This window comes from Dendrobates tinctorius, unplaced genomic scaffold (assembly GCF_039654945.1).
Source record: "Dendrobates tinctorius isolate UK_male_01 unplaced genomic scaffold, ASM3965494v1 ptg000209l, whole genome shotgun sequence".
Lineage (NCBI taxonomy): Eukaryota > Metazoa > Chordata > Amphibia > Anura > Dendrobatidae > Dendrobates > Dendrobates tinctorius.
In genome coordinates, this window is record NW_027361876.1 from 6158653 (window position 1) to 6227734 (window position 69082).

At 45.0% G+C, this 69082-nt stretch overlaps 1 protein-coding gene across 2 annotated transcripts; it reads left to right on the top strand.

Annotated features, from left to right (window-relative positions):
* Positions 1-12931: 12931 nt before the first annotated feature.
* Positions 12932-50737, top strand: MRPL42 (mitochondrial ribosomal protein L42). 2 transcript variants are annotated; one of them, XM_073554258.1, is made up of 5 exons: positions 12932-13121; positions 20521-20578; positions 38149-38233; positions 46056-46213; positions 50592-50737. In XM_073554258.1, the coding sequence occupies exons 1-5, from the start codon at positions 13010-13012 to the stop codon at positions 50635-50637; spliced, it is 459 nt and encodes a 152-aa protein (XP_073410359.1). In that variant the 5' UTR covers positions 12932-13009; the 3' UTR covers positions 50638-50737. The 2 variants fall into 2 exon arrangements, with proteins under 2 accessions (XP_073410359.1, XP_073410360.1); XM_073554259.1 differs by having other exon boundaries at positions 12938-13082.
* The last annotated feature ends 18345 nt before the right edge of the window (positions 50738-69082 follow it).

The following is a 69082-nucleotide window of genomic DNA, read 5'->3' on the forward strand; positions in this document are numbered from 1 at the left end:
CACACTACACAGTGGGCAATCTCTGTGGTATAGTGATATGGGCACTGTATGTCACAATACACAGTGGGCACGCTCTTTGTGGTATAGTGATATGGGCACTGTATGTCACACTACACAGTGGGCACGCTCTGTGTGGTATAGTGATATGGGCACTGTATGTCACACTACACAGTGGGCACCCTCTGTGGTATAGTGATATGGGCTCTGAATGTCACACTACACAGTGGGCACTCTCTGTGGTATAGTGATAGGGGCACTGTATGTCACACTACACAGTGGGCACTCTCTGTGGTATAGTGATATGGGCACTGTATGTCACACTACACAGTGGGCAATCTCTGTGGTATAGTGATATGGGCACTGTATGTCACACTACACATTGGGCACTGTCTGTGGTATAGTGATATGGGCACTGTATGTCATACTACACAGTGGGCACTCTCTGTGTTATAGTGATATGGGCACTGTATGTCACACTATACAGTGGGCAATCTCTGTGGTATAGTAATATGGGCACTGTATGTCACACTACACAGTGGGCACTCTCTGTGGTATAGTGATATGGGCACTGTATGTCACACTACACAGTGGGCAATCTCTGTGGTATAGTGATATGTGCACTGTATGTCACACTACACAGTGGGCACTGTCTGTGGTATAGTGATATGGGCACTGTATGTCACACTACACAGTGGGCACTGTCTGTGGTATAGTGATATGGGCACTGTATGTCACACTACACAGTGGGCAGTCTCTGTGGCATAGTGATATGGGCACTGTATGTCACACTACACAGTGGGCAATCTCTGTGTTATAGTGATATGGGCACTGTATGTCAAACTACACAGTGAGCAATCTCTGTGGTATAGTGATATGGGCACTGTATGTCACACTACACAGTGGGCACCCTCTGTGGTATAGTGATATGGGCTCTGTATGTCACACTACACAGTGGGCACGCTCTGTGGTATAGTGATATGGGCACTGTATGTCACACTACACCGTGAGCAATCTCTGTGGTATAGTGATATGGGCACTGTATGTCACACTACACAGTGGGCAATCTCTGTGGTATAGTGATATGGGCACTGTATGTCATACTACACAGTGGGCACGCTCTGTGGTATAGTGATATGGGCACTGTATGTCACACTACACAGTGGGCACTCTCTGTGGTATAGTGATATGGGCACTGTATGTCACACTGCACAGTGGGCACGTTTTGTGTGGTATAGTGATATGGGCACTCTATGTCACACTACACAGTGGGCACTCTCTGTGGTATAGTGATATGGGCACTGTATGTCACACTACACAGTGGGCACTCTCTGTGGTATAGTGATATGGGCACTGTATGTCACACTACACAGTGGGCAATCTCTGTGGTATAGTGATATGGGCACTGTATGTCATACTACACAGTGGGCACTGTCTGTGGTATAGTGATATGGGCACTGTATGTCACACTACACAGTGGGCACTCTCTGTGTTATAGTGATATGGGCACTGTATGTCACACTACACAGTGGGCACGCTCTATGTGGTATAGTGATATGGGCACTGTATGTCACACTACACAGTGGGCACGCTCTGTGGTATAGTGATATGGGCTCTGTATGTCACACTACACAGTGGGCAATCTCTGTGGTATAGTGATATGGGCACTGTATGTCACAATACACAGTGGGAACGCTCTTTGTGGTATAGTGATATGGGCACTGTATGTCACACTACACAGTGGGCACGCTCTGTGTGGTATAGTGATATGGGCACTGTATGTCACACTACACAGTGGGCACCCTCTGTGGTATAGTGATATGGGCTCTGAATGTCACACTATACAGTGGGCACTCTCTGTGGTATAGTGATAGGGGCACTGTATGTCACACTTCACAGTGGGCACTCTCTGTGGTATAGTGATATGGGCACTGTATGTCACACTACACAGTGGGCAATCTCTGTGGTATAGTGATATGGGCACTGTATGTCACACTACACAGTGGGCACTGTCTGTGGTATAGTGATATGGGCACTGTATGTCATACTACACAGTGGGCACTCTCTGTGTTATAGTGATATGGGCACTGTATGTCACACTATACAGTGGGCAATCTCTGTGGTATAGTAATATGGGCACTGTATGTCACACTACACAGTGGGCACTGTCTGTGGTATAGTGATATGGGCACTGTATGTCACACTACACAGTGGGCACTATCTGTGGTATAGTGATATGGGCACTGTATGTCACACTACACAGTGGGCACTCTCTGTGGTATAGTGATATCGGCGCTGTATGTCACACTACACAGTGGGCACTCTCTGTGGTATAGTGATATGGGCACTGTATGTCACACTACACAGTGGGCACTCTCTGTGGTATAGTGATATGGGCACTGTATGTCACACTACACAGTGGGCACGCTCTGTGGTATAGTGATATGGGCACTGTATGTCACACTACACAGTGGGCAATCTCTGTGGTATAGTGATATGGGCACTGTATGTCACACTACACAGTGGGCAATCTCTGTGGTATAGTGATATAGGCACTGTATGTCACACTACACAGAGGGCACTCTCTGTGGTATAGTGATATGGGCACTGTATGTCACACTACACAGTGGGCACGCTCTGTGGTATAGTGATATGGGCACTGTATGTCACACTACACAGTGGGCACGCTCTGTGGTATAGTGATATGAGCACTGTATGTCACACTACACAGTGGGCACTCTCTGTGGTATAGTGATATGGGCACTGTATATCACACTACACAGTGGGCACTCTCTGTGGTATAGTGATATGGGCACTGTATGTCACACTACAAAGTGGGCAATCTCTGTGGTATAGTGATATGGGCACTGTATGTCACACTACACAGTGGGCACTCTCTGTGGTATAGTGATATGGGCACTGTATGTCACACTACACAGTGGGCAATCTCTGTGGTATAGTGATATGGGAACTGTATGTCACACTACACAGTGGGCACTCTCTGTGGTATAGTGATATGGGCACTGTATGTCACACTACACATTGGGCAATCTCTGTGGTATAGTGATATGGGCACTGTATGTCACACTACACAGTGGGCACTGTCTGTGGTATAGTGATATGGGCACTGTATGTCACACTACACAGTGGGCACTGTCTGTGGTATAGTGATATGGGCACTGTATGTCACACTGCACAGTGGGCACTCTCTGTGGTATAGTGATATGGGCACTGTATGTCACACTACACAGTGGGCACGCTCTGTGGTATAGTGATATGGGCACTGTATGTCACACTACACAGTGGGCACGCTCTGTGGTATAGTGATATGGGCACTGTATGTCACACTACACAGTGAGCACTCTCTTTGGTATAGTGATATGGGCACTGTATGTCACACTACACAGTTAGCAATCTCTGTGGTATAGTGATATGGGCACTGTATGTCACACTACACAGTGGGCAATCTCTGTGGTTTAGTGATATGGGCACTGTATGTCACACTACACAGTGGGCAATCTCTGTGGTATAGTGATATGGGCACTGTATGTCACACTACACAGTGGGCAATCTCTGTGGTATAGTGATATGGGCACTGTATGTCACACTACACAGTGGGCAATCTCTGTGGTATAGTGATATGGGTACTGTATGTCACACTACACAGTGGGCAATCTCTGTGGTATAGTGATATGGGCACTGTATGTCACACTACACAGTGGGCAATCTCTGTGGTATAGTGATATGGGCACTGTATGTCACACTACACAATGGGCAATCTCTGTGGTATAGTGATATGGGCACTGTATGTCACACTACACAGTGGGCAATCTCTGTGGCACAGTGATATGGGCACTGTATGTCACACTACACAGTGGGCAATCTCTGTGGTATAGTGATATGGGCACTACACAGTGGGCACTCTGTGGTATAGTGATATGGGCACTGTATGTCACTTTACACAGTGGGCACTGTCTGTGGTATAGTGATATGGGCACTGTATGTCACACTACACAGTGGGCACGCTCTGTGGTATAGTGATATGGGCACTGCATGTCACACTACACAGTGGGCAATCTCTGTGGTATAGTGATATGGGCACTGTATGTCACACTACACAGTGGGCACTGTCTGTGGTATAGTGATATGGGCACTGTATGTCACACTACACAGTGGGCACTATCTGTGGTATAGTGATATGGGCACTGTATGTCACACTACACAGTGGGCACTCTCTGTGGTATAGTGATATGGGCACTGTATGTCACACTACACAGTGGGCACGCTCTGTGGTATAGTGATATGGGCACTGTATGTCACACTACACAGTGGGCACGCTCTGTGGTATAGTGATATGGGCACTGTATGTCACACTACACAGTGAGCACTCTCTTTGGTATAGTGATATGGGCACTGTATGTCACACTACACAGTTAGCAATCTCTGTGGTATAGTGATATGGGCACTGTATGTCACACTACACAGTGGGCAATCTCTGTGGTTTAGTGATATGGGCACTGTATGTCACACTACACAGTGGGCAATCTCTGTGGTATAGTGATATGGGCACTGTATGTCACACTACACAGTGGGCAATCTCTGTGGTATAGTGATATGGGCACTGTATGTCACACTACACAGTGGGCAATCTCTGTGGTATAGTGATATGGGTACTGTATGTCACACTACACAGTGGGCAATCTCTGTGGTATAGTGATATGGGCACTGTATGTCACACTACACAGTGGGCAATCTCTGTGGTATAGTGATATGGGCACTGTATGTCACACTACACAATGGGCAATCTCTGTGGTATAGTGATATGGGCACTGTATGTCACACTACACAGTAGGCAATCTCTGTGGCACAGTGATATGGGCACTGTATGTCACACTACACAGTGGGCAATCTCTGTGGTATAGTGATATGGGCACTACACAGTGGGCACTCTGTGGTATAGTGATATGGGCACTGTATGTCACTTTACACAGTGGGCACTGTCTGTGGTATAGTGATATGGGCACTGTATGTCACACTACACAGTGGGCACGCTCTGTGGTATAGTGATATGTGCACTGCATGTCACACTACACAGTGGGCAATCTCTGTGGTATAGTGATATGGGCACTGTATGTCACACTACACAGTGGGCAATCTCTGTGGTATAGTGATATGGGCACTGTATGACACACTACACAGTGGGCAATCTCTGTGGTATAGTGATATGGGCACTGTTTGTCACACTACACAGTGGGCAATCTCTGTGGTATAGTGATATGGGCACTGTATGTCACACTACACAGTGGGCAATCTCTGTGGTATAGTGTTATGGGCACTGTATGTCACACTACACAGTGGGCAATCTCTGTGGTATAGTGATATGGGCACTGTATGTCACACTACACAGTGGGCAATCTCTGTGGTATAGTGATATGGGCACTGTATGTCACACTACACAGTGGGCAATCTCTGTGGTATAGTGATATGGGCACTGTATGTCACACTACACAGTGGGCAATCTCTGTGGTATAGTGATATGGGCACTGTATATCACACTACACAGTGGGCAATCTCTGTGGTATAGTGATATGGGCACTGTATGTCACACTACACAGTGGGCAATCTCTGTGGTACAGTGATATGGGAACTGTATGTCACACTACACAGTGGGCAATCTCTGTGGTGTAGTGATATGGACACTGTATTTCACACTACATAGCGGGCAATCTCGGTGGTATCGTGATATGGGCACTGCATGTCACACTACACAGTGGGCAATCTCGGTGGTATAGTGATATGGGCACTGTATGTCACACTACACAGTGGGCACGCTCTGTGGTATAGTGATTTGGGCACTGTATTTCACACTACACAGTGGGCAATTTCTGTGGTATAGTGATATGGGCACTGTATGTCACACTACACAGTGGGCAATCTCTGTGCTATAGTGATATGGGCACTGTATGTCACACTACACAGTGGGCAATCTCTGTGGTATAGTGATAAGGGCACTATATGTCACACTACACAGTGGGCAATCCCTGTGGTATAGTGATATGGGCACTGTATGTCATACTACACAGTGGGCAATCTCTGTGATATAGTGATATGAGCACTGTATGTCACACTACACAGTGGGCAATCTCTGTGGTATAGTGATATGGGCACTGTATGTCACACTACACAGTGGGCAATCTCTGTGGTATAGTGATATGGGCACTGTATGTCACACTACACAGTGGGCACTCTCTGTGGTATAGTGATATCGGCACTGTATGTCACACTACACAGTGGGCACTCTCTGTGGTATAGTGATATGGGCACTGTATGTCACACTACACAGTGGGCAATCTCTGTGGTATAGTGATATGGGCACTGTATGTCACACTACACAGTGGGCACGCTCTGTGGTATAGTGGTATGGGCACTGTATGTCACACTACACAGTGGGCACGCTCTGTGGTATAGTGATATGGGCACTGTATGTCACACTACACAGTGAGCACTCTCTGTGGTATAGTGATATGGGCACTGTATGTCACACTACACAGTGAGCAATCTCTGTGGTATAGTGATATGGGCACTGTATGTCACACTACACAGTGGGCATTCTCTGTGGTATAGTGATATGGGCACTGTATGTGACACTACACAGTGGGCACCCTCTGTGGTATAGTGATATGGGCACTGTATGTCACACTACACAGTGGGCACGCTCTGTGGTATAGTGATATGGGCACTGTATGTCACACTACACAGTGGGCACGCTCTGTGGTATAGTGATATGGGCACTGTATGTCACACTACATAGTGGGCTCTCTCTGTGGTATAGTGATATGGGCACTGTATGTCACACTACACAGTGGGCAATCTCTGTGGTATAGTGATATGGGGACTGTATGTCACACTACACAGTGGGCATTCTCTGTGGTATAGTGATATGGGCACTGTATGTCACACTACACAGTGGGCACTCTCTGTGGTATAGTGATATGGGCACTGTATGTCACACTACACAGTGGGCACGCTCTGTGGTATAGTGATATGGGCACTGTATGTCACACTACACAGTGGGCAATCTCTGTGGTATAGTGATATGGGCACTGTATGTCACACTACACAGTGGGCAATCTCTGTGGTATAGTGATATGGGCACTGTATGTCACACTACACAGTGGGCACTCTCTGTGGTATAGTGATATGGGCACTGTATGTCATACTACACAGTGGGCACGCTCTGTGGTATAGTGACATGGGCACTGTATGTCACACTACACAGTGGGCATGCTCTGTGGTATAGTGATATGAGCACTGTATGTCACACTACACAGTAGGCACTCTCTGTGGTATAGTGATATGGGCACTGTATGTCACACTACACAGTGGGCACTCTCTGTGGTATAGTGATATGGGCACTGCATGTCACACTACACAGTGGGCAATCTCTGTGGTATAGTGATATGGGCACTGTATGTCACACTACACAGTGGGCACTCTCTGTGGTATAGTGATATGGGCACTGTATGTCACACTACACAGTGGGCAATCTCTGTGGTATAGTGATATGGGCACTGTATGTCACACTACACAGTGGGCACTCTCTGTGGTATAGTGATATGGGCACTGTATGTCACACTACACAGTGGGCAATCTCTGTGGTATAGTGATATGGGCACTGTATGTCACACTACACAGTGGGCACTGTCTGTGGTATAGTGATATGGGCACTGTATGTCACACTACACAGTGGGCACTGTCTGTGGTATAGTGATATGGGCACTGTATGTCACACTACACAGTGGGCAGTCTCTGTGACATAGTGATATGGGCACTGTATGTCACACTACACAGTGGGCAATCTCTGTGTTATAGTGATATGGGCACTGTATGTCACACTACACAGTCAGCAATCTCTGTGGCATAGTGATATGGGCACTGTATGTCACACTACACAGTGGGCACCCTCTGTGGTATAGTGATATGGGCTCTGTATGTCACACTACACAGTGGACACGCTCTGTGGTATAGTGATATGGGCACTGTATGTCACACTACACAGTGAGCAATCTCTGTGGTATAGTGATATGGGCACTGTATGTCACACTACACAGTGGGCAATCTCTGTGGTATAGTGATATGGGCACTGTATGTCATACTACACAGTGGGCACGCTCTGTGGTATAGTGATATGGGCACTGTATGTCACACTACACAGTGGGCACTCTCTGTGGTATAGTGATATGGGCACTGTATGTCACACTGCACAGTGGGCACGTTCTGTGTGGTATAGTGATATGGGCACTGTATGTCACACTACACAGTGGGCACTCTCTGTGGTATAGTGATATGGGCACTGTATGTCACACTACACAGTGGGCACTCTCTGTGGTATAGTGATATGGGCACTGTATGTCACACTACACAGTGGGCAATCTCTGTGGTATAGTGATATGGGCACTGTATGTCACACTACACAGTGGGCACTGTCTGTGGTATAGTGACATGGGCACTGTATGTCACACTACACAGTGGGCACTCTCTGTGTTATAGTGATATGGGCACTGTATGTCACACTACACAGTGGGCACGCTCTGTGTGGTATATTGATATGGGCACTGTATGTCACACTACACAGTGGGCACGCTCTGTGGTATAGTGATATGGGCTCTGTATGTCACACTACACAGTGGGCAATCTCTGTGGTATAGTGATATGGGCACTGTATGTCACAATACACAGTGGGCACGCTCTTTGTGGTATAGTGATATGGGCACTGTATGTCACAATACACAGTGGGCACGCTCTGTGAGGTATAGTGATATGGGCACTGTATGTCACACTACACAGTGGGCACCCTCTGTGGTATAGTGATATGGGCTCTGAATGTCACACTACACAGTGGGCACTCTCTGTGGTATAGTGATAGGGGCACTGTATGTCACACTACACAGTGGGCACTCTCTGTGGTATAGTGATATGGGCACTGTATGTCACACTACACAGTGGGCAATCTCTGTGGTATAGTGATATGGGCACTGTATGTCACACTACACAGTGGGCACTGTCTGTGGTATAGTGATATGGGCACTGTATGTCACACTACACAGTGGGCACTCTCTGTGGTATAGTGATATGGGCACTGTATATCACACTACACAGTGGGCAATCTCTGTGGTATAGTGATATGGGCACTGTATGTCACACTACACAGTGGGCACTCTCTGTGTTATAGAGATATGGGCACTGTATGTCACACTACACAGTGGGCACTGTCTGTGTGGTATAGTGATGTGGGCACTGTCTGTGGTATAGTGATATGGGCACTGTATATCACACTACACAGTGGGCACTGTCTGTGGTATAGTGATATGGGCACTGTATATCACACTACACTGTGGGCACGCTCTGTGGTATAGTGATATGGGCACTGTATGTCACACTACACAGTGGGCACGCTCTGTGGTATAGTGATATGGGCACTGTATGTCACACTACACAGTGGGCAATCTCTGTGGTATAGTGATATGGGCACTACACAGTGGGCACTCTCTGTGGTATAGTGATATGGGCACTGTATGTCACACTACACAGTGGGCACTCTCTGTGGTATAGTGATATGGGCACTGTATATCACACTACACAGTGGGCAATCTCTGTGGTATAGTGATATGGGCACTGTATGTCACACTACACAGTGGGCACTCTCTGTGTTATAGTGATATGGGCACTGTATGTCACACTACACAGTGGGCACTGTCTGTGTGGTATAGTGATGTGGGCACTGTCTGTGGTATAGTGATATGGGCACTGTATATCACACTACACAGTGGGCACTGTCTGTGGTATAGTGATATGGGCACTGTATATCACACTACACTGTGGGCACGCTCTGTGGTATAGTGATATGGGCACTGTATGTCACACTACACAGTGGGCACGCTCTGTGGTATAGTGATATGGGCACTGTATGTCACACTACACAGTGGGCACGCTCTGTGGTATAGTGATATGGGCACTGTATGTCACACTACACAGTGGGCACTCTCTGTATTATAGTGATATGGGCACTGTATGTCACACTACACAGTGGGCACTGTCTGTGTGGTATAGTGATGTGGGCACTGTATGTCACACTACACAGTGGGCACTCTCTGTATTATAGTGATATGGGCACTGTATGTCACACTACACAGTGGGCACTGTCTGTGTGGTACAGTGATGTGGGCACTGTATGTCACACTACACAGTGGGCACTCTCTGTGGTATAGTGATATGGGCACTGTATGTCACACTACACAGTGGGCACTCTGTGGTATAGTGATGTGGGCACTGTATGTCACACTACACAGTGGGCACTCTCTGTGGTATAGTGATATGGGCACTGTATGTCACACTACACAGTGGGCACTCTCTGTATTATAGTGATATGGACACTGTATGTCACACTACACAGTGGGCACGCTCTGTGTGGTATAGTCATGTGGGCACTGTATGTCACACTACACAGTGGGCAATCTCTGTGGTATAGTGATATGGGCACTGTATGTCACACTACACAGTGGGCAATCTCTGTGGTATAGTGATATGGGCACTGTATGTCACACTACACAGTGGGCACGCTCTGTGTGGTATAGTCATGTGGGCACTGTATGTCACACTACACAGTGGGCAATCTCTGTGGTATAGTGATATGGGCACTGTATGTCACACTACACAGTGGGCAATCTCTGTGGTATAGTGATATGGGCACTGTATGTCACACTATACAGTGGGCAATCTCTGTGGTACAGTGATATGGGCACTGTATGTCACACTACACAGTGGGCACTCTCTGTGGTATAGTGATATGGGCACTGTATGTCACACTACACAGTGGGCACTCTCTGTATTATAGTGATATGGGCACTGTATGTCACACTACACAGTGGGCACTCTCTGTGGTATAGTGATATGGGCACTGTACGTCACACTACACAGTGGGCAATCTCTGTATTATAGTGATATGGGCACTGTATGTCACACTACACAGTGGGCACTCTCTGTATTATAGTGATATGGGCACTGTATGTCACACTACACAGTGGGCACTCTCTGTATTATAGTGATATGGGCACTGTATGTCACACTACACAGTGGGCACTCTCTGTGGTATAGTGATATGGGCACTGTATGTCACACTACACAGTGGGCACTCTCTGTGGTATAGTGATATGGGCACTGTATGTCACACTACACAGTGGGCACTCTCTGTATTATAGTGATATGGGCACTGTATGTCACACTACACAGTGGGCACTCTCTGTGGTATAGTGATATGGGCACTGTATGTCACACTACACAGTGGGCACTCTCTGTGGTATAGTGATATGGGCACTGTACGTCACACTACACAGTGGGCAATCTCTGTGGTATAGTGATATGTGCACTGTATGTCACACTACACAGTGGGCACGCTCTGTGTGGTATAGTCATGTGGGCACTGTATGTCACACTACACAGTGGGCAATCTCTGTGGTATAGTGATATGGGCACTGTATGTCACACTACACAGTGGGCAATCTCTGTGGTATAGTGATATGGGCACTGTATGTCACACTATACAGTGGGCAATCTCTGTGGTACAGTGATATGGGCACTGTATGTCACACTACACAGTGGGCACTCTCTGTGGTATAGTGATATGGGCACTGTATGTCACACTACACAGTGGGCACTCTCTGTATTATAGTGATATGGGCACTGTATGTCACACTACACAGTGGGCACTCTCTGTATTATAGTGATATGGGCACTGTATGTCACAATACACAGTGGGCACTCTCTGTGGTATAGTGATATGGGCACTGTATGTCACACTACACAGTGGGCACTCTCTGTGGTATAGTGATATGGGCACTGTATGTCACACTACACAGTGGGCACTCTCTGTATTATAGTGATATGGGCACTGTATGTCACACTACACAGTGGGCACTCTCTGTGGTATAGTGATATGGGCACTGTATGTCACACTACACAGTGGGCACTCTCTGTGGTATAGTGATATGGGCACTGTACGTCACACTACACAGTGGGCACTCTCTGTGGTATAGTGATATGGGCACTGTACGTCACACTACACAGTGGGCAATCTCTGTGGTATAGTGATATGGGCACTGTATGTCACACTACACAGTGGGCAATCTCTGTGGTATAGTGATATGGGCACTGTATGTCACACTACACAGTGGGCACTCTCTGTGGTATAGTGATATGGGCACTGTAAGTCACAATACACAGTGGGCACTCTCTGTGGTATAGTGATATGGGCACTGTATGTCACACTACACAGTGGGCAATCTCTGTGGTATAGTGATATGGGCACTGTATGTCACACTACACAGTGGGCACTCTCTGTGGTATAGTGATATGGGCACTGTATGTCACACTACACAGTGGGCACTCTCTGTGGTATAGTGATATGGGCACTGTATGTCACACTACACAGTGGGCAATCTCTGTGGTATAGTGATATGGGCACTGTATGTCACACTACACAGTGGGCAATCTCTGTGGTATAGTGATATGGGCACTGTATGTCACACTACACAGTGGGCACTCTCTGTGGTATAGTGATATGGGCACTGTATGTCACACTACACAGTGGGCACTCTCTGTGGTATAGTGATATGGGCACTGTATGTCACACTACACAGTGGGCACTGTCTGCGGCATAGTGTTACAGATAGGCAGTACATTGGGAAGGCACTGTATGGCAGGCCCTGCTTCTGGGGCACTGTATGGGCGTGGTGAGGTCACTGATACCCATGAGCGGTGTCCGTAGGTTGCTATGACATTGCTCCTGTCCCCCCTTTCCCTTGGTGTAGGTGGTCTCCTCCCCGTCACACCCGTGATGTACACATAGCTACAGCTGCTCTGATCGCTGATAGGGGACGTGACACTGACAGCACCACTGCCGGACACTCCGCCTCCACCCGAACTGCTTCCGGTGCTCCCGCCTCCTCCTCACATCATGGCGGCCTCCATGCTGACCCGGTGCAGCGCGGCTATCGCTAGCTGCCGGACTCTGCGCTGCTCGGTTCTAGGTGGGATTCCTGACCGAAGCTGCAAATGGCTAATAGGGGGTAAGACGTGGCCGGAACTTAGGTCCTGTGCCTGTGACCAGCGCGTGTGGACTTGTGTGTACGGCGGCTCCAGTATATACGCTGTATACTGTACCCTGCCTCTAATGTCATACTGGGTGTATACAGTACCCTGTGTACCCACTAGAGGCATGAGAGGCAGGGTGCACAGTGTATACAGAATATACGGTATGACATAAGTAGAGTACACAGTGTATACAGTATGACATGAGAGGCAGGGTGCACAGTGCATACAGTATGACATGAGAGGCAGGGTGCACAGTGTATACAGTATGACATGAGAGGCAGGGTGCACAGTGTATACAGTATGACATGAGAGGCAGGGTGCACAGTGTATACAGTATGACATGAGAGGCAGGGTACACAGTGTATACAGTATGCCATGAGAGGCAGGGTGCACAGTGTATACAGTATGACATGAGAGGCAGGGTACACAGTGTATACAGTATGACATGAGAGGCAGGGTGCACAGTGTATACAGTATGACATGAGAGGCAGGGTACACAGTGTATACAGTATGACATGAGAGGCAGGGTACACAGTGTATACAGTATGCCATGAGAGGCAGGGTGCACAGTGCAGACAGTATGACATGAGAGGCAGGGTGCACAGTGTATACAGTATGACATGAGAGGCAGGGTGCACAGTGCAGACAGTATGACATGAGAGGCAGGGTGCACAGTGTATACTGTATGCCATGAGAGGCAGGGTGCACAGTGTATACAGTATGACATGAGAGGCAGGGTGCACAATGTATACAGTATGACATGAGAGGCAGGGTGCACAGTGTATACAGTATGACATGAGAGGCAGGGTACACAGTGTATACAGTATGCCATGAGAGGCAGGGTGCACAGTGCAGACAGTATGACATGAGAGGCAGGGTGCACAGTGTATACAGTATGACATGAGAGGCAGGGTGCACAGTGTATACAGTATGACATGAGAGGCAGGGTGCACAGTGCATACAGTATGACATGAGAGGCAGGGTGCACAGTGTATACTGTATGCCATGAGAGGCAGGGTGCACAGTGTATACAGTATGCCATGAGAGGCAGGGTGCACAGTGTATACAGTATGCCATGAGAGGCAGGGTGCACAGTGCAGACAGTATGACATGAGAGGCAGGGTACACAGTGCATACAGTATGACATGAGAGGCAGGGTGCACAGTGTATACAGTATGACATGAGAGGCAGGGTGCACAGTGTATACAGTATGACATGAGATGCAGGGTGCACAGTGTATACAGTATGACATGAGAGGCAGGGTGCACAATGTATACAGTATGACATGAGAGGCAGGGTGCACAATGTATACAGTATGACATGAGAGGCAGGGTGCACAGTGTATACAGTATGACATGAGAGGCAGGGTGCACAGTGTATACAGAATATACGGTATGACATAAGTAGAGTACACAGTGTATACAGTATGACATGAGAGGCAGGGTGCACAGTGCAGACAGTATGACATGAGAGGCAGGGTGCACAGTGTATACAGTATGACATGAGAGGCAGGGTGCACAGTGTATACAGTATGACATGAGAGGCAGGGTGCACAGTGTATACAGTATGACATGAGAGGCAGGGTGCACAGTGTATACAGTATGACATGAGAGGCAGGGTGCACAGTGCAGACAGTATGACATGAGAGGCAGGGTGAACAGTGCAGACAGTATGACATGAGAGGCAGGGTGCACAGTGTATACAGTATATACGGTATATGACATGAGAGGCAGGGTGCACAGTGCATACAGTATGACATGAGAGGCAGGGTGCACAGTGTATACAGTATGACATGAGAGGCAGGGTGCACAGTGTATACAGTATGACATGAGAGGCAGGGTGCACAGTGTATACAGTATGACATGAGAGGCAGGGTGCACAGTGTATACAGTATGACATGAGAGGCAGGGTGCACAGTGTATACAGTATGACATGAGAGGCAGGGTGCACAGTGTATACAGTATGACATGAGAGGCAGGGTGCACAGTGTATACAGTATGACATGAGAGGCAGGGTGCACAGTGCATACAGTATGACATGAGAGGCAGGGTGCACAGTGTATACAGTATGACATGAGAGGCAGGGTGCACAGTGTATACAGTATGACATGAGAGGCAGGGTGCACAGTGTATACAGTATGACATGAGAGGCAGGGTGCACAGTGTATACAGTATGACATGAGAGGCAGGGTACACAGTGTATACTGTATGACATGAGAGGCAGGGTGCACAGTGTATACTGTATGACATGAGAGGCAGGGTGCACAGTGTATACTGTATGACATGAGAGGCAGGGTGCACAGTGTATACAGTATGACATGAGAGGCAGGGTGCACAGTGTATACAGTATATACGGTATATGACATGAGAGGCAGGGTGCACAGTGCATACAGTATGACATGAGACGCAGGGTGCACAGTGTATACAGTATATACGGTATGACATAAGTAGAGTACACAGTGTATACAGTATGACATGAGAGGCAGGGTGCACAGTGTATACAGTATGACATGAGAGGCAGGGTGCACAGTGTATACAGTATGACATGAGAGGCAGGGTGCACAGTGTATACAGTATGACATGAGAGGCAGGGTGCACAGTGTATACAGTATGACATGAGAGGCAGGGTGCACAGTGTATACAGTATATACGGTATATGACATGAGAGGCAGGGTGCACAGTGCATACAGTATGACATGAGACGCAGGGTGCACAGTGTATACAGTATATACGGTATGACATAAGTAGAGTACACAGTGTATACAGTATGACATGAGAGGCAGGGTGCACAGTGTATACAGTATGACATGAGAGGCAGGGTGCACAGTGTATACAGTATGACATGAGAGGCAGGGTGCACAGTGTATACAGTATGACATGAGAGGCAGGGTGCACAGTGTATACAGTATGACATGAGAGGCAGGGTGCACAGTGTATACAGTATGACATGAGAGGCAGGGTGCACAGTGCATACAGTATGACATGAGAGGCAGGGTGCACAGTGCATACAGTATGACATGAGAGGCAGGGTGCACAGTGTATACAGTATATACGGTATATGACATGAGAGGCAGGGTGCACAGTGCATACAGTATGACATGAGACGCAGGGTGCACAGTGTATACAGTATATACGGTATGACATAAGTAGAGTACACAGTGTATACAGTATGACATGAGAGGCAGGGTGCACAGTGTATACAGTATGACATGAGAGGCAGGGTGCACAGTGCATACAGTATGACATGAGAGGCAGGGTGCACAGTGCATACAGTATGACATGAGAGGCAGGGTGCACAGTGTATACAGTATGACATGAGAGGCAGGGTGCACAGTGTATACAGTATATACGGTATATGACATGAGAGGCAGGGTGCACAGTGCATACAGTATGACATGAGATGCAGGGTGCACAGTGTATACAGAATATACGGTATGACATAAGTAGAGTACACAGTGTATACAGTATGACATGAGAGGCAGGGTGCACAGTGTATACAGTATGACATGAGAGGCAGGGTGCACAGTGTATACAGTATGCCATGAGAGGCAGGGTGCACAGTGCATACAGTATGACATGAGAGGCAGGGTGCACAATGTATACAGTATGACATGAGAGGCAGGGTACACAGTGCATACAGTATGACATGAGAGGCAGGGTACACAGTGTATACAGTATGCCATGAGAGGCAGGGTGCACAGTGTATACAGTATGACATGAGAGGCAGGGTGCACAGTGTATACAGTATGACATGAGAGGCAGGGTGCACAGTGTATACAGTATGACATGAGAGGCAGGGTGCACAGTGTATACAGTATGACATGAGAGGCAGGGTGCACAGTGCATACAGTATGACATGAGAGGCAGGGTGCACAGTGTATACAGTATGACATGAGAGGCAGGGTGCACAGTGTATACAGTATGACATGAGAGGCAGGGTGCACAGTGTATACAGTATGACATGAGAGGCAGGGTGCACAGTGCATACAGTATGACATGAGAGGCAGGGTGCACAGTGCATACAGTATGACATGAGAGGCAGGGTGCACAGTGTATACAGTATGACATGAGAGGCAGGGTGCACAGTGTATACAGTATGACATGAGAGGCAGGGTGCACAGTGTATACAGTATGACATGAGAGGCAGGGTGCACAGTGCATACAGTATGACATGAGAGGCAGGGTGCACAGTGTATACAGTATGACATGAGAGGCAGGGTGCACAGTGTATACAGTATGACATGAGAGGCAGGGTGCACAGTGTATACAGTATGACATGAGAGGCAGGGTGCACAGTGCATACAGTATGACATGAGAGGCAGGGTGCACAGTGCATACAGTATGACATGAGAGGCAGGGTGCACAGTGTATACAGTATGACATGAGAGGCAGGGTGCACAGTGTATACAGTATGACATGAGAGGCAGGGTGCACAGTGTATACAGTATGACATGAGAGGCAGGGTACACAGTGTATACAGTATGACATGAGAGGCAGGGTGCACAGTGTATACTGTATGCCATGAGAGGCAGGGTGCACAGTGTATACAGTATGCCATGAGAGGCAGGGTGCACAGTGCATACAGTATGACATGAGAGGCAGGGTGCACAGTGCATACAGTATGACATGAGAGGCAGGGTACACAGTGTATACAGTATGACATGAGAGGCAGGGTGCACAGTGTATACTGTATGCCATGAGAGGCAGGGTGCACAGTGTATACAGTATGCCATGAGAGGCAGGGTGCACAGTGCATACAGTATGACATGAGAGGCAGGGTGCACAGTGCATACAGTATGACATGAGAGGCAGGGTGCACAGTGTATACAGTATGACATGAGAGGCAGGGTGCACAGTGCATACAGTATGACATGAGAGGCAGGGTGCACAGTGCATACAGTATGACATGAGAGGCAGGGTGCACAGTGTATACAGTATGACATGAGAGGCAGGGTGCACAGTGTATACAGTATGACATGAGAGGCAGGGTGCACAGTGTATACAGTATGACATGAGAGGCAGGGTGCACAGTGTATACAGTATGACATGAGAGGCAGGGTGCACAGTGTATGCAGCCTGTCCTGCGTATTATATTAGAGGCAGCGTACACAGTAAGCCATGAGAGGCAGGGTACACAGTATATACAGTATGCCACTAATGTCATACTATATAAACTGTGTACCCTGCCTCTAATATAATACGCAGGACAGGCTGTATATACTGTGTACCCTGCTTATGTCATACCGTATACATTGTGCACCCTGCCTCTCATGTCATACTGTATACACTGTGCACCCTGCCTCTCATGTCATACTGTATACAATGTGCACCCTGCCTCTCATGGCTTACTGTGTACCCTGCTTAATAATAATAATAATTTTTATTTATATAGCGCCAACATATTCCGCAGCACTTTACAATTAAGCGGGGACATGTACAGACAATAAATTCAATACAAGTTAAGACAATTCAAACAGTGACATTAGGAGTGAGGTCCCTGCTCGCAAGCTTACAATCTACAAGGAAATGGGGGGACACAGTAGGTGAGAAATGCTTGTTAATTCAGGTCTGGCAATTATAATAGGGATTTTCATATAAAGCTGCATGATCCGGTCATCAGCCCGTGTGTTTAAGTGCAATAGACAAGTATCAAGTGCAGTTATCATGTGCATGAAGGGTGTGGAGACAGATGAATAGTAGGGTGCAGATTCAGAATAATATTTGGAAGGAGGGAACAGGGCAAAGTTAGCTTGCTGGGTAGTTGATGTGGTAGGCTTGTTTGAAGAGATGGGTTTTCAAAGCGCGCTTGAATAGGTCAGGGCTAGGTATCAGTCTGATCGCCTGGGGAAGTGCATTCCAGAGAGCTGGAGCAGCACGAGAGAAGTCTTGGAGGCGGAGGTGCGAGGTTCGGATTACGGATTACTGCTTATGTCATACCGTATACACTGCATACACTGTGTACCCTGCCTCTCATGGCTTACTGTGTACTCTGCCTCTAATATAATACGCAGGACAGGCTGTATATACGGTGTACCCTGCATCTAATATAATGCGTAGGACAGGCTTTATATACTGTGTACCTTGCAGCTAATATAATATGTAGGACAGGCTGTATACACTCTGTACCATGCCTCTAGCATAATGAGTTGGACAGGCTGTGTACACTGTGTACCCTGCCTCTAACATAATGCGTAGGAGAGGCTGTGTACACTGTGTACCCTGCCTCTAACATAATGCATACAGGCTTTGTATACTGTGTACCATGCCTCTAATATAATATGTAGGACAGGGTGTTACACCGTGAACCCTGCCTCTGTCATACTGTGTACCCTGCCTCTAATATAATGCGTATGACAGGCTTTGTATACTGTGTACCATGCCTCTAATATAATATGTAGGACAGGCTGTATACACCGTGAACCCTGCCTCTGTCATACTGTGTACCCTGCCTCTAATATAATCCGTAGGACAGGCTGTGTACACTGTGTACTCTGCCTCTAATATAATACGTTGTACAGGCTGTATACACTGTGTACCCTGCCTCTAATATAATACCTAATATTGATCCGAAAAAAATGAAGAGATCCAGCAGATAAAATTAAAATATCATATTTTATTGATATACATTAAAAAGATTTTAAAATAACATAAATGCCCAGTAGGAGGCACTCCACCGCCAGTAAACAATAGTCACGAAAGCAATGCAATAGTCCATACAAAGATAAATCGTAAGGTGCAGTACTTGGATATATACCATTTATAAGAAAAGGAGTATGCAATTTTCCAAAAAAAATAAACTGTATCTCCAAAAAAGGTGTAGAAGTTAAAAACGATCCAACAATTATGTACACAACCATAATATGACCTCAGTGTCTAGCTACCTGTGTTTGTCAGAATCTAAGACCTTACTACACTATCACCAAAGTAAATAGACAAAATAAATCCGGGGTAAACTGTACCTGTAATGTGAGGACACTAGTGACTGTGGGTGGCGCGACCTCCTCCACCCCAATGCACGTTTCGCATTATCTTCTTCCGGAAGACGCCCCTGGAAGTAGCTAATGGATGATTACTATACATTCACATAAATTTATACACAAGTGTTATTAGTGTCCCTTTAATTACTTTTACAATGACAGATTGTATCTACAATCAGGAAGGACACAGTAAAAACTTTTATCTGCTGTGATTTCTGTAACTGCTCTGTATGTAAATAATGATCATACGAGGACACCATTATAGGATACAACATTGCTTTATTTTGCCTAGTGGTAATATTTTTTTTCCTGCTATCATTCTAGGAAATAAATACACGCTGTGCATCTATAATGTCTGATTTAAAGGTAATTTGACTTAATGGATTTCTCTTTTACAGACCAGTGCTGCCTACATCACGATTCTTCCTACTCTCCCCTCCCTGATGATTATAATTGGTATGTAACCTGAAATCACACTGTCTATTGATATTGTGATCTACCTAAATATGCTCTGGTCAAAAATTGAAAAATCTTGTAAACTAACTATGCTTGGTAAATGTTAACCCATGTAGTTTTGAGAGCCCTGTATGATCCTGCCAAAGACTCCCACTTGCCAGAGAGACTCGGAGCGGAGAATGTGCCTGCATATGCTGGAATAATGTTTGGTTGGCATGTCATGGCATACGTGTAACACATGTTCATAGACCCCTATGCACCCAACATATATACCAAGTGTCCCTCTGGCATATGCTGGGCCTTTATGCCTTACCATACGTTTGTTTTCACATTATAGACACAAAATGAAGTGTGCTGTAACTTGGGAGTCAACGGATGGCAATTTCCATTGTTTCACTGCCCATTCAGTGGCATACGTTGAAGGAAACATTGAGAAATACTCTTAATGTCTACCTTCCATATAAATATTAGCAAATACCTCCAGTTAGAATTGTATAGTTTTTCTGATTCGCTAAGTCTTTCCTCATGTGCAGGCATTGCCGGACTTTAGGTATCCATGGTTACGACCACTAGCTAACTAACTCACTATATCATCGGTCGTAACCATGTATACCTAAGGTCCTGCAATGCCTGCACATTAGGAAAAAGACATATAAAATCAGAAAAACTATACTACATGACTAATTGGAGGTATTTGCTAATGATGTTATTATTACATCTACTACATACAGTTGTGGCCAAAAGTATTGACACCCCTGCAATTCTGTCAGATAGTACTCAGTTTCTTCCTTAAAATGATTGAAAATACAAATTCTTTGGTATTATTATCTTCATTTAATTTGTCTTAAATGAAAAAACACAAAAGAGAATGAAGTTAAAAGCAAAACATTGATCATTTCACACAAAACTCCAAAAATGGGCCAGACAAAATTTTGGCACCCTCAGCCTAATACTTGGTTGCACAACCTTTAGCCAAAATAACTGCGACCAACCACTTCCGGTAACAATCAATGAGTTTCTTACAATGCTCTGCTGGAGTTTTAGACCATTCTTCTTTGGCAAACTGCTTCAGGTCCCTGATATTTGAAGGGTGCCTTCTCCAAACTGCCATTTTTAGATCTCTCCACAGGTGTTCTATGGGATTCAGGTCTGGACTCATTGCTGGCCACCTTAGAAGTCTCCAGTGCTTTCTCTCAAACCATTTTCTAGTGCTTTTTGAAGTGTGTTTTAGGTCATTGTCCTGCTGGAAGACCCATGACCTCTGAGAGAGACCCAGCTTTCTCACACTGGGCCCTACATTATGCTGCAAAATTTGTTGGTAGTCTTTAGACTTCATAATGCCATGCACACGGTCAAGCAGTCCAGTGCCAGAGGCAGCAAAGCAACCCCAAAACATCAGGAAACCTCCACCATGTTTGACTGTAGGGACCGTGTTCTTTTCTTTGAATGCCTCTTTTTTTCTCCTGTAAACTCTATGTTGATGCCTTTGCCCAAAAAGCTCTACTTTTGTCTCATCTGACCAGGGAACCTTCTTCCAAAACATTTTAGGCTTTTTCAGGTAAGTTTTGGCAAACTCCATCCTGGCTTTTTTATGTCTCGGGGTAAGAAGTGGGGTCTTCCTGGGTCTCCTATCATACAGTCCCTTTTCATTCAGACGCCGACGGATAGTACGGGTTGACACTGTTGTACCCTTGGACTGCAGGGCAGCTTGAACTTGTTTGGATGTTAGTCGAGGTTCTTTATCCAACATCCGCACAATCTTGCGTTGAAATCTCTTGTCAATTTTTCTTTTCTGTCCACATCTAGGGAGGTTAGCCACAGTGCCATGGGCTTTAAACTTCTTGATGACACTGCGCACGGTAGACACAGGAACATTCTGGTCTTTGGAGATGGACTTGTAGCCTTGAGATTGCTCATGCTTCCTCACAATTTGGTTTCTCAAGTGCTCAGACAGTTCTTTGGTCTTTCTTTTCTCCATGCTCAATGTGGTACACACAAGGACACAGGACAGAGGTTGAGTCAACTTTAATCAATGTCAACTGGCTGCAAGTGTGATTTAGTTATTGCCAACACCTGTTAGGTGCCACAGGTAAGTTAAAGGTGCTGTTAATTACACAAATTAGAGAAGCATCACATGATTTTTCGAACAGTGCCAATACTTTTGTCCACTCTCTTTTTTTATGTTTGGTGTGGAATTATATCCAATTTGGCTTTAGGACAATTCTTTTTGTGTTTTTTCATTTAAGACAAATTAAATGAAGATAATAATACCAAGGAATTTGTGTTTGCAATAATTTTCAGGAAGAAACTGAGTATTATCTGACAGAATTGCAGGGGTGTCAATCCTTTTGGCCGCAACTGTATTGGGATAGGATCTTGGTGATGGGAATACTACTTTTAAGTCCAAGTGGGTTTTATCAGATAGTTTTCACTGGTGGGATGTACTTCTTCCCTCTATATGATGCTGACCAATCATAAGCAGGCAGCAATACTCAATATAAAGAATAACACGCCCCGACTATCGTTTAGAGCAGTGTTTCTCAACTCCAGTACTGAAGAAAAACCAACAGGTCATGCTTTCAGGATTTCCTTAGTATTGCATAGGTGATGGAATTATCACCTGTGTAATACTAAGGATATCCTGGAAACTTGGCCTGTTGGTGGGTCTTGACTGGAGTTGAGGAGCAATGGTCCACACCACATCGGGAGACATACTATTGTGACATCAGGCCTCCTGATGAGCCTAATAAGGCGAAACGCGTTGAGGCGTTAATTACTGCATGGGAGGTGGCGGGTGAAGCAGATGAGTATCAATATGTTATCTATCTGGTATACTCATTTGGTAACTTTTCACTGACGTATTGGTTTGAACATCTGCATAATATTTCTAAGTGTCAATCTATATGCTGTTGGAACGGCTTTATCTGATTTTCAGGATTAATTACTTTGTTTGGGTCAGTGTGATATATATGATATTTGTGAAAGGATCCAGCCTTTAAGATTGACCCTTGTTTGCCATTGATTCTTACATGGTATCTTGCAGTCTCAGCAATTTACATTATTGTTTTACACTAATAACACATTCTGATGTTCGGCATGTTTCGAAACCTTTCTAATTTGATGTTGGTGTGGTGTATCTGATGTGCACCAGCATCAAGAGTCTTCTTTTTTGAAGGGTTTATTATTACTGAAACTTGATCACCTAATGTGCCACCGTACTGCCTTATGTGTTCTATTGTTTTTAATTTTTGGGGGTCTAGGGTCCTCTTTAGCATAGGATCATTGTATGTTTGTTGTTAGGGGTCCCTCTAGAGATCGGGCAGAGGGATTCCCTAGTGGCTACACGGTGCATCAGGGTCCCTAGGGTTAGCCATCGTTGAGCAGGGGCGCCACAACGTTGCCCCCTAGGGTGCCAACCTCTGCAGCAAGGCAGGTGTAAGCTTAGGCGATACACCAGGGACTTCTAGTTTATCCTATTTTAATTGGTTTTTGAACACTTTTTGCTTTTTGATTTTGTCACTTGTTGGTGTGAACCAATTTTTTTGTTTTTTTATCAATAAAGTATTTGTTTAATAGGGTTATATTTTGAGGCCCTAATTATATCTCTACTTGGAGTTAATTTTAGAGCAATAGTCCCCAACCTGAGGCTTGGGAATCACATGTGCCTTTTGGGCCCATGATATGTGGCTCGAGGCTGCCTGCCAGCTTTATGCATAGGCACATAGTCTAGCAAACAGCTATGAAGAGCAGGTCTCCAGATGGTGACTCTTGTGAGTAGACCCTTACAAATCTGGATGTGCATATACTGGCCTAAGGTTTATGGGAAGATGGAGACAGGATGATACTACCAATCAGAGGAGATGCTTGAAGCTGGATGTGTTAATGTGATGGCAGTTATTGATACGAGAATACTGAATGCGGGCTCTAGTTGTCTTTAATGTGAGGAGGTGGGAACAGGATGTGGCTCCAGACCCCCTCTCAAAGCTGGATGATGCTCACGAACCTTTGTGAGCTGAATTTGGCTTTCAAGGTCAGAAAGGTTGGAGACCACTGTCTTACAACATGTTTCTTAGGTTACGTTCACATGTTCAGTATTTGGTGAGTTTTTTTCACTCCATATTTGTAAGCTAAAATCAGGAGTGGAGCAATCAGAGGAAAAGTATAAGGCTGGGTTCATACTGCGTTTAGACAGTCCGTTAGACGGACTGCGTTACACCGCGGCATAACGCGGTGTAATGCAGTCCGTTAACGCTGCCATTGCCGTCCATTGTCGGGCGCATCGCAATCACAAAAAAATAAAAAAAATCTGATTCTCCATTTAATTTCACTCTCTTCTGATGTGATCGCACATCAGAGGAGAGAGAAATAGGGTCCCCCAATTCTCACCCCCTGGTACCTTATGTACCAGATTAGGTTGACCCCCGGCGCCCCTCCTTCCTCCGGCAGAAAGAAAATGGCTGGCGCATGTGAAGTGTGCATGCCAAGATCTGCCTGTGCATGCCTGCACCCGGCAACCGATGAGAATTTTCTCATTGGCTGCTGGGTTTTCATTACTATAATAGACCCTATAATAGTGATCAAAACCCCCAATATTTAGTACATACGGCAGCACTTGGACTGTGCCTTTCTCTTCTCTCCTTTTAGTTGTTCTGGGAGAGAAGAGAGACTACAGTTGAAGCGATGCTTTGTCAGAATTATAAAAAATTAATTTCTGCGTCCGCAAGCTTCATAAAAAATCCAATTACCCACCCCTGTGCTCCGTAATCCCCGCATCCCCATTGTCAGGGGATTTAAAAAATTTTTTTTTTTTTTTTTTTTTTTTTTTTAACTTTTTGCGGTTAGTTACATGTATTAGGGTTAGCAGGAAAAAAATACTAGAGTTAGATTAGGATTAGTTTTTCGTTAGGCGGGGAAATAAATAGTCCGCAGAACTTTCAGCACAGAGCAAGCGTACAGCCTGCTTTGCGTCGGCAGTGAAACAGAATCTGCCTCTGAAGTAGAGCGGTTTTCAGGCAGTGATGATGACTCTTCCTCCACGGGAGCCCCCAGCCCGATGGTAGCGGAGTCGGTCGTCACTGCTGAAGCTTCGGAGGCAGGACTAAGTATCACAGTCCCCCCAGCGCTGTAGTGCATTGACACTTTTTCCCCTCAAATTCCCCCTTTTTCTGCAGCCCCTGGAATAAGAGTTGATGTCACCAATTTTACTCCCATTGATTTTTTCCAAATTTTCATTAGCCCAGAAGTCCTACAATTAATCGTCCACCAAACAAACCTGTATGCCCGACAATACATCTCCCGAAAACCCACTGTCTTTCATTCCTGTTCCTGGATCCCCACAAATGTCCCAGAAGTAAAATAATTATTAGGCCTTACCCTAAATGAGTTTAGTAAAAAAAAGAAAAAAAAACTACTCTGCTCCTACTGGGCAACAAAACCTGTCCACAGCACCCCTGTATTTCAGCCGTCATGTCCCGAGTCCGTTATGAAGTCCTGATGAGATTCCTCCACTTCAGTGACAATTCCCAAATTCCTCCAAGAACTGACACCAATTATGATCGCCTAAATAAATTGAGACCCCTAATTTCCCTCCTACAAAATTTATTTTTACATTCCTGTACCCCAGAGAAAAATGTGGCAGTTGATGAGTCCTTGATGAGTTACAAGGGCCGTCTGTAATTCCGCCAATTTATCCTCTCCAAGTGAGGCAAATACGGCATAAAATTATACAAAACTTGCGAGAGTTTGTCAGGGTACACTTCCACCTTCCTAATTTAAGAAGGTAGGGACCACCAAATTAACCCCCCAAACTGCCCCCAGACAATTGGCATCCCAGGCAAAATTGTCTGGGAGCTAATGACTCCCTTTCTCCATCAAGTGCACCACGTGCATATGGACAGCTATTACACAAGCATCCCCCTATATAAATCCCTCCACGCTGCAAATACAGAGGCCTGTGGGACAGTCAGGAAAAACCGAGTGGGGTTTCCGTCACAGTTGGTGTCCAGACATTTGGAGAAGGGGGCGTCATCCTCACTCGCAAGTGACCATCTTCTTTTAGTGAAGTGGAATGACAAGAAGGATGTCTACATGCTGACCACACTGCGGACACCACTGTGATGGTCAGAGACAGGGGCGCCACCAGGGACATGGAAAATCGGTCTGCATCACAGACTATAATACATACAGTGCCTCCAAGTAGTATTCAACCCCCTGCAGATTTAGCAGGTTTACACATTTGGAATTAACTTGGCATTGTGACATTTGGACTGTAGATCAGCCTGGAAGTGTGAAATGCACTGCAGCAAAAAAGAATGTTATTTCTTTTATTATTTTTTTTTTAAATTGTGACAAGTTTATTCAGAGGGTCATTTATTATTCAACCCCTCAAACCACAAGAATTCTGTTTGGTTCCCCTAAAGTATTAAGAAGTATTTCAGGCACAAAGAACAATGAGCTTCACATGTTTGGATTAATTATCTCTTTTTCCAGCCTTTTCTGACTAATTAAGACCCTCCCCAAACTTGTGAACAGCACTCATACTTGGTCAACATGGGAAAGACAAAGGAGCATTCCAAGGCCATCAGAGACAAGATCGTGGAGGGTCACAAGGCTGGCAAGGGGTACAAAACCCTTTCCAAGGAGTTGGGCCTACCTGTCTCCACTGTTGGGAGTATCATCCGGAAGTGGAAGGCTTATGGAACTACTGTTAGCCTTCCACGGCCTGGACATTCTTTGAAAGTTTCCACCCGTGCCGAGGCCAGGCTTGTCCGAAGAGTCAAGGCTAACCCAAGGACAACAAGGAAGGTGCTCCGGGAAGATCTCATGGCAGTGGGGACATTGGTTTCAGTCAATACCATAAGTAACGCACTCCACCGCAATGGTCTCCGTTCCAGACGAGCCCGTAAGGTACCTTTACTTTCAAAGCGTCATGTCAAGGCTCGTCTACAGTTTGCTCATGATCACTTGGAGGACTCTGAGACAGACTGATTCAAGGTTCTCTGGTCTGATGAGACCAAGATCGAGATCTTTGGTGCCAACCACACACGTGACATTTGGAGACTGGATGGCACTGCATACGACCCCAAGAATACCATCCCTACAGTCAAGCATGGTGGTGGCAGCATCATGCTGTGGGGCTGTTTCACAGCCAAGGGGCCTGGCCATCTTGTCCGCATCCATGGGAAGATGGATAGCACGGCCTACCTGGAGATTTTGGCCAAGAACCTCCGCACCTCCATCATGGATCTTAAGATGGGTCGTCATTTCATCTTCCAACAAGACAACGACCCAAAGCACACAGCCAAGAAAACCAAGGCCTGGTTCCAGAGGGAAAAAATCAAGGTGTTGGAGTGGCCTAGTCAGTCTCCTGACCTTAACCCAATTGAAAACTTGTGGAAGGAGCTCAAGATTAAAGTCCACATGAGACACCCAAAGAACCTAGATAACTTGGAGAAGATCTGCATGGAGGAGTGGGCCAAGATAACTCCAGAGACCTGTGCCGGCCTGATCAGGTCTTATAAAAGACGATTATTAGCTGTAATTGCAAACAAGGGTTATTCCACAAAATATTAAACCTAGGGGTTGAATAATAATTGAACCACACTTTTATGTTGAAAATTTATTAAAATTTAACTGAGCAACATAACTTGTTGGTTTGTAAGATTTATGCATCTGTTAATAAATCCTGCTTTTGTTTGAAGTTTGCAGACTCTAACTTATTTGCATCTTATCAAACCAGCTAAATCTGCAGGGGGTTGAATACTACTTGTAGGCACTGTATATGCGAGGCGTTGACTTGTCAGACCAGGTTCTGCAACAATACCTGGTCAAGCGGAAGACCAGGGCCTGGAACAAAAAGGTGGCAATCTACCTTATTGAAATTGCCACCTACAACAGTTTTGTCCTGTACAAAAAGTCCCACTTACATTCCTTCATTTTCAGGACAAAATTGTTGAGGGACTCATGTTTTAGTCAATTGCACAGGGGGAAGCCTTCGAGTCAGAGGATTCCCGGAGACTTTCAGAGAGCCATTTTCCTCATACTTTCCCTGTCACTCCCACCCAAAGGTGTTCTCAAAAAAGATGCCAGGTTTGTAGGAAGCATGGCAGACGGAGTGATATTGCCCCACATGCCCATCTCAACCAGGCCTTTGTAATTCCCCGTTTTGAGACCTACCACACCACCTACAACTATTCCTTTTTTTTTTTTTTAATTTTTATTTTCTGCTTACTTGCCCCAGTAGAGTAATTTGGAACAAGTAATAGAGAATATTTTCATCAGTAGATCTCATTTTACCCCATTTCACCATTAATTCCATCAATCATCTACCAAACTACTATTCTAATAAAATTCTCACCCACGTCTGTACGCTCCAGAGTGTGGACCCCAGAAATGTTCCTGAAAAGTCAGGTCATCTGAAAATTAATTCTAGGACTTGATTACTCACAAACATTTTGACCATTTATCTAACTTTGTTTTTACGACTGTCTTGCTACACAAAACTTTGGCTTTCATTTATATTAGTTATATTTATGTTGGTGATACGGGCATAAACATTTTATTGGGGGGGTCTCTAATAATGAGGAAGTTCCGTACTTGTACACTATGGGCTTTACTTTATGGTTCTTGCCGAACCTCTGGTACCAGACAATACTTTACAGATTCTGTAGGGGATTGGTTGTTTTGTGCATATAGCGGTTCTGACCTTGGTGGGTGGGAACTTGCTATGTTGCACCACGTCTATTGGCACATTCGTCTCTCGTATAGGGATTGATGGAGCTAAATGACGTCTCTGAAAGTGTCTGCCATTCTACCCCTGCTGGTGTTTTCACCTTTGGAACAAACCCAGCTTTGCCAAATAGTTGGCTGCATTTTCCTCCATATTTTGCCCTTCATTCCAGTACAGTTTATTCTTCCTGCTGCAATATATGCAAATGCGGGACAACTGTTTAGTTAGCGAGACCTAATTTTATAATCAGCCAATGTGTTTTTAGGAGCATGCCTCCCTCTGTGAGTAATTCTGAAAGGATTTTCTTGTTTGCTCAATGTCTCTAGAAGCTTTGAATGGGTCCTGGAACTTCAATTTTACCCTATTATTATAGGCAAAGACGTGTGTCCAGTGCTCACATTGGTGCCATATTGGATATATTTCTTAACACATAAAAACTAGTGCAATAAAATTGGAGGTTTGTTCCTCAGAACGTACAAAAAAAGAATCATAAAAGAGACAGTGAAAAAAATGCAAATTGTAAATTTTCAAACTTGTGTTGCACCAACTGTATAAAAAATGGTGGCATAAAACTACTCACTACCTTCCTAGATAAATAGATTAGAGGGTACAATTTATAAAAACAAGTCAGTTATGGGGGATTTCTGTTGCTTTTGAACTACACAGGCTCTGCAAATATGACAATCTATTTCAAATAAAGCCAAATTTGTCACATAGTGCCCCTTCCTGTCTGAGCCCTGACGTTTGTCCAAACAGAACTTTATGACTACATATGGGATATCCGCGCGCTCATAAGAAAGTGGTTAACAAGATGTGGGGTCCACTTTTTGGTGTTATTTTTGATAAAAGTGAGAAATTCAGGTCTAAAACAAGATTTTTGTGAAAAAATGAACTTTTTCAATATGACGACCTAATGTTATCAAATTCCGTGTCGTACCTGTGGGTTCAAATTGCTCAATATACCCCTGGATAAAATCTTTGAGGGGTGTAGATTCCAAATTGGGGTCAGTTGGGGGGGTTTTGCTGTTTAGGCACATCTCCAAACCCGACATGGCATCCGTGCTCACAATTTTCAGATTAAAAAGTCAAACGGCGCTACTTCCCTTCCGAGCTGTGCTGTGCACCAAAACAGTGGTTTACCCCCTCATATGGGGTATCGGCGTATTCAGGAGAAGTTGCACAACATATTTTGTAGTTCATTTTCTCTTTTTACACTTTAAAGTTAAAGCGTTCCAGAGTTATAACCTCATAAAGTGACAGCGGTCAGAATTGTAAAAATTGGCCTGGCCATTAACGTGCAAATTGGCTCTGTCACTAAGGGGTTAACACTTAATCCCACATTTTGGACTTCCTATTCTGTTATGGCTATGACACCATAAATAGTATGTAATAAGTAACATGCCCAAAGTTCTAACCACAGTAGCCTAGTTGCCAGTTATACAACTGAGTATAGTGCTTCAGTTTTAGCTCATTACCTTGCACTAGTTAGGTTCTAGGTTCAAGTCTGATCTTGAAACATATTTAAACATGATTTTCAGAGTTTGCCTTGTGTCTGTGGGTGACATAAACAAAAAATGTTATTGTTTATACCCACGTGGTCAAAATTGTTGGTACCCCTCGTTTAATGACAGAAAAACCCACAATGGTCACAGAAATAACTTGAATCTGACAAAAGTAATAATAAATACAAAATCTATGATACTGAACTAATGAAAGTCAGACACTGCTTTTCACCCATGCCTCCACAGAATTTGAAAAATAAAACTCATGAAATAGGCCTGGACAGAAATGATGGTACCTTTAACGTAATATTTTGTTGCACAACCCTTTGAGGCAATCAAATGATTCCTGTAACTGTCAATGAGACTTCTGCTCCTCTCGACAGGTATTTTGGCCCACTCCTCAAGAGAAAACTGCTCCAGTTGTCTCGTGTTTGAAGGTTGCCGTTTCCAGATGGCATGTTTCAGCTCTTTCTAAAAAGATGCTCAATAGGATTTAGATCAGGGCTCATAGAAGGCCACTTCAGAATAGTCCAATGGTTTCCTCTTAGCCATTCTTGGGTGTTTTAGCTGTGGGTTTTGGGTCATTATCCTGTTGCAAGACCCATGATCTGCGACTGAGACCAAGCTTTCTGACACTGGCCAGCACATTTCTCTCTAGAATCTCTTGATAGTATTGAGATTTCATTGTACCCTGCACAGATTCTCGACACCCTGTGCCAGATGCACCAAAGCAGCCCCAGAACATAACCGAGCCTGACTTTCATTTTTTCATTTTCATAGATTTTTTATTTATTATTACTTTTGTCAGATTCAAGTTATTTCTGTCACCATTGTGGGTTTTTCTGTCATTAACCCCTTACCTACAAAGGACGTAATATTCCGTACATGTGACCCTGGACCTAACTACCATGGACGGAATATTACGTCCCAGCGATCAGCGGCGCCCACGTGGTGAGCGCCGCTGATCGCGGCCGGGTGTCAGCTAATTATCATAGCTGACACCCGGCACAATGTGTCAGGGGCGGTCACGGACCGCCCCCGACACGTTAACCCCTTGTACACCGCGATCAAACGCGATCGCGTGTACCGGGGGTTAAAGGGAAGCATCGGCAGGGAGGGGGCTCCCTCCGTGCTTCCCTGAGCCCCCCACAGCAGCGCAATGTGCAGCGCTGCTGCGGGGGCTCTTTCCCTACAGGCCCCCGGATCCAAGATGGCGACGGGGGCCTTCGGGGGCCTGCAGGGAGATGACTTCCTCACTGCCTGCAAAGCGCAGGCATGAGGAAGTCTGCAGCAGTGCCTGTGACAGATCGCTGATCTGTCACAGTGATCTGTGATGTGACAGATCAGCGATCTGTCACAGGACAGTGATGTCCCACCTGGGACAAGGTAATAAAGTAAAAAAAAAAAAAAAAGTGTTAAAAATAATTTAAGAAAAATCGCTAAATAAATTTGTAAAAAAAAAAAATTCCCCAATAAATCCATTTTTTCAAAATTAAAAAAACAAAAACAATAAAAGTACACAAATTTGGTATCGCCGCGTCCGTAATGACCTGCCCTATAAAACTGTCCCATTAGTTAACCCCTTTAGCGAACCCCTTAAAAAATAAAAAATAAAAAACGAAGCAAAAAATAATGATTTATTATCATACCACCGAACAAAAAGTGCAATAACGCGAGATCAAAAAGACGCATATAAATATCCATGGTACCGCTGAAAACGTCATCTTGTCCCGCAAAAAACGAGCCGCCATACAGCATCATCTGCAAAAAAATAAAAAAGTTATAGCTCGCAGAATAAAGCAATACAAAATAATTATTTTTTATATAAAATTGTTTTCATTGCAAAAAACCGACAAAACATAAAAAACGACCTAAATGAGCTATCGCTGTAACCGTACTGACCCGAAGAATAAAAACGCTTTATCAATTTTACCGCACGCGGAACGGTGTAAACGCACCCCCCAAAAATCGGAATAAAAAGCGATCAAAAAATGTCACGTGCCCGAAAATGGTACCAATAAAAACGTCAACTCGTCCCGCAAAAAATAAGACCTCACATGACTCGGTGGGTCAAAATACGGAAAAATTATAGCTCACAATATGTGGTGATGCAAAAACTATTTTTACAATAAAAAGCGTCTTTTAGCGTGTGACAGCTGCCAAACATAAAAACCGCCATAAATAGTAAATCAAACCCCCCGTTATCACCCCCTTAGTTAGGGAAAAATAATAAAACTAAAAGAAAATGTATTTATTTCCATTTTCCCGCTAGGGTTAGGGTTAGGGCTAGGGTTAGGGCTAGGGCTCAGATTAGGGTTAGGGGTGTGTTGGGGTTAGGGTTGGAGTTATAATTGGGGGGTTTCCACTTTTTGGGCACATCAGGTGCTCTCCAAAGGCAACATGGCGTCTGATCTCAATTCCAGCCAATTCTGCGTTGTAAAAGTCAAATGGTGCTCCTTCCCTTCCAAGCTCTGCCATGCGCCCAAACAGTGCTTTACCCCCACATGTAGGGTATCAGCCTACTCAGGACAAATTACAAAACAACTTTTGGGGTCCAATTTCTCCTGTTACCCTTAGGAAAATAAAAAATTGGGGGCAAAAATATAATTTTGCGGAAAAAAATGTTTTTTTTATTTTCACGTCCGAGCGTTATAAACTTCTGTGAAGCACTTGGGGGTTCAAAGTGCTCTCCACACATCTAGATAAGTTCCGTGGGGGGTCTAGTTTCCAAAATGGGGTCACTTGTGGGGAGTTTCAATAGTTTAGGTACATCAGGGGCTCTCCAAACGCACATGACACCCGCAGACCAATCCATCAAAGTCTGCATTCCAAAACGTCACTACTTCCCGTCCGAGCCCCGACGTGTGCCCATACAGTAGTTTTCTCCCACATATGAGGTATCAGCGTACTCAGGACAAATTGGACAACAACTTTTGGGGTCCAATTTTTCCTGTTACCCTTGGGAAAATAAAAAAATTGGAGACTAATTGATCATGTTTGTGGAAAAAATACGATTTTTTTATTTTCATGCCTGGGCATTATAAACTTCTGTGAAGCCCTTGGGGGTCAAAGTGCTCACCACACATCTAGATAAGTTCCTCAGGGGGTCTAGTTTCCAAAATGGGGTCATTTGTGGGGGGTTTCCACTGTTTAGGTACATTAGGGGCTCTCCAAAGGCAACATGACACCCGCAGACCATTCCATCAAAGTCTGCATTCCAAAACGTCACTACTTCCCTTCCGAGGCCCGACATGTCCCCATACAGTAGTTTTCTCCCACATATGGGGTGTCAGCGTACTCAGGACAAATTGGACAACAACTTTTGGGGTCCAATTTCTCCTGTTACCATTGGGAAAATAAAAAATGGGGACTAAAAGATGATGTTTGTGGAAAAAATACGATTTTTTTTATTTTCACGCCCGGACGTTATAAACTTCAGTGAAGCACTGGGGGGTTCAAAGTGCTCACCACACATCTAGATAAGTTCCTTGGGGGGTCTAGTTTCCAAAATGGTGTCATTTGTGGGGGGTTTCTACTGTTTTGGTACATCAGGGGCTTTCCTAACGTGACATGGTGTCCGATCTCAATTCCAGCCAAAAACGTCAAATGGCGCTGCTTCCCTTCCGAGCTCTGCCATGCGCCCAAATAGTCATTTACACCCACATATGGGGTATCAGCGTACTCAGGACAAATTGCACAATAACTTTTAGGGTCCTGTTACTTTTGGAAAAATAAGAATTGAGGGTGAAAAGATCATTTTTGTGGAAAAAATATGATTTTTTAATTGTACTCCTGTACGTTATAAACTTCTGTGAAGCCCTTGTGGGTTCAAAGTTCTCACCACATATCTAGATAAGTTCCTTGGGGGGGTCTAGTTTCCAAAATGGGGTCACTTGAGGGGGTTTCCACTGTTTAGGTACATCAGGGGCTCTCCAAACGCGACATGGCGTCCGATCTGAATTCCAGCCAATTTTGCATTGAAAAAGTCAAACGGCGCTCCTTCCCTACTGAGGTCTGCCATGCGCCGAAACAGTGGTTCCCCCCCACATATCAGGTATCAGCGTACTCAGGACAAATTGCACAATAACTTTTGCAGTCCAATTTCTCCTGTTACCCTTGGTAAAATAAAGAAAATTGAACCTGAATTATTTTTTTTGTGGAAAAAAGTTAAATGTTCATTTTTTTTTTTTAATATTCAAAAAATTCCTGTGACGCACCTAAAGGGTTAATAAACTTCTTGAATGTGGTTTTGAGCACCTTGATGGGTGCAGTTTTTAGAATGGTGTCACTTTTGGGTATTTTCTATCATATAGACCCCTCAAAGTGGCTTCAAATGTGATGTGGTCCCTAAAAATAAAATGGTGTTGCAAAAATGAGAAATCGCTGGTCAATTTTTAACCCTTATAACTTCCTAACAAAAAAAAAATTTTGGTTCCAAAATTGTGCTGATGTAAAGTAAACATGTGGGAAATGTTATGTATTATGTTTTTTGTGTGCCGTATCGCTGTGATTTAAGGGCATAAAAATTCAAAGTTGGAAAATTGCGAAATTTTCAAAATTTTCGCCAAATTTGTTTTTTTCACAAATAAACGCAAGTTATTTGAATGCAATTTAACCCCTAACAAGAAGTACAATATGTCACGAGAAAACAATGTCAGAATCACCGGTATCCATGGAAGCGTTCCAGAGTTATGACCTCATAAACGTACAGTGGTCCGAATTGTAAAAATTGGCCCGGGAGTTAACGTGCAAACCACCCTTGGTAGTGAAGGGGTTAAAAGAGGGGTACCAACAATTTTGACCACGTGTGTAAATTGTACACTGTGAAAATTAAAAAATAATGCATGGTATGCACACAAGCCTATGGCACCATTGAGTAAAGTGCACTATTTACTAATATAACACATGCCATCCTACAGCAATAATGGTGGGGAAACCGTTCACAAGTCTCTAGAATTGCATCAGTGAGATAAAGGAATAAAATTACTTTATCGCAAAGGCCCTCATTGGACCTGTGCTTTAGAGGTTAAAGGGGTTGTCCGGTCAAAACCAATAGGTCTTCATTCACTCTGTGACTGCAGAGTTATGAATCCCCCAGCGCACGCACTGTACACTGCGGGGAATCGCCGGCTTCAGACCCGGGAACGGAGGGTAGGTTTGAGTTATACATACCCCTGGCCAGCAGGTGCGGCCTTGCTCTCTATACAGTAGTTTACCCTCTAGTTGGACATGCCCACTGGTTGGCAGCGTCACTAGACTGGGCACAGCCGTGGCTCAATACAAGTGTATGGAGCGACCCCATGACCACTGACCGGGGGTATGGATAACTCATACAGTTTGGTCTATATATATTTGGACAGAGACAACATTTTTCTAATTTTGGTTCTAGACATTACCACAATGAATTTTAAACAAAACAATGCAGATGCAGTTGAAGTTCAGACTTTGAGCTTTCATTTGAGGGTATCCACATTAAAATTGGATGAAGGGTTTAGGAGTTTCAGCTCCTTAATTTGTGCCACCCTGTTTTTAAAGGGACCAAAAGTAATTGGACAATTGACTCCAAGGCTATTTCATGGACAGGTGTGGGCAATCCCTTCATTATGTAATTCTCAATTAAGCAGATAAAAGGCCTGGAGTTGATTTGAGGTGTGGTGGTTGCATTTGGAAGGTTTTGCTGTGAAGGAAACAGCGGTAAAAGGAGCTCTCCATGCAGGTGAAGCAAGCCATCCTTAAGCTGCAAAAACAGAAAAAACCCATCCGAGAAATTGCTACAACATTAGGAGTGGCAAAATCTACAGTTTGGTACATCCTAAGAAAGAAAGAAAGCAAGCACTGGTGAACTCACCAATGCAAAAAGACCTGGCGCCCACTGAAGACAACAGTGGTGGATGATCACAGAATAGTCTTCATGGTGAAGAGAAACCCCTTCACAACAGCCAACCAAGTGAACAACACTCTCCAGGAGGTAGGCGTATCAATATCCAAATCTACCATAAAGAGAAGACTGCATGAAAGTAAATACAGAGGGTTCACTGCACGGTTCAAGCCACTCATAAGCATCAAGAATAAAAAGGCTAGGCTGTGCTTTGCTAAAAAACAACTAAAAAAGCCAGCACAGTTCTGGAAGAACATTCTTTGGACAGATGAAACCAAGATCAACCTCTACCAGAATGATGGAAAGAGAAAAGTATGGTGAAGGCGTGGTACAGCTCATGATCCAAAGCATACCACATCATCTGTAAAACACGGCGGAGGCAGTGTAATGGCTTGGGCATGCATGACTGCCAATGGCACTGGGTCACTAGTGTTTATTGATGATGTGACACAGGACAGAATCAGACGAATGATTTCTGAGGTATCCAGAGCCACACAGTGTGCTCAGATCCAGCCAAATGCAGCCAAACTGATTGGTCGTCGTTTCATACTACAGATGGACAATGACCCAAAACATAAAGCCAAAGCAACCCAGGAGTTTATTAAAGCAAAGAAGTGGAATATTCTTGAATGGCCAAGTCAGTCACCTGATGTCAACCCAGTTGAGCATGCATTTCACTTGTTAAAGACGAAACTTGAGACAGAAAGGCCCACAAACAAACAGCAACTGAAAACCACCGCAGTGAAGGCCCTGGCAGAGCATCAAAAAGGAGGAAACACAGCGTCTGGTGATGTCCAGGAGTTCAAGACTTCAGGCAGTCATTGCCAACAAAGGGTTTTCAACCAAGTACTAGAAATAAACATTTTATTTATAATTATTTGATCTGTCCAATTACTTTTGGTCCCTTTAAAAACAGGGTGGCACATGTTAAGGAGCTGAAACTCCTAAACCCTTCATCCAATTTTAATGTGGATACCCTCAAATGAAAGCTGAAAGGCTGAACTTCAATTGCATCTGAATTGTTTTGTTTAAAATTCATTGTGGTAATGTCTAGAACCAAAATTAGAAAAATGTTGTCTCTGTTCAAATATATATGGACCTAACTGTACGTGCCCTCCAGTCCGGGATCTGAGTGACTGAAAAATTATCGATTTGGACTGGACAAACCCTTTAAATATGAATGGACTTAGAACAAGGGTTGCATCACTGACATGGGTCCACAAAGTAGAGGAGATTGCTGCTTTCCCTGCATATGGTAATTGGCATGTTGGGGCACCGTATGTAATGTGTGGATGCACCAAGCATTTATGTGCCAGTGTTTCTGTATAGTGAATGCCCTGTACGATTAAACATACTTGTGACATAGCCTTCACTTAGCCCTGAACACTGACTGCTTCCTAATGATAAAGATTCTCTTTCTCTTCTTTTCCCGTCAATTCTCAACTCCACCATCCTTATGTAGTGAATTGAAGCTGGCCCAGACATCAGATGGAAAAACCATTGTCTGCTACCATCCATCAGTGGATATTCCATATGAGCACACCAAGGTAACTCTGCAGAGTCTTACGTAATCAGGAGCGCATAAGCTTCATTCACAGGACCTATGTGCTGCACGTTTTGGCGTCTACACTACAGTCTGGCATACAATTACATGGCATAATTAAGTAGGATCCTGCAGCCTCAAGGGAGTTAGGGTATGTGCACACGCTGCGGATTGGGGTGCGGATTTGGCCGCGCGGATTTTGTAAAATCTGCAGGTAAATCTGCAGGTCAAAAGACCTGCGGATTAGCCTGCGGTTTTGCCCTGCGGTTTTTCATCTCCACAATGGAGGAGATGGCAAACCGCAGCGGAATCCGCAGAAAGAATTGACATGTCGATTCTTTCTGCGGTTTAGAAACCGCGCGGAAAAATCCGCACAGTCTGCACTGTGGTTTTCAATATCCATAGGATATTATGGTACTGTACACCGCAGCAAAAACTGCTGCGGATCCGCAGCGGCCAAATCTGCTGCGGAACCGCAGCAGAATCCGCAGCGTGTGCAACACACCCTTAGGGTTCGTTCACACATCCAAGTTCTCATGAGTGGTATCCATGGTTTTCAGGGATAGCACTCATAACTATGATAGTCTAGTCTATATGGCTGTTTGTCTGTGTTTTTTCTTTTGAGTGGTCCACAGAAAACAGCTGTCATGTCTGATTTTTATCTGATGTGTTGGATAAAATCTGTCATGCAAGTCAATGGGTCTAAGAAGAAATCGGACAGCACTTAGATGACATCCAAGTGTGGTCCAATTTTCACAGACTGTCAGGCTGTGTTCACACACAGCATTTTTTTAGCGGTATTTTTAGCGGTTTTTCTCCTTCGTCTCATTGGGGGACACAGGTACTGTGGGTGTATGCTGCTGCCGTCTGGAGGATGACACTAAGTATACAAAAAAAAAAATGTTAGCGCCGCCGCATACACCCTCGCCCTGATTGCAGGCGGAAACCAGTTTTTTGCTTAGTGTCCTATGGAGGCACATGCAGTCTGGATTTCTCCAGACTATTTTTTTTTTTTTTTTTTGGTTTCTTGCTATGAAGAGGAGACGGGGACGACGGATCCTATTGAAAGGGTCTGATCTCCCCAAACCATCAACGGGCGAGCACGCGTTGAGTATCACCTCCGCGTATCCTTTTCCGCACCGAGGGACATCTCTGGGACTTTTCCCCAGACATCTATTTTTATTTTTTATTTTAAGAAGATAAGACAGGGGCAACGCATCCTATTGAAAGGATCCGATTTCCCCAAACCATCAATGGGCGAGCATGTGCGAGTGTCCCTCCACGTATCCTTTCCCGCGACATGGGACATTATGCCAGACTTAGCCCTGTCCACCCCTAGGTATTGAAACCATGGGCTTGCACAGAGGCACAAGACTAGTCTGTGCGGCCCCCTCTGCTCCACCAACGCAAGACGGCGGTGCTGCATGGCGGCGGACTGTCCCTCTCCTCGCCCCTGTTAGGCGGACAGAGTTAGGGTGCCTGCACCGTCCTAAAATGAAATGCCACTGGTAGCAGCACCTGGGGTAAGTATGGAGCTGGGGAGGGCCCTGGGCAGCGTTTTGTGGAGTTTCCACCATGAAGTCCCCTGAGGGTTTTCCACTGTGTATAATGGGGCTAGGGCTGCGATCTGCAAACGCCATTACCCCCCCCCCCCAACCTCTCTCCCTCACCTCTCTCCCTCCTCGCCTCTTCGCCTCCCCTCCTCCCTCCTGGAACCTGCGTGTGGCTGTGTCCGGCAGGAGGCTTAGCAGGGCCATAGACCTGCACCACCAGCGGAGGAGGAGAGCGGCATGAAGGACCGGATCACTGGGGTAGCGGGGGCGCCAGCGCACGTGCGGGCGGACGGTGACTAATTTAGCCCGAGGCTTCGGCCTAGGGCGCGGGCGGAAGTTCCGCCACCCAGCATGACGTCATATCTGGCGCCGCCCCCCGTGACTAGGGCGGGCGCCGGATAAAATTGAGGCCCCGGCTTCAGTGCCGGGTAGGCCGCGATCTGGAGAGCATTCGCAGCCTACCCAGAGGTGAAGGAGCGCATTAGAGGCAGACCCAGGAGCGCGGGGGGGACACACAGGAGCAGGGAAAGTGCGACCCCGTCCCGGAGCCACACTACGTGCATTAAAAGGTTCTCCTCCTCCTTTCCCCTCGAACTTTCATAAATTTAGCCTGATCAGCAATATGTCTGGGAAAGGAAAAACGCACACATTCCTTTAAGCCGCATGCGTATCCTGTGGGGTTATGTTCCCACGAGCGCAGACTAATAAATTATCTGAGGCCTGTGACTCCGAACGCGCCAAGGAGCCCTCCCCTGCGACAGAGCCCAGGGGTCTGGATCCCCCGGAATGGGCGTTATCACTCTCTCGGTCCATGGTTTCACTTACGAAGGCGATTGAGACCCTTCAGGCCCCGGATAGGGGTAGAGACGACTGCTCGCCTGTTTGGGAGGGTTCATCCACCTCACAAGAGCCTCCGGCCTGCAGGGAAGAGAACCCACACTGAGTCTCTGGGCCCCTTCGGTGCTTCGGCATCCGTGAGTGTGGCGTCCCGCTCACCGTCACCATTTTCCGGGGGCGAGCAAAGTTCAGGTTATGACGTGGAGGAATCCTTGGACCTGGATACTCCAGGGTGTCGGGAGACTGTAGACAGTGTCATTGAGGCTGTCAATCAAACTTTGGGTATTGAGGAGGACGTCTCCCTAACCGCAGGTCATACGGTATCCTTTAAGAAGGCCAGACGACTGCATAGAGTGTTTAGCACTCATCCAGAGTTCGAGGACATAGTGCAGCGGCACAGGGAACGTCCAGACAAGCGTTTTTCGGGACAAAAAACGCTAGAAACGAGATATCCGTTTGCACAAGAGCTCTGTAAGGGATGGGCGGAATCTCCGGTTGTGGATCCCCCAGTGTCACGCCTGGCCTCAAGAATTTTGTTGTCGGTGCCTAGTGTTTCTTCCATTAAGATCCCACGGATTGGCTCATAGAGGGTTTAGCCCGCTCGGTGTATGAGGCATCAGGATCGGCACTCTCTCCTTCATTTGCGGCAACATGGGTAGCCAAGGCCATGATGTCATGGTCAGATTCTTTAAATAAGGTCCTACAGGATAGAGACCTGCCAACGGAGGTGTCTGAGATAGCAGGTCAGATCGCGATGGCAGGTGACTATTTGATCAATGCGTCCTTGGATGCGGCTAATTGTGCAGCACTAGCGGCGGCGAATGCAGTCGCCATTTGGAGAGCCCTGTGGTTAAGGCTATGGCGCGCTGATTCAATTTCCAAGAAGTCCTTGACTTCCTTGCCTTATCAGGGTAGCCGCCTATTTGGGGAGAAATTAGACAAACTGATCTCAGATGCTACGGGGGAAAAAGCACCTTTCTCCCACAGCAGAAACGTAAACTGCCATTTCGTCAGCCTCAGGCACGCTTTCGAGCATTTCGCAGCCACAGGTGGATGGCAGCGGCCAGTTCTTCCGCCCCAGCTCGCTACAACCAGGACAAGGAGCGTCAGGTCATGTATAGAGCCAACCCGCTGGGCAGGATGCGAGGCCGCCCGCCCAGGTCAAGGGGGGCCAGGTCCCAGAGGCCCTCAGCGAAATGACTCGGGGCATCCGGTAACCGAAGACGGCAGAGTGAGCGGACGTCTACTCAGATTCTGCCACGTCTGGGTCGCGGTGGCACGCGACGCTTGGGTGGCGGAATTGGTGTCGTCGGGTTACAAAATAGAATTTGTCAGAGATCCTCCAGGACGATTTTTTTTCTTTCCCAGCTTCCCAAAGCAGAGTCCCGGGCAGAGGCATTGCTAGGGGCCATCAAGGTACTGCAGCGCAACGGGGTCATTGTCCCTGTACCAGAGTGCGAAAGAACTCAAGGTTTTCATTCCAACCTGTTCGCGGTCCCCAAGAGGGACGGGTCAGTAAGGCCGGTTTTGGACCTAAAGCTCCTGAACAGGTTCATCAGAATCAGGCACTTTCGAATGGAATCTCTCCGTTCAGTCATATCGACCATGGAGCAGGGAGAGTACTTGGCCTCGATCGATGTCCACCTGCACGTCCCTATTTTACCCCCGCATCAAAGATTCCTACGTTTTGCAATCTATGGTCGGCATTCCCAATTTGTGGCTCTGCCTTTCGGGTTGGCCACTGCCCCCAGAGTGTTCACGAAGGTAATGGCGGTCGTCATGGCCATTCTACATTCTCGGGGCATAGTGGTTTTACCTTATTTAGACGACCTCTTAGTGAAGGGTCTGTCCTTTCGGGCATGCGAGGAAAATGTCAGCATCACGCTGGATACCCTATCTCGCCTAGGATGATTGGTCAACGGGAAGAAGTCTTCCCTTGTCCCAGCTAGGGATGATTTTCGACACCTCCCGAGGGTTGGTAATTCTCCCTCAGGACAAAGCTCGAGCGCTCCGGCAGGGAGTTCGGAATCTTCAACAACCAGGCCCTCACACCATTCGGTTCGGGATGAGGGTTCTAGGAAGTATGGTGGCGGCAATGGAAGCGATTCCGTTTGCCCAATTTCATCTTCGTCCCCTGCAGCATGCTCTCTTGACATCTTGGGACAAGAGTCCATTCATACTGTATCATCAGTGCAGGTTGTCCTCTTGAGTCAGACGGTCACTTCAGTGGTGGACGCGCGACTCCTCTCCTTCAGGGGAAGCCCTTTCCCCCAGATCAATGGTTGGTAATCACAACCAATGCGAGTCTTCTCAGTTGGGGAGCAGTTTTCCGGAATCACACAGCTCAGGGGCAATGGTGGCATCAGGAGGCACGCCTCCCGATCAACTTGTTGGAGATTCGTGCGGTTGGCACTGCAACATTTCCAGCACTTTCTAGCATGGCGTCCGGTCCGGGTTCAATCAGACCACGCCACGACGGTGGCGTACGTGAATCACTAGGGAGGCACGCGCAGCAGGGCAACCATGCGCGAGATAGAGCATGTGCTACGCTGGGCCGAGGGGAACCACTCGGTAATCTCAGCAGTCCACATTCCTGGCGTGTAAAATTGGGCAGATTTCCTAAGAAGGCAGGGTGTCGCGGCCGGGTAATGGTCCCTGCACCCCGAGGTCTTCCAGCAGATTTGACAACAGTGGGGGACTCCGGACGTGGATCTGATGGCCTCCAGGGAAAGTGGCCGTGTTTGTCGCTCGGTCTCAAGACCCGCGAGCAATCGCAGTGGATGCGTTGGTCCTACCATGGAACCAGTTTCGGCTCCCATACCTGTTTCCCCCGCTCCCGCTACATCCGAGGGTCATCAGAAAAATCAAGACAGAGGGGGTTCTGGCAATTCTGCTGGCCCCAGACTGGCCCCGTCGGGCATGGTACGCGGATCTAGTGCAGCTCCTCGCAGACGTTCCTTGGCGTCTGCCGGAACGACCAGACTTGCTGTCTCAGGGGCCGATCTGCCACCTGAACTCAGGGGCCCTGTGTTTGACGGCATGGCCGTTGAATCTTGGATTCTGACCCAGGCGGGGTTTGGGCGTGAAGTGGTTGCTACAATGGTTAGTGCCCGGAAGCCTACCTCGGCGAGAATTTACCATAACACTTGGAAGGTTTTCTTTCGTTGGTGTCGAGAGCACGGGGTTGCACCACTGTCCTCGGTTCCCAACATCCTGGCTTTTCTTCAGTCAGGCCTAGACGCAGGATTAGCCTCGAGTTCCCTTAGGAGGCAGATATCGGCCTTGTCTGTCCTCTTCCAGCGCAGGATTGCTACTAATATGCAGGTCAAGACGTTCGTTCAGGGGGTCTCTCATTTGGTGCCCCCCTTTAGAGCGCCCATAGATGCCTGGGACCTTAACCTGGTCCTGAATGTCCTGCAGGAGGCTTCTTTTGAACCATTGCAAGAAATTTCATTATCATATCGTTCCAGGAAGGTCATATTCTTGGTAGCCATAACTTCCATTAGGCGGATCTCAGAGTTGGCAGCCCTATCTTGTAGAGCACCGTTCCTGACTTTTTACAAGGATAAGGTAGTCCTTAGACCAGCTCCTCCCTTTCTGCCGAAGGTCGCTTCCTCTTTCCACATTAATGAGGACATTGTTCTGCCTTCATTTTGTCCAGTGCATAGGGTGGAAAGGACGCTCCACACGTTGGACCTAGTGAGAGCGCTCAGGAGGTATGTGTCGAGGACAGCACCTTTTCTCCAGACAGACTCGCTGTTTGTGATGCCCGAAGGGTAGCTTTACAATGTGCATACTCAGGCTTCGTCAGATGCGAGCCTGGGTAGAAAAATTCTCCAAGCAGCAGGACAGGAAGGCATGCGGCTTGGATCGGTGAGTTGGCTTCCCACCCAGGGACTGCTTTAGGACGTCCCACAGTACCTGTGTCCCCCAATGAGACGAAGGAGAAACATGAATTTTTGTGAGTACTCACCGTAAAATCCTTTTCTCCGAGATGCTCATTGGGGGACACTGCACCCACCCTATGAGCCAGTTGGCTCTTGTTTATTTAATTAGTATAATTCTTGTTTGAGTAGGGTGGTCCTTTTTCAGACATATCGTATTCTGCGTAAGGCTAATTTGTTCTGTGTTCTCCTACTGCTGTTGCACTAAACTGGTTTCTGCCCGCAATCGGGGCGAGGGTGTTTGCGACGGAGGAGCTAACTTGTATACTTAGTGTCTGCCTCCAGACGGCAGTAGCATACACCCACAGTACCTGTGTCCCCCAATGAGTGTCTCGGAGAAAAGGATTTTACGGTGAGTACTCACAAAAATCCATGTTTCCAATAAAACCGCTATAAAACCGCTAAAAATAAGCCACCCAGTCATTTCTATGCATTTTGCACTTTTTGTGCATACTGATGCGTTTTTTTACCCCGAAAATAACGCATTGCGGTAAAAAATGCAGCATGCTCATTAATTTCGCAGATTTTTCCACGTTTCTTGCTATTTCTACGCGTTTTGAAAACGCATAAAAATCACGCGCAGAAAAAAACGCGCGATTTCTGGGAAGGGAGTCAGGTTTTCCAGCAGAAATTTTCTGCTACGTGTGCACTTAGCCTCAGAATGGAGCTTTTTTTTTTTTTTTAATTGGCGTATAAGAAAAATGGTTAACACTCAGATCATACCCTGATTAAAATAATCAGTCCGTTTTTCTCATACGTGGAAAATTTAGACATGTGAATGAGCCCTTATAAGCGCAGTCAACTAAAATGTTTAAGAGTACGTTCACATGTGCGAACTTAGCGCTCATTAAAATCATGGTCGATATCTTTGTGCGTATTTCACCCTATGGATTTCCAAGGGTAAAATTGGCCATGAGACTCCACCCTGAAGATCAGCAGATCGTGTGCCTTGTAGCTTCTGTAATACACTGGCGATATTATGTTGGCAATCCGGACCAGAAATCTGCAGCATATCCACCACATGTGAACATACAATGGCATGTAAAAGTCTGGGCACCCCTGGTCAAAATTGGTGTTATTTTCCTTTTTTGTAATTTTTAAAATGTAAAAAATGACTTTTTTTTTCTTTTTTTAAATGTAAAGGAAATATTCCTCCTTTAACTTATAGAGATCATTTCATCTTCAACTTGCTTAACTGCTCACAATAACAGTAATTTTGACCAGGGGCGCCCAAACTTTTACATGCCACTGTATTGTTACATGGTGATGTGGAGTGTAGCGAGCACCCAGCAAAATAAATTCCAAGGGACTGGTTGTGGTTTAGCCTTTCTTAGTGGACACTCGGATACCTTTGGAGACTAAACATTATGACCTCACTTTGTTGGTACAAGGCTCTTAAATGTAGTTGCATGTAATGACATTCACGCTTATTGTCATATCTGTAGTAGAAGGTGGAGGATCTTATCCACTCTTCTTTAACTTTATTATGTAGCCTCTTCCTCGGAGAGATCCATTACACAACCAGGAAGAATCACAGGAGCAGGTGCTAAAAGCCAGACTTTACCAAACTGAGGGCAAACCAGCGCCAACTAAAGAAGAGCTGAGCAAAATGTTCTACACCACCAAGCACAGATGGTATCCTGTTGGACAGTAAGTTACTTAGCTACCATTACTTTGAGCAATTATGACTGTACTAGATGGAGGCCCGATGCGAGGGCGGTAATGTCGCGATGGGGGCAGGCTTTGCAGCTTTGAAAATCTCCCCCGCCCCCCCATGTGCTCACCCACCTATCCACTCTCTTTCCACATGTGCCGACTTCTGCCGTCTGTGCTCTCTTCTTTGACCTTTCTCCCCCATGTCATGTTTCTGTGGTAACTTGGATAGCTGTCCTTTTCTTTGATGGTATATTCTTGGTATTTTTTTTATGTTGACGTTGATATTTGCTTTTTAAAGGGGTTTTCCCACGAATGAAAGTTAATTTTAAAAATTGTCTGACCGTGTACAGAACATACCACAGCTCCTGGGCAGGGGAGGAAGCAAAAGATAATATGGACATTACAGTAGGGGATCACAGAGGATTCATTTTGTGAGGTAAAATATTTTTTAAAAACAGTCAGTGAAATATTTTACCTCACAAAATGAATCCTCTGTGATCCCCTGCTGTAATGTCAGTATTGTCTTTTGCTTCCTCCCCTGCCCAGGAGATGTGGTATGCTCCGTACACGGTCAGACACAGTCAATTTTTAAAATGAACTTTTGTTCGTGGGAAAACCCCTTTAATGTGATCGGCTTCCTCAGCCTGTAGCCACGTCGCACATCCGTCGCCGGGATCAGCCGAATGATTCACTGCAACTGCGCGTAATTCGCACCGCCGCCATCTTTGTGCAGACAGCGGCGGTCACATTAAAACTGCGCATGAGCTCCTCCTATACAAAGATGGCAGCAGTCAGTGAATCATTCGGCTGATCCTGGCAGCAGCGTGTTCGCGACGGTGTTCTGCTGGTGGTACCGCGCAAGAGGCTGTGTGTGTGTGTGTGTGTGTGTGTGCGTGTGTGTGTGCGTGCGTGCGTGCGTGCGTATAGAGTGTGTGTGTGTGGTGCGACGTTGTTCCGCTGGTGGTACCGCGCAATAGGTTGGTACCAGCTGCAGTTTCCATATTGAGACATTGGATGTCCCAATATGGCGGTCGGTGAACTTCCTCCGCTTGGAATTCTGGGATACGGTGACATCTGGACAGAACAGGAAATGAAAACATTACAAGGCAATTCTATAAATAGATATGTTTAGAATGGAATGCACAGAATATGGAGTTAAACCGAAATCACAGGGAACAGAATCCTGGGTTGTGAGTTCTCCTACAACAACATTTCTCACCTATACAAAGGAAATGAATGCACAGCAGGGGTCTGGTAATTGTGTCCTGAGCAGTAGTGGGCCTTCTTGGCCACTGTTCCATTTCCTTCTGTGATAGTGAGTAGAACAGTTGACACTGGTGCACTAGGGCTCCGCTGTAACAGCAGACATAGGACCCCTATTTTCAGGATTGGTGGTGGTTTGCGCTCTCATGTGTAGGAGATTAATGTTTGTAGGATAATCCTTTTTTAATGTGACAGTCACCCCAAAAACTCCAATTAAACTACTAGTAAGGTGATATGGGTGCCTAAGCCCCTATAAAAATCATGCCTGTCCTATAAATTTTACAGCATTTGCTGTCCAGGTAAAAACACTTCAATTTGTTATGCAAATCAGGACTCCTGAGGCACTGTTAGCATAGCCAAGGGCTCCAGGCACCTTTCCAATCCTTAAATTAGCAGAAGGCACAATGTACCTTAGCTTGATTGGTAGTACTCGCTTGCCCGGAATGAGTGCTTGCTTAGGCTGTGTGCACACGTTGCGGATTCTGCTGCGTTTCCGCTGCGGTTTTGGCCCTGCGGAAACGAAGCAGTTCCTCTGACATGGTACAGTACAATGAAACCCTGTGCTCACGCTGCGTTTTTTTCTGCGCGGTTTTGCTGCGGTTTACAAACCGCAGCATGTCAATTGTTTGTGCAGTTTCCGCAGCGGTTTCACACCTTTAACATAGTAGAGGTGTGAAACCGCAGGGCAAAACCGCAGACCAAACCGCAGGAAAACCGCAGGTCACTTTACCTGCGGTTTTACCTGCGTTTCCGCGTAGAAAAATCCGCAGCGGAATCCGCAACGTGGGCACATAGCCTTAGCCTAATCACACCTTCCTCGCTCTTGACTGCACAGTAGCATCTGCTCACTACCCAAATACGCCCGTCAGTTCAGAGTGCGACTATATAGTCAGGAGTGAGCAAAGGGCTCACACTCCAGGAGAGGCAGTGTGCATGCATGATTCAGCTAAGTCAGCGTTCACTCTGGCAATCGAGCACTGTCAATCAAGCTAAGGGATATTGCGACCCCTGCTAATTGAGGTGGTGGACCAGTTCACCAAGGAACCCTGATTAACATATTAAATAAAATATATATTTTTTATATACCATACATCAAAAGCATTAACATTTATAGTACAGGCATGAATTTTATAGGAGCAAAGTCCCCTACATCACTTACTAGCAGTTTAATTGGATTATCATGAATGACACTTCTGTTAAATCTGAATAATCATGGTACATATTCCATATAATTACAAAAAATCTGCATTACGAGCCCTAGTATCCATCAATTATCCTTTTTATGAAGCAGCTGAAGCATTATTCTCACATTGCAGACTAGACTATTATGGGTCTCTTTAAAGGGAAGCTGTCATTAGATCCTTGTGCAGCATGAATCAGAGCCTGGCTGTGCGACTGCAGCCATGTGTGCTTTACACTAAAGTGTTGAGGCGTTTCGGAGAAAAACCTAGTTATTTCAGACTAATACCGCCACTACATTTAGTAAGAAAAATAATTGAACGTATATAAAAAAATCTCTTTAGACAATAATCTTTATTTAAATTAACCACACAGTGAAAGATAACAGTACAAAAATTAGCCCCTAAAAACCCTTAAAAACTGTTGGGGCAGCGTGGTTCATACACATGTAAAGCAACAAGCATGTATAGCATATATTATATATTGAGGCAGTATTACATGGTAGCAAGTACATATGCAAACTTAGTAAGAAACGATGACATATGTTTGAAAAGCACTAATGTGCTGCTAACAGATTTGTGCGATTTTGCAAGTAAGGCCTGTTTCACATTTCTGTTTTTTGACGTCAGTCAAAATCCGCCACTTTTAGAAAAAAACGGATCCGCCCCTTTTTTGGCAGATCCGTTTTTTCCTCCATAGACTTGCATTAGCGGTGGATTTTGACTGACGGTCGTCCGTCTCACCCGTTTTTTGACGGATCCGTCAGAATTTTAGCGGCTCCCGGGCGGAGGAGACGGACTCTGAAACATTTTTTCAGAGCGGCTGTCTGCTATTTTGTATTGCGCATGCCTGGCAGATTTGCTCTGGCAGGGATTTTAACCCTGAATAGCGTTCCAGAAAAGCGCTCTCTCACTCTCGTTTTTTCAAGCCTCGGTTGCTTCTGTCAGCATAAATCTAATGATAGGTTCACGTTAAGTAAGTTCTGACAATTGCATTACAAAAACTATATTTGGTAGAATGAGCGCAGCTTTATATCTTTTATAGTTACAATTTCAGGACAAGGATTGTTCAGTGAAGCAAAGGTCTAAGGCTTTGTTCACACTTAGAGGTTGTCCACTACTTTAGCATTCTTGACCTTTCATTAGAAAAGTGGTCAGGGTCTGACACCTGGTAACCCCCTGACGATCAGCTGTGATCGATGGCGGCTGCCAGCCAGAAGTACTCACTTGCGAAGCTTCTCCATCGTCTGATAGTGGCCGCCGCAGGATACTAGACATCCACCTCCTATTGATTTGAATAGGAATCGGATGTGCAGTACCATGCGGCGGCCACTATCAGAAGATGGAGAAGCTCTGCAAATGAATATTTCTGGCTGGTGTCCGCCGCCGATGACACAGATGACAGCTGATTGGCGGGGGGTCCTGGGTGTCGGACCCCAACTGATCAGACATTGATGACCTATCATACAGCTAGGACATCAGTGCTGAAGTAGTGGACAACCTCTTTAAGTTTGCAGTACTATTCTTGCTGTCACAATTAGCAGAACTGATGGAAACCTGACCGGAATGGGGTCTGTCAGTTTCCATGCACATCTGTCTCAGTAGTAATGAATCTGTTACAAATGGAAGCCATGCTGCTAGCATAATGAAATCATCAATAATTCCTGCTTTATACATTCACACGATGCTGATATTTTACCTTTTTCCCATACATATAGTGCATATTTTCCCCCAAAAAATTGATGCAAAAGTCCAATAAGAAGCTTCCAGCAACTGTGGCTCAATATCAAGAGTGGCAGCTGTCCATATGAAAAAAAACAATGGTGGTCGCCTATGTAAAGCTTCAGCATTATAGCAATGCATGGAGGGTTTTTGTTAGGAATGATTGACCTTGTTTTACATGTTATTTATTTGCTGTATTTTAATTTCAGATATCATAGAAGACGAATGAAGAAAGACCCTCCTAAAGACCGCTAATTGTGATGTGAAATTTCTTGATTAAAATACAAAATGACCTACTCCCACACATCAGATCTGCAATAAATGTTACACTTTGTGATGGTTTTTTGAAGCTGCACACATTTGTATTGGTACTCGCTTTACTCGTTGTTAGGTCAATGGCTCTTTCATGTTGAATTTAACAGTGGGTGTAACTATAAAGTAGAGAAACTTAAAAAAAGTATATATAAACAAAAACAGACCTAAAAATTAGCTTTCATTATGTACCTCTAAAAAGCTCAATGTATAAAAACACACACATTGGTGAGTGGCTCAAACTGAGGTGCTAGATATTCATGAACCAGGTCAAAATATTTATTTATTCGTAGAAAAAGTCTAGGGGAAAAGATAGCCGGTACTACGTTTCCCTACCTGGCAGTGGAGGTTAGCATCCTAGGGGAAACGTAATGGCGCCCCCGCTCCACCTAGGCTAACCCTGTCTGACCCTAAAAGGAATTCCCTCACCAAGCTGTCACCAACACCCATAAAGTGCTTAAGGATAATGAACCTGCAGTATGACTGAAAATATGTTCAGTCGGTGACACTGCTATGCAGTGTATTTCAGTGTGTGATGGATAATAGACAGAGTATACCTGTCAGTTTAATGTATTTAAATCAAAGGGATCCGTTTAAGCATTCCATAGTTATTACCTCATAAAGTGACAGTGGTCAGAATTGTAAAATTTGGCCTAGTCTTTAACCCTTTTCTGACATCAGACGAAATAATTCATCCATGTGCCCTGGGCCAATTTGACCAGGGACGGATTATTACGTAATTTCGATCGTTCACGCACACGGGCGATCGCCACCTGGCGACAACTGATTCTGACAGCTGACACCTGGCACTTTAACCCCCGAATTGTTGCGATTGAACGAGATCGCAGCAATCAGCCTGCAAAAATTATAGTCCCATAGTGGGACAAAGTAAAACAGTAAAAAATTGATTCACTTTTTTTTTTTAACGTAAAAATATTTTTTTACAAAAAAATCAAGATAAATATCTATAAATAGTTGAATGAAAAAATATATAAGCAATAAAAGTACACATATTTGGTATCGCCACGTCCGAAACAACCCGACCTATACAACTGTCCCACTCGTTAACTTCTTTAGAACGCCATAAAAAAATAAATAAACAATTCTTTAATCATCATACCGCCGAACAAAAAAAGTGGAATAAAACGTGATCAAAAAGATGGATATAAACATGGTACCGCTGGAAACGTCATTTTGTCTCACAAGAAACAAGCAGCCATACAGCTCCGTCGGCGGAAAAATAAAAAAGTTATAGCTCTCAGAATAATGCGATGCAAAAATAATTATTTTGTCTATAAAATAGTTTTTGTGTAAAAGCGCCAAAACATAAAAAAGATATAAATGAGGTATCACTGTAATAATACTAGACCAAAGAATAAAACTTCCTTATCAATTTCACCACACACACCTCCCCCCCCAAAAAAAAAAAATTCCTGAATTGCTGGTTTTTGTTCATTCTGTCTCCCAAAAATCGAAATAGAAAGCGATCAAAAAATGTCATGTGCCCAAAAATGGTAACAATAAAAACATAAACTCATCCCGCAAAAACATGACCTCACATGACTCTGTGGGCCAAAATATGGAAAAAATATAGCTCTCAAAATAGTGATGCAAAAACTATTTTTTGCAATAATAAGCGTCTTTTAGTGTGTGTGATAGCAGCCAAACATAATAAATCTGGTATTGCTGTAATTGCACCGACCTGAAGAATAAAGTCGCCTAATCAATTATACCGAATGAGGAATGAGGTAAAAAAATGAATAAAAGACAATTCTTCACCTGCTGTTGATTTTTTTTCCATGCTGCCTCCCAAAGATCACACTAAGGCTCAGCGCACATTTATCCTACGCTCTGTGTTGAGCTCTTACATCGGAGTTTCCGTATAAATCTCTAGAAAACGTGATTCAGACGGAACCCCCCTATAATGAGGCAGACGGAGGCACTGTGGACATTGTCTGACCTGTGATCCGGCGCCGTCCGTATTTTTAGGGTTGCATAAAAGTTTTGTGCACTTCTGAAAAGGACACTGCTTAAACAGAGACCAGATGGAGTCCAGAGTAACTAATCTGCCTCATTATAGTGAGTGGATCCATCGGGGGTCTCATTTGAATTGTGTCACTCTGAGATTTTGATGGAAACCCCAAAGTGGTCAGCGTAGAGAGCCGGATATATGTAATCCCAAAACTTACGTAAAATGTTCCCCACTCAGATCTGTCATCTGTTAACGGAAATATAGGGGGCTTCCACTGGTAGTACAAAGGCTCAGGAAAAGAGAAATTGCTCCTCTTCTGCCAAAAGAAATTCAGCAAATTCTCTGCTCTCAAATCCAAATGCCCCCCCCCCTCCCTTATGAGCCACACAGTGTACCTAAACCACATGTTGCATCCACGTTTGGCATTTCTGAAGCGATGAGAGCCCACCTATCTTACAGGTGCATGTCTCCAGGAGCACGGGCTGGGCATAACCTACTGGTGACTACAGTGTACTGGTCACTACAACCGCAGAATGCAATTTCAGCCGGCAACATTCATTGCTGCTTGTTTCTGGAAAATATCCATGGAGTCAAAATCGTCAATACAGCTGTAGATAAAGTTCCCAGGGGGGGGGGTATAGTTTCCTAAATGGGGTAATTTGAGGGGGGATTCTTCTCCTAGCAATTAGGGGTTCTGTATATGGAGTCCGCAATCTGTTTGGGATAATCAGCACTCTGTTCCTCCCAAGTGTCCTTGTATGGCTATTTAGTACTATGCTGCCGTATATGGGATATTGCCATGTTCAGTACAAATTGTGGGACAAATTTTGGGGCCATTGTTACCCACTTCTTTTGTGAAAATGTAAAATCTGAGGCTAAAACAATATTTTGGTGGTAAAAATGTATGGTAGTTATTTTTTCTTCACTGTCCAATGGTATAAAATTCTGTGACACACCTGTAATAATAATAATAAATTTTATTTCTATAGCGCCGACATATTGCACAGCACTTTACATTTCAGAGGGGACTTGTACAGACAATAGACATTACAGCATAACAATAATCACATAGATCATAACAGATACCAAGAGGAATGAGGGCCCTGCTCGCAAGCGTACTGTCAGGATCCTGTCAGCGTCAGCAACTGCCACGGCTGAGCAGGGTGACTTACCCACACTGCGGGAGAGCACAGGGCCCAATATGGTGGTGAAGGTTTAAGCAGACAGGACCTGAGGCACGGAAAATAGTAAGGAGTACCAGGACCTACGATCATGTGACTGCAGGGGTGGGGCTTAGCGTCCTACTACTGCAGATTATGTAATGTACCTACTGCAGGAATACTGTAGAAGAGGAGAGGAAAACGCAGGTCAGACAAGCAGAGGTCATACACGAGAGGGCAGTGCGGTACAAAAGGGATGAGCAGAGAATAGTCCCGTCACAAGCAGAGAGTCATACACGAGAGGGCGGTGCGGTACAAGAGGGACAGGCAGAACTCGTAACAGGGACAGAACCAGATCAAAACCAAACAAGCAACAAGTTATCAGGCACAAGGCACACGTACACAAGAGGTCAACTAACTCAGCCGAGGGCAGGAGTATAACTGACACCGGGCCTAGGTCCAGTGAGCATTAAATAGCCACCCTCTGCCAGTGAGAGGCAGAAACAATTAACCCCCTGTCTGACCAGGACGGGCAAAAGCGAAACCCCGTCCTGGATCATGACACAATCTATGAGGAAAAAAGGGAGACATGAAAGGTGGGTGGTAACAGTTGCCCTGATTGTATGGACCAGCCATAATGTTAAGTGTGTACAGACGCAGAGGGCTAATGGATGCATAAAGCATGTGGGAACATGATGTGGGGAACCTGGTTATGGTAAAAACTTTTGGCTGCGCCACATAGGGATAGATTAGGTTAATGTGTTGAGGCGGTAGGCCAAGAGCGAGCCAGTGATCGAATGGGGGGGGGCAAAGGAAAGCTCGGAGTCAAGTATGACCCCAAGACAGCAGGCATGTTCCTGGGGAGTTGTAGTGGAACAACACACGGAAATGGCAATGTCGGGTATAGGTACATTAGTAGTGTCAATATGATCACTGCAGCCCTAGATGAATTCAATGAGAGGTGTAGTTTGTAAAATGGGGTCAGTTATGGGGAGCTCTTCTTTTCTGGCTCCTCATGGGCTCTCCCAGTGGGTCATGGCACCTGGAAACTACGAGGTATAACCGTATAATCTGGCGCTCCTTGCCTTCTGTGCTTTGCACTGTGCCTGAAAAATAATTCCTGATTACATATAGGATATTGGCACACTCAAGAAGAAATGGACCTCAGTTTGTAGTAAAAAAAAAATTCATATTAGCTATTAGAAAAAGTAAAAACTTTGTGCTAAAACAACATTTTAGTGGTAAAAATGTAATTTATTCATTCTTCACCGCTCTGTGAGGCACATGTGGTGTAAAAATGATCACTGCACCTCTAGATGAATTCATTGGGGAGTGTAGTTTGTAAAATGAGTTCACATATAGTGGGATTCTGTTCTGGCACCTTAGGAGCTCTGCCAATGTGACATGGCACCCTCAAACCAATCCAGCAAAATCTGTACTCCAGTATGTCGCCTCTTCCCTTCTGAGCTTTGCACTATGCCTCAAAAGTAGTATTACCCCACATATGGGGTATCACTGAACTCAGGAGAAATTGCACAACAAATAGTATGGTGCATTTACTCCTGTTACCCTTTTGAAAATGTAAAATTTGGGGCCAAAATAATTTTGTGGGGAAAATGTTGTTGGTTTTTTATTTTATTTTCACAGCTCAATGTTATAAACTTATGTGAAGCACCTGGGGGTTCAAGGTGCTCATCATTCATCTAAGTACATTCCTTGAGGGGTCTAGTTTCCAAAATCGTGTCACTTGTGAAGAGTTTCCACTGTTTAGGCACATTAGGGGCTCTCCAAATGGGACATGACAAATTGTATGGTGCAATTTCTACTGTTGCCCTTATGAAAATGCAATATTTTGTGCTAAAAACATTTGTTGGGAAGAGGTGAGGCAGTGGGCGGAGCTTAACGGGGGAACTACACAGCCCTCCGCAGCTCTGCCGAACGCTAGTGTGAAACCAGCCTTAGGCCGCAGTCACACCAGCGGTACTGTACGGCATCCAATGACAGATTCTAATGACTCGGCTCCTGCTCTGCTGCGATCGTGAGCCGAGTGTCAGTGCTCTGTGCTCCGATCCTCTCTCATGGGAAAATCAGAGAACATGTGCAGAGGAGACAGAAAGTAATTTCTCCAACAGGCCTGTCTCCAGGTTTTCATGGGCCCCAGCTGATAGAGTCTCAGAGGCACCTTTAACACATACCACGATTCAAGATGCACAGATATGGAAGAGAAATTGCTACAATAGCTCAGAAACTGGCAAATCCTCACAGCACACAATGCATGCCCTGGGAGGATTCAAAAGTTTTCATTTCAGATTGGACAGTATAGTTCTCTATACAGTATTATGGGCACCACATAGTCCTCCATATTACAGATAGCACATAGTGCTCCATGCAGTATAATAAGCCAGATATAGTGATCCATACAGTATGAGACCCATACATTGCTCCATGCAGTATAAGCCCTATATTGCTCCATACAGTATAATGAGCCCCATATATTTCTCCATGCAGTATACTGAGCCCCATACAATGCTCCATACATTATAAGCCCCAAATATTGCTCCATACAGTATATAATAGGCGCCATATATTGCTTCATGCAGAATAATGAGCCCCATAAAATGCTCCATACAGAATAATGGGCCCCTTATAATGCTCCATAGAGAATTGGCCCCATATAATGCTTCCTACAGAATAATGGGCCCCATATAATGCTCCATAGAGAATTGGCCCCACATAATGCTTCCTACAGAATAATGAGCTCCATATAATGCTCCCTATGGAACGGACCCCATATAATGCTCCCTACAGAATGGGCCCCATATAATGCTCCATAGAGAAATAGCCCCATATAATGCTCCATACATAAAGTGCCTATATAATGCTCCATACATAATAATGGGCCTATAAAATGCTCCATACAGAATGGGCCTTGTTATGAATGAGTCACCGTAGGAGGCAAAAGCAGAAATACAAGCTAAGTCCAGAAAACCAGAGAAGTTGGCAACTATCAGATTGCAGACCCCTGAACCTATCAACACAACTAGCAGTAGCCGTGGGGGGTTCCTACGATGCCCTAGACCCCTCGATCACAGCGGGAGAAATACATAGGCCTAAAGAAAGAAAGGGGAAATCTAAACTGCCCCAGAGCAGACCCCAAAGCAATAGGCAGCCCCCAACATATAATGACGGTGAAGCAAGATGAAAATACTAACACAGACAGATAGACTGAGCAAAGACGGGGCCCCAAAACTACCTAGATAGGAAAGGGACAGGAAGGCTGCTGTCTGCAATCTGCCAAAACCCTATCAAAGACATAAGCCAACCAGCTGATATGAAAAAGGCCCTGAAGCAGCTAGGCTTCAAAAACTGAATCAGCACTCAGGGATTTTCAGAAGACAGAGCTAAATGAATTCAGCACACCCCAGCAGGGAATGGCAGAAATCCAGAAAAACAAAGCAAAAACAAAGTCAAAGCACAAAAGCAAAAGGCCGAGCAGCAAACTTAGCTTTGGAGGAGCAGGAATTCAGACTGGTCTCCAAGGATCCCACAGAGAAATCACCTGCAGGGCAGAAGGGCGTCGGCTGCATTATATCCAGTCCATAACTCCACTCAGCCAGTCACAATCATCAGCCTCAGGTGTTTGACAATCAGGCTCACTACCTTTTACCAGAAGAGGGAGTTCCTCGGGCCTCAGTAATGAAGGGGAAAATGAACTCACAACAGGGCCCCATATAATGCTACATACAGAATGGGCATGATACAAAGCTCCATGGAGTACAGGCCACATATAATGCACATAAGGAATAATGAGCCCCATATAATGCTCCATACATAATAATGGGCCTATATAATGCTCCATACAGAATAATGAGCCCCATATAATGCTCCATAGAGAATAGGCCCCATATAATGCTCCATACAGAATAATAAGCCCCATATAATTCTCCATATATAATGGGCCTATACAATGCTCCATACATAATGGGTCCCATGTAATACTCCATACAGAATAATGGGCCCTATATAATGCTCCATACAGATTAATGGACCCCATATAATGCTCCATGCAGAATGAGCCTCATATAATGCTCCATACAGAATAATGGCCCCCATATAATGCTCCATAGAGAATTGGCCCCATATAATGCTTCCTATAGAATAACCTGCTCCATTTAATGCTCCCTATGAACCAGCCCCCATATATTGCTCCCTACAGAATGGGCCCCATATAATGCTCCATAGAGAATTCGCCCCATAAAATGCTCCATACATAATAATGTGCCTATATAATGCTCCATACATAATAATCGGTCTATATAATGCTCCATACAGAATGGGCCCCATATAATGCTACATACAGAATGGGCGTCATACAATGCGCCATAGAGTATAGGCCCCATATAATGCTCCATATAGAATAATGATCCCCATATAATGCTCCACACATAATGGGCCTATATAATGTTACATACAAAATAATGAGCCCCATATAATGCTCCATAACTAATAATGCAAGCAAGGGAAAAATCCAGCGAGTGGTGAAGGTGTCTAAAAATTAACTTATTACTTGTAAAACGAACCAACATATGGCATCCAGTACTTAGACACACTAGCAGAGAAAACCAGCGATCAATGCGTTTTGACTTTTTATCTTATTCATGATCTCATGAATGCTCCATATAATGCTCCATACAGAATAGGCCCCATATAATGCTCCATACAGAATGGGCATCATATAATGCTCCATAGAGAATAGGCCCCATATAATGCTCCATACAGTGCCTTGCGAAAGTATTCGGCTCCCTGGAACTTTTCAATCTTTCCCACATATCATGCTTCAAACATAAAGATACCAAAGGTTAATTTTTGGTGAAGAATCAACAAGTGGGACACAATTGTGAAGTTGATTGAAATTTATTGCTTATTTTAAATTTTTGTGGAAATTCAAAAACTGAAAAGTGGGACGTGCAATATTATTCTGCTCCTTTACTTTCAGTGTAGCAAACTCACTCCAAAAGTTCATTGTGGATCTCTGAATGATCCAATGTTGTCCTAAATGACTAATGATGATAAATATAATCCACCTGTGTGTACTTAAGTCTCCGTATAAATGCACCTGCACTGTGATAGTCTCAGGGTTCTGTTTGAAGCACAGAGATCATCATGAAGACCAAGGAACACAACATGCAGGTCTGTGATACTGTTGTGGAGAAGTTTAAAGCCGGATTTGGATACAAAATGATTTCCAAAACTTTAAACATCCCAAGGAGCACTGTGTAAGCGATCATATTGAAATGGAAGGAGTATCATACCACTGCAAATCTACCAAGACCCGGCCATCCCTCTAAACTTTCATCTCAAACTTGGAGAAGACTGATCAGAGATGCAGCCAAGAGGCCCATGATCACTCTGGATGAACTGCAGAGATCTACAGCTGAGGTGGGACAGTCTGTCCATAGGACAACAATCAGTTGCACACTGCACAAATCTGGCCTTTATGGAAGAGTGGCAAGAAGAAAGCCATTTCTCAAAGATATCCATAAAAAGTGTTGTTTAAAGATTGCAACAAGCCACCTGGGAGACACACAAAATATGTGGAAGAAGATGCTCTGGTCAGATAAAAACAGAATCGAACTTTTTGGTAACAATGCCAAACGATATGCTTGGCGTAAAGGCAACACAGCTTATCACACTGAACACACCATCCCCACTGTCAAACATGGTGGTTGCAGCATCATGGTTTTAGCCTGCTTTTCTTCAGCAGGGACAGGGAAGATGGTTAAAATTGATAGGAAGATGGATGGAGCCAAATACAGGACCATTCTTGAAGAAAACCTGTTGGAGTCTGCAAAAGACCTGAGACTGGGACGGAAATTTGTCTTCCAACAAGACAATGATCCCAAACATAAAGCAAAATTTACAATGGAATGGTTCACAAATAAATGTATCCAGGTGTTAGAATGGCCAAGTTAAAGTCCAGACCTGAATCCAATCAAGAATCTGTGGAAAGAGCTGAAAACTGCCGTTCACAAACGATCTCCATAAAACCTCACTGAGATTGAGCTGTTTGCTAAGAATGGGCAAGAATTTCAGTATCTCAATGTACAAAACTGATAGAGACATACCCCAAGCGACTTGCAGCTGTAATCGCAGCAAAAGGTGGCGCAACAAAGTATTGAGTTAACCCCTTCATGACCCAGCCTATTTTGACCTTTTTGCAATTCTGACCAGTGTCCCTTTATGAGGTAATAACTCAGGAACGCTTCAACGGATCCTAGCGATTCTGAGACTGTTTTTTCGTGACATATTGGGCTTCATGTTAGTGGTAAATTTAGGTCGATAATTTTTGCGTTTATTTGTGAAAAAATCAGAAATTTGGTAAAAATTTAGAAAATTTCGCAATTTTCAAATTTTGAATTTTTATTCTGTTAAACCAGAGAGTTATGTGACACAAAGTGGTTACTAAATAACATTTCCCACATGTCTACTTTACATCACCACAATTTTGGAAACAATTTTTTTTTTGTTAGGAAGTTATAAGGGTTAAAATTTGACCAGCGATTTCTCATTTTTTCAACAAAATTTACAAAACCATTTTTTTAGGGACCACCTCACATTTGAAGTCACTTTGAGGGGTCTATATGGCAGAAAATACCCAAAAGTGACACCATTCTAAAAACTGCACCCATCAAGCTACTCAAAACTACATTCAAGAAGATTATTAACCCTTCAGGTGTTTCGCAGGAACTAAAGCAACGTGGAAAGAAAAAATGGACATTTTAATTTGTAACAAAAATTTTCTTTTAGCATCAATTTTTTCATTTTCACATGGGCAACAGGATAAAATGGATCCTGAAATTTGTTGGGCAATTTCTCCTGAGTACACCGATACCTCATATGTGGTCATAAACCACTGTTTGGGTGCATGGCAGGGCTCAGAAGGGAAGGAGCGCCATTTGACTTTTTGAATGGAAAACATGATGGAATATTTAGCGGTTGCCATGTCGTGTTTGGAGAGCCCCTGTGTGCCTAAACTTTGGAGCTCCCCCATAAGTGACCCCATTTTGGAAACTAGACCCCCCCAAGGAACTTATCTACATGCATATTGACCACTTTGAACCCCCCAGGTGCTTCACAAATTGATCGGTAAAAAAAAAAGTACTTTTTTTTCACAAAAATTTACTTTTAGCCTGTTTTTTCATTTTCACATGGGCAACAGGATAAAATGGATCCAAAAATTTGTTGGGCAATTTCTCCTGAGTGCACAGATAACTCATATGTGGTCATAAACCACTGTTTGGGCGCACGGCAGGGTCCATAAGTGAAGGAGCGCTATTTGACTTTTTGAATGGAAAATTAGCTCCAATCGTTATCGGACACCATGTCGCGTTTGGAGAGCCCCTGTATGCCTAAACAGTGAAAACCCCCCACAAGTGACACCATTTTGGAAACTAGACCCCTTATGGAACTTATCTAGATGTGTAGTGAGCACTTTGAGCCCCCAGGTGCTTCACAGAAGTTTATAACGCAGAGCAGTGAAAAGAAAAAATATTTTTTTTCCTCAAAAAATTATTTTTAGTGCGCAATTTTTGCTATTTTTCATTTTCACAAGGGTAACAGGAGAAATTGGACACAAAAGTTGTTTTGCAATGTGTTCTGAGTACACCGAAACCCCATATGTGGGGGGAAACTGCTGTTTGGGCGCACGGCAGGGCTCAGAAAGGAAGGAGAACCATTTGACTTTTTGAAATGAAAATTACCTCTAATCGTTAGCGGACACCATGTCGTGTTTGGAGAGCCCCTGTGTGCCGAAACATTGGAGCTCCCCCACAAATAACCTCATTTTGGTAACTAGACCCCCTAAGGAACTTATCTAGATGCATAGTGAGTACTTTGAACCCCCAAGTGCTTCACAAAAGTTTATAACGCAGTGCCGTGAAAATAAAAAATATTTTTTTTTCCTCCAAAAATTATTTTTAGTGCACAATTTTTTATTTCCACAAGGGTACCAGGAGAAACTGGACCCCAAAAGTTGTTGTCCAGTTTGTCCTGAGTACGCTGGTACCCCATATGTGGGGGGGGCCACTGTTTGGGCACACGTCGGGGCTCGGAAGAGAAGTAGCGACATTTTGAAATGCTGACTTTGATGGAATGGTCTGCGGGCATCATGTTACATTTGCAGAGCCCCTGATGTACCTAAACTGTGGAAACTCCACACAAATGACCCCATTTTGGAAACTAGACCCCCCCAAGGAACTTATCTAGATGTGTGGTGAGCACCTTGAACCCCCAAGTGTTTCACAGAAGTTTATAATGCAGAGCCGTGAAAACAAAAAATAATTTTTTTTCCTCAAAAAAAAATGATTTTTGGCCAGCAATTTTTTTTTCCACAAGGGTAACAGGATAAATTGGACCCCAAAAGTTGTCCAGTTTGTCCTGAGTACGCTGATACCCCATATGTGGGTGGGGACCACTGTTTGGGCACACGTCAGGGCTCGGAAGGGAAGTAGTGACATTATGAAATGCTGACTTTGATGGAATGGTCTGCGGGCGTCATGTTACATTTGCAGAGCCCCTGATGTACCTAAACTGGAAACCCCCCACAAGTGACCCCATTTTGGAAACTAGACACCCCAAGGAACTTATCTAGATGTATGGCGAGGACCTTGAACCCCCAAGTGCTTCACAAAAGTTTATAACGCAGAGCCGTGAAAATAAAAAATCATTTTTTTTCCTCAAGAAATAACGATTTTTAGCTCACAATTTTTTTTCACAAGGGTAACAGGATAAATTGGACCCCAAAAGTTGTTGTCCAGTTTGTCCTGAGTACGCTGATACCCCATATGTGGGTGGGGACCACTGTTTGGGCACACGTCGTGGCTCGGAAGGGAAGTAGTGACATTACGAAATGCTGACTTTGATGGAATGGTCTGCGGGCGTCATGTTACATTTGCAGAGCCCATGGTGTGCCTATACTGTGGAACCCCCCACAAGTGACCCCATTTTGGAAATTAGATCCCCCAAGGAACTTATCTAGATGTGTGGTGAGCACTTTGAACCCCCAAGTGCTTCACAGAAGCTTATAACGCAAAGCTGTGAAAATAAAAAATCATTTTTTCCTCAAAAAATGATTATTTTAGCTCACAAATTTTTATTTTCACAAAAGTAACAGGAGAAATTGGACCCGAAAAGTTGTTGTCCAGTTTGTCCTGAGTACGCTGGTACCCCATATGTGGGGGGAACCATTGTTTGGGCGCACGTAAGGGATGAGAATGGAAGTAGTGACGTTTTGAAATGCAGACTGATAGAAAGGCCTGCGGTCGTCGTTACGTTTGCAGAGCCCCTGATGTGCCTAAACAGTAGAAACCCCCCCACAAGTGACCCCATTTTGGAAACTAGACCTTCCAAGAAACTTATCTCGATGTCTGGTGAGCACTTTGAACGCCCAAGTGCTTCACAGACGTTTATAACGCAGAGACGTGAAAATAAAAAAATCATTTTTTTTTCCAAAAAAATAATTTTTAGCCCCCAATTTTTTATTTTCCCAAGGGTAACTGGAGAAATTAGACCACCAAAGTTGTTGTGCAATTTTTCCTGAGTACGCTGATACCCCATATGTTGGGGTAAACCACTGTTTGGGCACACGTCGGGGCTTGGAAAGGAGGGAGCACCGTTTGACTTTTTGAACGCAAAATTGTCTGGTATCAATGGTTGCACCATGTCGCGTTTGGAGACCCCCTGATGTGCCTAAACAGTGGAAACCCCTCAATTCTAACTCCAACCCTAACCCCAACACACCCCTAACCACAACCCTAACCCCAACACATCCCTAACCCTAAACCCAACCCTAACCATAACCCTAACCCCAACACACCCCTAACCCTAATTCCAACCCTAACCTTAGTTCTAACCCTAATTCCAACCCTAACCCTAATTCCACTCTAACCCTAATTCCAACCCTAATCCTAATTCCAACCCTAATTCCAACCCTAACCCTAATTCCAACCCTAACCCTAAGTCCAACACTAACCCTCTTTCCAACCCTAACCCTCTTTCTAACCCTAACCCTCTTTCCAACCCTAACCCTCTTTCCAACCCTAATTTTATTAGTTGATCCTGCCTATGGGGGTGATAAACGGGGGGTTTATTTTTCTTTTCATTCTATTTTGATCACTGTAAGAGTTTATCACAGTGATCAAAATGAATGAAGGGAAATTGCAGCGAGCTGGCGCACTGCGCATGCGCCCGCCATTTTCCAAGATGGCGGCGCCCATGAAGTAGGACCGTGGGACACCGGGAGGCGGAGGCGGAGAGGGACATCAGAGGTACCGGGGGGGTGAGGGGGGGTCAGAAGGTGGGGGGAGCCCAGCGAAGGGGTAGGGGAGCCCAGAGAAGGGGGGGGAGCTAATGATGACGGCGGTGGCACATTGCCACCGTCAGTCGGTATCGGGGGCCGATCGGCCCCATGAGTCAATGGGAGGGTCGGCTCACGGTCTCCAGCCATGTCCGATGCTACTGCAGCATCGGCCATGGCTGGATTTTAATATTTCATCAATTTCATTGATGAAATATTACTATCGCCCTGATTGGCTTTTTCACTTTTAACAGCCAATCAGAGCAATCGTAGCCACGTGGGGGCAAAGCCACACCCCCTGTGGTGAAGATCAAAGCCCCCTGTATCTGCGGGTCGGGTGACCTTTCAGTGACCTAGGTCACCCGACCCGCAGGAGGGCTTTAAAGTCATGACGCCACATAGGCGTCATGGGTTATTTTGGCACGACTTTTCATGACGCCTATGTGGCGTCAAAGGTCGTGAAGGGGTTAAAGGGGCCGAATAATATTGCACGCCCCCACTTTTCAATTTTTGAATTTCCACAAAAATTTAAAATAAGCAATAACTTTCGTTCAACTTCATATTTGTGTTCCACTTGTTGATTCTTCACCAAAAATTTACATTTGTTATCTTTATGTTTGAAGCATGATATGTGGGAAAAGGTTGAAAAGTTCCAGGGAACCGAATATTTTCGCAAGGCACTGTACATAATAATGGACCTATATACTGCTCCATACAGAATGGGCCCAATATGATGCTCCATAGAGAATAGGCCCCATATAATGCGCCATACATAATAATGGGCCCCATATAATGCTTCATACATAATAATGGGCCTATATAATGCTCCATACAGAATGGGCCCCATACAAGGCTCCAAACAAACTAATGAGCCTCATTTAATGTTCCATACACAATGGGCCTATACAATGCTCCATACAGAATGGGCCCCGTATAATGCTCCATACATAATAATGGGCTTATAATAATAAATAATTAATTTTATTTCTATAGCGCAGACATATTCCGCAGCACTTTACATTTCAGAGGCGATTTGTACAGACAATAGACATTACAGCATAACAATAATCACATAGATTATAACAAATACCAAGAGGAATGAGGGCCCTGCTCGCAAGCTTACAATCTATGAGGATAGAGGTAGACACGAAAGGTGGGTGGTAACAGTTGCCCTGATTGTATGGACCAGCCATAATGTTAAGTGTGTAACAGTACAGACACAGAGCGCTAATGGATGCATAAAGCATGTGGGAACATGATGCGGGGAACATGGTTATGGTAAAACTTTTGGCTGTGCCACACAGGGATAGATTAGGTTAATGTGTTGAGGCGATAGACCAGTCTGAATAAATGCGTTTTCAGGCACGCTTAAAATAGTGGAGATTGGGGACTAATCGTATTGACCTGGGAAGTGCATTCCAAAGAACTGGCGCAGCATGTGTAAAATCTTGGAGACGGGAGTGGGAGGTTCTGATTATTGAGGATGCTAACCTCAGGTCATCAGCAGAACGGAGGGTGTGGGTAGGATGGTATACTGAAACAAGGGAGGAGATGTAGGGTGGTGCTGAGCCATGGAGAGCTTTGTGGGTGAGGGTAATAAGTTTATACTGAATTCTGGAGTGGATGGGTAGCCAGTGTAATGACTGGCACAAGGTAGAGGCATCGGTGTAACGATTGGTGAGGAATATGATCCTGGCTGCAGCATTCAAGACAGATTGGAGGGGGGAGAGTTTGGTAAGAGGGAGACCGATTAGAAGAGAGTTACAATAGTCCAGACGAGAATGAATAAGAGAAACAGAGTTTTTGCAGCATCAAAAGTAAGAAAAGGTCGAATTCTAGAAATGTTTTTGAGGTGCAGATGACAAGAGCGAGCCACTGATCGAATGTGGGGGGCAAAGGAAAGCTCGGAATCAAGTATGACCCCAAGACAGCGGGCATGTTGCTGGGGAGTAATAGTGGAACCACACACAGAAATAGCAATGTCGGGTATAGGTACATTAGTAGAGGGAGGAAACACAAGGAGTTCAGTCTTTGACAGGTTCAGTTTCAGATATAGTGAGGACATGATGTTAGACACAGCGTTTAGACAATCGCCGGTGTTTTCTAGAAACGCTGGGGTGATGTCAGGAGAAGAAGCGTATAATTGGGTGTCATCAGCATAGAGATGGTACTGGAAACCAAATCTACTGATTGTTTGACCAATAGGGGCAGTGTACAAGGAGAAGAGGAGGGGGCCTAGAACCGATCCTTGGGGGACCCCAACAGTAAGGGGAAGGTGAGAGGAGGAGGAACCGGCAAAAGATACAGTAAAGGAGCGGTCAGAGTGATAGGAGGAGAACCAGGAGAGAATGGTGTCCTTGAGGCCAATGGAACGGAGCATAGTGAGGAGGAGCTGATGATCCACAGTGTCGAATGCTGCAGAGAGATCCAAGAGAATTAGCATGGAGTAATGACCATTTGATTTAGCTGTTAGTAGATCATTAGAGACTTTAGTGAGAGCAGTTTCAGTAGAGTGTAAAGAGCGGAAACCGGATTGGAGAGGGTCGAGAAGAGAGTTATCAGAGAGATAGCGGATAAGACGGGAGTGGACCAGGCGTTCCAGGAGTTTAGAGATGAAGGGAAGATTAGAGACAGGTCTATAGTTAGCAGCACAGTTTTGGTCGAGGGATGTTTTTTTAAGTAGTGGATGTATGATGGCATGCTTAAATGAGGGAAAGATACCAGAAGAGAGAGAGGTTAAATATTTTAGTTAGGTGAGGGGTGACAGCAGGGGAAAGGGACTGGAGGAGATGTGACGGAAATGGGTCACTGATGCAAGAGGTTGGGCGAGGAGATGCAAGGAGCCTGCTTGCTTCATCTGTGACTGGTTCAAAATCAGAGAGTGAGCTAGATGCAGTGGGGGAGGGAGGACAGTGCATGGTATGAGGTGATTGGGAGATAATCTAATGCTCCATACAGAATAGGCCCCATATAATGCTCCATAGAGTATTAGCCTCATATAATGCTCCATACATAATAATGGGCCTATATAATGCGCCATACAGAATAGGCCCCATATATTGCTCTGTACAGAATGGGCCCCATATAATACTCCATACAAAATGGGCGTCATATAATGCTCCATAGAGAATAGGCCACATATAATGCACCATACATAATAATGGGCCTATATAATGCTCCATACAGAATGGGCCCCATATAATGCTCCATATATAATAATGGGCCCCATATAATGCGCCATACAGAAGGGCCCCTTATAATTCTCCATACATAATAATGAGCCCCATATAATGCTCCATGCATAATAATGGGCCTATAAAATGCTACATCCAGAGTGGGCCCCCTATAATTCTCCATACATAATAATGGGCCCCATATAATGCTCCATACATAATGGGCATATACAATGCTCCATATAGAATGAGCCCCATGTAATGCTCCATACATAATAATGGGCCTATACAATACTTCATACAGAATGGGCCCCATATAATGCTCCATACATAATAATGGGCTCCATATAATGCTCCATACATAATAATGGGCCTATACAATGGTCCATACAGAATGGGCCCCCTATAATTCTCTATACATAATAATGGGCCCCATATAATGCTCCATACAGAATGAGCCCCATATAATGCTCCATACATAATAATGGGTCTATACAATGCTCCATACAGAATGGACTCCATACATAAAAAATAATCAAATACCTCTCCTCATTCCCCACTAGGTGCAGCTCCGGTCTCCTCAGCGCTAGTGTCTTCAGCCTATTCTGACTATGCACTGGAACTGGGCCCCCTAGTCACGGGCCACATAGCGTGCCAGTGTCAACGATGGCGAGTGGTCCACCCCGCTTGTTCAGGGCCCCAACACTTGCCCAGTTGCACCTTGTGGTGACGCCGGCCCTATCCTCCATTGCAGGCGTTTGCGGGAATCGCACTGCCCTCGATGACACCCGAGGGCAGTGCGATGTTTAATATGCACCCATAGACTTGTATGGGTGGGTGTGATCAGATTCTAGCAGCATGCTGAATTGTTGTGAGAAAATAGTTGCAGATGAGCACTGCCCCAAGGTTTAACATTGGGCCAAATGCAATCCGATATTTTATTGGACTGCACTCATCATATTTACTTGCAAATGTGAGCGAGCCCTTACAGCATCTCCATTGTTTCCTATGCAGAGCGCAGCAGTGGAGATGAGTTTACCATCGGACGCGGCGCTCTGCATAGTCAGTGACTAAGTCATTCTACAGAGCGCTGCAGTCGATCACAACGTTCTCTCGAGTGCTGCTCTCTGGATTGGGGATGCAGGTGTAACTGAGCAGGCTGCCATCATGAAGCTTAAGGGGATAGGTTTCTCCTTTTTGAGAGTGACACACCGCCTCTGACGTAACGAGGCTTATTCATCGTGCAATGATTGCCTCTTCAGAGGAGAAGACGGCTTGAACTCTATAGCGCCACCTGTTTAAAGTAGGAACCAGAGGAGCATTGCACGGCGAATAAGCCTCCTTACATTGGCATGTCATAGCCAGTATCGCACTCTATACAAGGAGAAACGTTACTCCATAGATCCAAGTCTTAACCTCTCACCTAGCCAAATCAGTTCTCATACTTTGCACTGATGAGAGGGCGATAGCCCGAAACACCGTGTCTGCAAACTGAGATTCTAATTTGGCTTTTATCCTCATTCATATAGCAAGACTCGTTATAGGGTTTTGTAGGATCGCTGCTTCTAAAGGGTGAGCTGTAGAGTTCGAGTCCGCTTCCTCTCTGAAGAGGCAATGTGCATGTCATGAAGCTTGTGGGGCGCTCTCCTTGTAGAAGGGTTACATGCCGGCGCTCACTGAAGTTTCCCTTGGGGCTTGTTCTGATGATACTGAGCGACCTCCCCTCCAT

Coding starts and splice junctions, on each gene's coding strand:
- MRPL42 (XM_073554258.1), top strand. CDS start 13,010: ATGGCGGCCTCCATGCTGACCCGGTGCAGCGCGGCTATCGCTAGCTGC. Junction 38,234..46,055: donor TTCCATATGAGCACACCAAG/GTAACTCTGCAG, acceptor TTTATTATGTAG/CCTCTTCCTCGGAGAGATCC. Junction 46,214..50,591: donor AGATGGTATCCTGTTGGACA/GTAAGTTACTTA, acceptor TTTTAATTTCAG/ATATCATAGAAGACGAATGA.